Below are 69,939 nucleotides of genomic sequence, written 5' to 3'. Positions count from 1 at the left end.
GAACCCATATCCCAGTGAGAATCAGTGTGTATGGAACTGTACCCCTGCAAGAGTCAGTGTGTGTGCAACTGTACCCCATTGAGATTTAGTGTGTGTGGAACTGTACCCCAGTGAGAGTCAGTGTGTGTGGAACTGTACCCCAGTGAGAGTCAGTGTGTGTGGCATTGTACGCCAGTGAGAGTCAGTGTGTGTGTGGAACTGTAATCCAGTGAGAATCAGTGTGTGTGGAACCCATACCCCAGAAAGAGTCAGTATGTGTGGAAATGTACCCCATTGAGAGTCAGTGTATGTGGAACTGTACCCCAGTGAGAATCAGTGTGTGTTGAACCCATACTCCAATGAGGCTCAGAGTGTGTGGAACTGTATCCCATTGACAGTAAGTGTGTGTTGAACCCATACTCCAGCAAGAGACAGTGTGTGTGGGACTGTATCCCAGTGAGATTCAGTGAGTGTGGAACTGTACCCCTGCGAGAGTCAGTGTATGTGGAACTGTACCCCAGTGAGAGACAGTGTGTTTGTGACCCGTACCCCGGTGAGAGTCAGAGTGTGAGGGACCAGTACCCCAGTGTGAGTCGTTGTGTGTGTGGAACTGTACCCCATTGAGCGTCACTCTGTGTGTCGCACTGCACCCCAGTGAGAGTTCGTGTGTGTGGCAATGTATCCCAGTGAGAACTGTACCTCAGGCAGAGTCAGTGTGTGTGGATCTGTACCCCAGTGAGATTCAGAGAGTGTGGATCTGTACCCCAGGTAGAGTCAGTGTGTGTGGAACTGTACCCCAGTGAGAGTTCGTGTGTGTGTCACTGTACCCCAGTGAGAGTCAGTGTGTGTGTCACTGTACACAAGTGAGAGTCAGTGTGTGTTCAACCCATACCCAGTGAGAGTCAGCGTCTGGAACTGTACCCCAGTGAGAGTCAGTGTGTGTGGGACCCGTACCCCAGTGAGAGTCAGTGTGTGTTGGACCCGTTCCCCAGTGAGAGTCAGTGTGTGAGGGACCCGTACCCCAGGGAGAGTCAGTGTGTGTGGAACTATATCCCAGTGAGAGTCAGTGCGTGTGGAACCCATACCCCAGTGAGAGTCAGTGTGTGTGGGACTGTACCCCAGTGAGAGTCAGTGTGTGTGGATCCCGCACACCAGTGAGGGTCAGTGTGTGTGGAATTGTACACCAGTGAGAAGCGGTGTGTGTGGAACTGTACCCCAGTGAGATTCAGTGAGTGTGGAACTGTACCCCAGTGAGAGTCAGTGTGTGTGGAAATGTACCCCAGTGAGAGTCAGTGTGTGTGGAACTGTACCCCAGTGAGATTCAGTGAGTGTGTGGAACTGTACCCCAGTGAGATACAGTGTGTGTGTAATGGTACCCCAGTGAGAATCAGTGTGTGTGGGACCCCTATCCCAGTGAGAGTCAGTGTAAGTGGAACTGTACCCCAGTGAGAGTCAGTGTGTGTGGAACTGTACCCCGGTGAGAGTCAGTGTAAGTGGAACTGTACCCCAGTGAGAGTCAGTGTGTGTGGAACCCGTACCCCAATGAGAGTCAGTGTGTGTGGGACCCGTACCCCAGTGAGAGTCAGTGTGTGTTGATCCCAATACCCAGTGAGAGTCAGTGTGTGTGGGACCCGTACCCCAGTGAGAGTCAGTGTGTGTGGAACCCGTCCCCAGTGAGAGTCAGTGTGTGTGGGTCCCGTACCCTAGTGAGAGTCAGTGTGTGGGACCCGTACCCTAGTGTGAGTCAGTGTGTGTGGAACTGTACCCCATTGAGAGTCAGTGTGTGTGGGACCCGTACCCCAGTGAGAGTCAGCGTGTGTGGAACTGTACCCCAGTGAGAGTCAGTGTGTGTGGAACCCGTACCCTAGTGTGAGTCAGTGTGTGTGGAACTGTACCCCAGTGAAATTCAGTGAGTGTGGAACCCGTACCCCAGTGAGAGTCAGTTCTGAGTGGAACTGTACCCATTCAGAGTCAGTGTGTGTGGATCCCGCACACCAGTGAGAGTCGGTGTGTGTGGAATTGTACCCCAGTGAGATTCAGTGAATGTGGAACTGTAACCCAGTGAGAGTCAGTGAGTGAGGAACTGAACCCCAGTGAGTCAGTGTGTGTGGAACTGTACCCCAGTGAGAGTCAGTGTGTGTGGATCCCGCACACCGGTGAGAGTCAGTGTGTGTAGAACTGTACCCCAGTGCGAGTCAGTATGTGTGGAACTGTACCTCAATGAGAATCTGTGTGTGTGTGGAACTTAGCGTAGTGAGAGTCAGCGTCTGGAACTGTACCCCAGTGAGAGACAGCGTGTGTGGGACTGTACCCCAGTGCAAGTCAGAATGTGTGGAACTGTACCCCAATGCGAGTCAGTGTGTGTGGAACTGTACCCCGGTGAGAGTCAGTGTGTTTTGGACCCATACCCTAGTGAGAGTCAGTATGTGAGGGACCCATACCCCAGTGTGAGTCATTGTGTATGGAACTGTACCCCAGTGAGAGTCAGTGTGTGGGACCTGTACCCCAGTGAGGCTCAGTGTGTGTGGAACTGTACCCCAGTGAGAGTCAGTGTGTGTGGAACCCATCCCCAAGTTAGAGTTAGTGTGTGTGTGGCACTGTACCCCAGTGAGGCACAGTGTGTGTGGAACTGTACCCAAGTGAGAGTCTGTGCGTATGGAACTGTAACCCAGTGAGTGTCAGTGCGTGTGGAACTGTACCCCAGTGAGAGTCACCGTGTGTGGGACCCGTACCCCAGTGAGAGTCAGTGTGTGTGGAACTGTGCCTCAATGAGAGTCAGTGTGTATGTAACTGTACCCCATTGAGAGTCAGTGTGTGTGGAACTGTGCCTCAATGAGAGTCAGTGTGTGTGTAACTGTACCCCACTGAGAGTCAGTGAATGCAGAACTGTACCCCATGTGGAGTCAGTGTGTGTGGAACTGTACCCCAGTGAGAATCAGTGTGTGTGGAACCCGTACCCCAGTGAGAGTCAGTGTGTGTGGAACCCGTACCCCAGTGAGAGTCAGTGTGTGTGGAACCCGTACCCCAGTGAGAGTCAGTGTGTGTGGAACTGTACCCCGGTGAGAGTCAGTGTAAGTGGAACTGTACCCCAGTGAGAGTCAGTGTGTGTGGAACCCGTACCCCAGTGAGAGTCAGTGTGTGTGGGACCCGTACCCCAGTGAGAGTCAGTGTGTGTTGATCCCAATGCCCAGTGAGAGTCAGTGTGTGTGGGACCCGTACCCCAGTGAGAGTCAGTGTGTGTGGAACCCGTCCCCAGTGAGAGTCAGTGTGTGTGGGTCCCGTACCCTAGTGAGAGTCAGTGTGTGGGACCCGTACCCTAGTGTGAGTCAGTGTGTGTGGAACTGTACCCCAGTGAGAGTCAGTGTGTGTGGGACCCATACCCCAGTGAGAGTCAGTGTGTGTGGAACTGTACCCCAGTGAGAGTCAGTGTGTGTGGAACCCGTACCCTAGTGTGAGTCAATGTGTGTGGAACTGTACCCCAGTGAAATTCAGTGAGTGTGGAACCCGTACCCCAGTGAGAGTCAGTTCTGAGTGGAACTGTACCCATTCAGAGTCAGTGTGTGTGGATCCCACACACCAGTGAGAGTCGGTGTGTGTGGAATTGTACCCCAGTGAGAGTTGGTGTGTATGGAACTGTACCCCAGTGAGGTTCAGTGAATGTGGAACTGTACCCCAGTGAGAGTCAGTGTCAGCGGAGAACAGATTGGAAAATAATCGTTGTAGGAAAGCTGAAGGCTTTTATACCTGGAGCACAGAATTCGCTTCAGTCACTATACCTTAGGAAGGATGTATTGGTCTGGGAGGGAGTGCAGTGTGATTTACCAGAATAATATCTGTATCCAAGGTTTTGGTTCCAAGGGGAGATTACACAAATGAGGGTTATATTGCCTGGAACCTTGACTGTTCAGGGTGTTTTTAATCAAAGTTTTCAAGATATAAAGAGGAACAGAGGGTGGATAGAGAGATAATCTTTCTACCAGCTGTGCTGTGCTAGGGATCGTCGGCTAAAAATTAAGAGTTAGACCTTCCAGGCCTGGACTTGACAAACGCGTCCCAGTGCACAGGCGGTAGAGGTTTCCGACTGTGATTGATGCCGGGTTCTAGTGAATTTTACAGTTGAGATGAATAACTTTGCCTCATCCACAGGTAATAAGGGACATGGAGCCAACTGGGTTGGTGGAGTTAGCTCACCGATTGGAACGAGCTGGAGGGGGCTGAACCTCCTCTTCATTGACTTTGTACTTTCATAATTCTCGGCAGTCCGACATATTTACAAATATTTGTCCCTGATTTTGGGCCAAAGTCTCTGGAATTTTTTCCCGCAGGATCCTCCAGCCACTCTCCCACAATGCATTGCAGCGAGGAGTGCCTCTGGCGCCCCCCTGCTGTTGAAACAAGGAATCGCTTTGAGCTCAGTATTTTCGACACAGGAAGATCCAACACGAACACCGGCCGTGAAATTGCCTGATCTCACTGACTCATCCCAGGGACGCCTCAGGACACAAAGAAATTCAGAGTGAGATTTAGGCCACCAGTCCTACCCCGCTCAACATGACCAAACGTAGCTGCAGGAGGGGATTTGGTGTCTGATTAGTTAATGGTTCTTAGTTAATCATCGTTTCGCCAACTAGCAATCCAGCATTTTAATGTTCCTTCACAAACCTTCATTGTTACTTTAAGATGTGGAAGAAAGACTTAGGCGGGGATTTTCTGGCCCCATCTGGGAGATTCGGTGGCCCAGCCGAAAGGCCATTGACTTTCTGGACAATCCCAGTGGCAGATGGGGCCGGAAAATCCCGCCCCTAGATTTCTCTGTGCCTCTCACAACCCCGGAATACCCCAAAGGGCTTTACAGCCAATGACGTATGTTTGAAGAGTGGTCACTGTCCTAATGGAAGAGAAACAGCAGTCAGGTTGAGCACAGCAAGATCCCACAAGCCATCAATGCGATAATGACCAGATATTCTCTTTTAGTGACATCAAGGGAGGAATACTGGCCAGGACAATATGGTGGAGAACTTCCCTGTTCTTAGAACAATATCACATGGACTTTTATGTCTACCTGAGAGGACAGACGGTACCTCAGTTTAATATCTCTTTCAAAAGACAGCCCTTCCAACAGTGCTGCACTCCCTCAGCACTGACCCTCTGACAGTGCACACTCCCTCAGTACTGGCCCTTGGACAGTGCAGCACTCACTCAATGCTGACCCTCCGACAGTGCAGTGCTCACTCAGTTCTGGCCTTCTGACAGTGCAACATTCCTTCAGTACTGACCCTCCAACAGTGCAGTGCTCCCTCAGTACTGATCCTTTGACAGAGCAGCACTCCCTCAGCACTGACCCTCCGATAGTGCAGCACTCCCTCAGTAGTGACCCTCTGACAGTGCAGCACTCCCTCAGTACTGACTCTCCGACAGTGTGGCACTCCCTTATTACTAAGCCCCTGACAGTGCTGCAATTCCTCAGTACAGACCCTCTGACAGTGCTCTGCTCCCTCAGTACTGACCCTCTGACAGTGCAGCACTCCCTCAGCACTGACCCTCCGACAGTGCAGCGCTCCCTTAGTACCGACCCTCCGACAGTGCAACCCTCCCTCAGTACTGACCCTCCGACAGTGCGGCACTCCCTCAGTACTGACCCTCTGACAGTGCGGCGCCCCCTCAGTACTGACCCTCCGACAGTGCAGCGCTCCCTCAGTACCGACCCTCCGACAGTGCAGCCCTCCCTCAGTACTGACCCTCTGACAGTGCGGAGTTCCCTCAGTACTGACCCTCTGACATTGCAGCACACCCTCAGTACTGACCCTCTGACAGTGCGGCACTCCCTCAGTACTGACCCTCTGACAGTGCAGCACTCCCTCAGTACTGACCCTCCGACAGTGCAGCACTCCCTCAGTACTGACCCTCCGACAGGGCGGCACTCCCTCAGTACTGACCCTCTGACAGTGCGGCACTCCCTCAGCACTGACCCTCCGACAGTGCGGCGCTCCCTCAGTACTGACCCTCTGACAGTGCGGCACTCCCTCAGTACTGACCCTCTGACAGTGCAGCACTCCCTCAGTACTGACCCTCTGACAGTGCAGCACTCCCTCAGTACTGACCCTCTGACAGTGCAGCGCTCCCTCAGTACTGACCCTCCGACAGTGCAGCACTCCCTCAGTACTGACCCTCTGACAGTGCAGCACTCCCTCAGTACTGACCCTCTGACAGTGCAGCACTCCCTCAGTACTGACCCTCCGACAGTGCAGCACTCCCTCAGCACTGACGCTCTGACAGTGCAGCACTCCCTCAGTACTGACCCTCCGACAGTGCAGCACTCCCTCAGCACTGACCCTCCGACAGGGCGGCACTCCCTCAGTACTGACCCTCTGACAGTGCAGCGCTCCCTCAGTACTGACCCTCTGACAGTGCAGCGCTCCCTCAGTACTGACCCTCTGACAGTGCAGCGCTCCCTCAGTACCGACCCTCCGACAGTGCAGCGCTCCCTCAGTACTGACCCTCTGACAGTGCAGCGCTCCCTCAGTACTGACCCTCTGACAGTGCAGCGCTCCCTCAGTACCGACCCTCCGACAGTGCAGCGCTCCCTCAGTACTGCACTGAGTGAGTCAGCTTGGATTTTATGCTGAAACCTTTGGAGTGAGTCTTGAACCCAAATCCTCCTGACTGAGAGTCAGATCAAACGTCCAACCACTCACGACCTTGTTTGCTTCAGGAATGTTAATGAGGGGAAAAAATACGGAGAGAACGACGGAAACATGAAATCTAAATCTCTTGAGAATTATTTTGGCGCCTGTTTGTAGGTGTCACGGCCACCGTGAGAAGATCAGTGATTGAATTAATCCCCGACCATGTCCAGTTTGAGGGTGAGTAATTCCTCAGTGTCTGTGAGGCTGTTGTGACATTGACAAACCCATGGCCCTCCCCTAGGAAACACCAACTAGTAACAGGAGTGAGGTGGGAGGGTTCCCTTAAACACAGTATTACAGTGGATCAGTGAATGATTAACTGCTGAGCAGAGTATTGCTCCTGTCTGTCTATCCCGCCTATTTGGGTGGGTATTATTAATCTATTGCTCCCAATTACTGTCCCACTGCTAAGCGGAGACAACCGTGTGAATCTCAGTACCAGCATTAATGAGGCGCCGATAATTACAAGTCAAATATTTACGCAGTGCGAAAATTACCCAAACAGATGGGCGGAGGAACTAAAACGTGTGATAATTTGGTGTTTTTTTTGAATGAAGACTCAGGGCTGCGGCGCTTTAATGAGATGCAAGCGGTGAACCCCAGCACAGATGATGCAGCGGTTGCCTGGAAACTAATGGTTTCCCTGGCAACCAGCAAGCGCAGGCTCCTGGGTGGAAATCGAGCAATCTGACAGGTCACAGCACTTCTTAAAATCCTGTCACACGTCCCCGTTCCCCTGTCAGCGGCCGGAGATTACCAGGGCCAGGATGCTGCCCATCTTTCTCACTGACAACACGTCTCTTCCTCTAGACAAACGCTCATTACGAGGTCTCATCGATAAATAATGAGGCCATTCAGCCCCTCGAACCTCCCCTGCCACTCAATAACATCGGGGCCAATCTCCTACCTCAACTCACTTTCCTGCCAGATCCTCTCATCCCGCGATTCCCATGGATCCCGCAAACCTATCACACCCGGTCTTGAAGATACTCAGAGACTGAGCATCCACAATCTGATCTCACTGCTTCACTTCTGTAACAATATCTCTCCCGTGTCCCACACACACTGACTCTCACTGGGGTACAGGTCCCACACACACTGACTCTCATTGGGGTACGGGTCCCACACACACTGACTCTCACTGGGGTACGGGTCCCACACACACTGACTCTCACTGGGGTACGGGTCCCACACACACTGACTCTCACTGGGGTACGGGTCCCACACACACTGACTCTCACTGGGGTACGGGTCCCACACACACTGACTCTCACTGGGGTACGGGTCCCACACACACTGACTCTCACTGGGGTACGGGTCCCACACACACTGATTCTCACTGGGGTACAGGTTCCACACACACACTGACTCTCACTGGGGTACGGGTCCCACACACACTGACTCTCACTGGGGTACGGGTCCCACACACACTGACTCTCACTGGGGTACGGGTTCCACACACACACTGACTCTCACTGGGGTACGGGTCCCACACACATTGACTCTCACTGGGGTACGGGTCCCACACACAGTGACTCTCACTGGGGTACAGTCCCACATACACTGACTCTCACTGGGGTACGGGTCACACACACACTGACTCTCACTGCGGTACAATCCCACGCACACTGACTCTCACTGGGGTACGGGTCCCACACACACTGACTCTCACTGGGGTACGGGTCCCACACACACTGACTCTCACTGGGGTACGGGTTCCACACACACACTGACTCTCACTGGGGTACGGGTCCCACACACACTGACTCTCACTGGGGTACGGGTCCCACACACAGTGACTCTCACTGGGGTACGGGTCCCACACACAGTGACTCTCACTGGGGTACGGGTCCCACACACGCTGACTCTCACTGGGGTACGGGTCCCACACAAACTGACTCTCACTGGGGTACGGGTTCCACACACACACTGACTCTCACTGGGGTACGGGTCCCACACACACTGACTCTCACTGGGGTACGGGTCCCACACACACTGACTCTCACTGGGGTACAGTCCCACACACACTGACTCTCACTGGGGTACGGGTCACACACACACTGACTCTCACTGTGGTACAATCCCACACACACTGACTCTCACTGGGGTACCGGTCCCACACACACTGACTCTCACTGGGGTACGGGTCCCACACACACTGACTCTCACTGGGGTACGGGTCCCACACACACTGACTCTCACTGAGGTACGGGTCCCACACACACTGACTCTCACTGGGGTACGGGTCCCACACACACTGACTCTCACTGGGGTACGGGTCCCACACACAGTGACTCTCACTGGGGTGCGGGTCCCACACACAGTGACTCTCACTGGGGTGCGGGTCCCACACACAGTGACTCTCACTGGGGTACAGTTCTACAAATTCTGAATCAGTTACAAAACTCGAACTTAATTTAAAGTGGGACAGTGAGCGGGCAGCAAATGCGCAATTCGACATCTTGTAATCCTTTAGGCCGATGACTGGCCAGAGCATTTGCGCAAAAAGAAAACGGTGTGAAAATGGGGTAATGAGACTGGGAGCTGATTGCTATCGTTGAGAAGAGTCCCAAACAGGGAGAGGTTCCAGTTAAAAAGAAAGAGGAACAGGGAAAGGGCTTCCAAGCAGAAGAGGTAAGGCGGCTGGTAGACCTTAAGTGGAGAGTGACTTGGAGAAGCCCTGGCGATTGAAGAAGGTGGCAGAAGATTGGTGACTGACTGCTCTGAGCCAGTGGGGCTAAGGTACCCCTTTGGAGCGGCTGTACTTTGCTCGGGGTGGCTGCAGAGCTGAAGTTGTGCTTGTGAGTTGGTGCTGGAATTCAGACAGAGGAATCCGGGGGAATGGAATCTCAGGAGACGGCACTGAAACTCTGCGGGGTGCGGGGTGGGCTGGAGCTGGGTCTGTCTGAGTTGGAGGCACTTTTGGGAAGAATTCCATGGTGAGACTTTCAGAGGTGAAGATTGCAACCCCTCGTGAGAGAGACAGAGATTGGTTGACTCACAGTATTTACCGACGTCTGTGTAGGTTGTTAAAGATCCCGTGGAATCTGTCTTGGTTACATTTGCCATTTATTGAGCTGTGTGTGCGTGCGACCTCAGTTTGTCTGTTAATTCACATATACATCGTATTAACCCTGAACGTTAGAGTATAAGATCGATATTGTCAATTGTTTTGTCTTTCGGACCTTGTGTGGAGTGACATTTATTTTTGTTTGTCCAAGTCCGTGGAATCTTGTGGCTTTACTCTTAGTGAGTGTCTCACACACGAACATACAACATACGAACATATGAATGAACGAACATATGAACGAACGTGTGAACAAGGAGCAGGAGGAGGAGGACATTTGGCCCCTTGATCCTGCTCCACCATTTAATAAGATCATGGCTGATCGGAGAGGAACCTGAAATCTGCATCAGACCTATCCCCAATAACCTTTCACCCCCTTGCTTACCAAGAACCTATCCACCTCTGCCTTAAAAATATTCAAAGACTCTGCTTCCACCGCCTGTTCAGGAAGAGAGTCCCAAAGACTCACGACCCTCTGAGAGAAAAAATTTCACCTCGTCTCTGTCTTAAATGAGCGACCCCTTATTTTTAAACAGTGACCCCTAGTTCTAGATTTTTCCACAAGAGGAAACATCCTCTCCACATCCACCACGTCAAGACCCCTCAGGATCTTACAAGTTTCAATCAAATCGCCTCTTACTCTTCTAAACTCCAGTGGGTACAAGCCTAACCTGGTCAACCTTTCCTCAGAAGACAACCCTTTCCTGGTATTAGTCTGGTAAACCTTCTCCTAACTGCTTCCAACACATTTACATCCTTCCTTAAATAAGGTGACCAATATTGTACACAGTATTCCAGATGTGATCTCACTAGTGCCCTGTACAACTGAAGCATAACCTCCCTACTTATGTATTCAATTCCTCACACAATAAATGGTAATATTCTATTAGCTTTCCTAATTACTTGCTGTACCTGCATACTAATCTTTTGCGATTCATGCACTAGATACCCAGATACCTCTTTTATTCTTCCTGTCAAAATGCACAATTTCACATTTTCCCACATTATACTCCATTTGCCAGATCTTTGCCCACTCACTTAATCCATCTGTATCCTTTTGTAGCCTCTTCACAACTTACTTTCCTACCTATCTTTGTGTCATCAGCAAATTTGGCAACCATCCCATCCATCCCTTCATCCAAGTCATTTATACAAATTGTGAACTGTTGAGGCCCCAGTACTGATCCCTGTGACACACCACTCATTACAACTTGCCAACCTGAAAAAGACCCATTCTACTCTCTGCTTTCTGTTAGCTAGCCAATCTTCTATCCAGGCCAATATGTTATTCCAGACACCATGAGCTTTTATTTTCCATAATAACCTTTGATGTGGCACTTTATCAAATGCCTTCTGGAAATCTAAGTACAGTACATCCACTGGTTCCCCTTTATCCACAGCACATGTGACTTCCTCAAAGAACTCCAATAAATTGGTTAAACATGATTTCCCTCTCACAGAACTATGTTCACTCCATCTGGTTACCTTGAATTTATCCAAGTGCCCTGCTATAGCATCTTTAATAATAGTTTCTAACATGTTCCCTATGACAGATGTTAAGCTAACTGGTCTGTAGTTTCCCACTTTCTGTCTCCCTCCCTTTTTGCTATTTTCCAATCTAATGGAACCTTCCCTGAATCTAGGGGATTTTGGAAAATTAAAACCAATACATCAACTATCTCACTATCAACTTCTTTTAAGACCCCAGGATGAAGTCCTTCAGGACCTGGACACTTGTCAGCCAACAAGTTGCTTATTCCCACTTCCCTGGTGATTGTAATTTTCCTGAATTCCTCCCTCCCTTCCTTTTCCTGATTTACAGCTATTTCTGTGATATTACTTGTATCCTCTATAGTGAAGACCGATGCAAAATACCTGTTCAATTCATCTGTCACCTCCTTGTTTTCCAATATTAATTCCCCGGCCTTACTTTCTATAGCACCAACGCTCACTTTGTTAACTTGTTTCGTTTTTAAATATTTATAGAAACTCTTAATATCTGTTTTTATATTTCTGGCTAGCAGTCTCTTGTACTCTAATTTTCCCCTCCTTATTAATCTAGGTGTAGAACACCTAAATCTCAGAATGATCATTCTCAGTTCCAAATCTCTCCACCATCTCACTCCTCCCTATCTCTGGAACCTCCTTCAGCTCTATCACCTCCAAGATCTTTGTGCTCCTCTCATTCTGGTCTCCTGAGCATCCCCGATTTCCATTACTGCACCACTGACGGCCATTCCTGGGCCCTAAGCTCTGGAATTCCCACCCTGAACCTCCCCCTCTAGACCTCTCTCTCATCCTTTAAGGTGCTTCTTAAAACCAACCACTTTAACAAAGATTTTGGTCACCTGATCTGAGACATCCTTCTGTGGCTCCATGTCAAATTTGACAGATACTGCTCGAGTGAAGTACCTTGTGACCTTTTAATACATTGGAGCTATATAAGTGCAGGTTGTGGTAGTCGACATTAGCAGGTACTTGTCTATCACTGAGTGCAAGGAGAGGAGGCCAGAAAATTGGTAACAAAATAAAATAATACATTTATTAAATAAGAATCTTTTCAAAATGGGATTCAGAGTTTGCAGCTGATCACCTGCAGGAGCTGCACGGTGGTTGCACCAGTTAAAGCAGGCACTGCCACCTGGTGTTTACGTGTGGGTATTACTGGCTGGGCCAGCACTTATTTTCCATCCCTAGTTGCCCTTGAGAAGGTGGTGGTGAGCTGCCTTCTTGCGCCGCTGCAGTCCATGTGGTGTAGGTACACCCACTGTGCTGTTAGGGAGGGAGTTCCAGGATTTTAACCCAGCGACAGTGAAGGAACGGCGATATAGTTCCAAGTCAGGATGGTGAGTGACTTGGAGGGGAACTTCCAGGTGGTGGTGTTCCCATGTGTCTGCTGCCCTTGTCCTTCTAGATGGTGGTGGTCATGGGTTTGGAAGGTGCTGTCGAAGGAGCCTTGGTGAATTTCTGCAGTGCATCTTGTAGATGGTACACACACTGCTGATGGAGATTCTGCAACTGGATATTTAATAAAAAGGTTTAAAAGGATATTTTTTCAGTGGATCACCAGCCAACTTGATGACAGCATCACAGTAAACCAGCTGTGGCCTGCTTTGAATGCTGCTCCCATTTACATAGACACTGTCTGTCTGCATCATGCCAATTAAAATCTGTGGTCAAAAATACTTCTCTGTTCAAGGTCACTGCTCACATGGGCAGAGACACACACCTTTCAAATCAATGAATGGTTACATACACATGGTCACATGTACACACAGGTCACGTGTGCACAAGCTTACAGTCTGGGTTCACACATGAAGAATGGCCCCTTGGGTGAGATATCAGACGCCACATGTAGACCTGCGACAGTTAACAGCAGGCCTGTCCTTCCCTGAAGGTTCTCACTGACTCTCACTGGGGTACGGGGTCCCCCTCCTCTCCTGAAGGTGCTGACTCTCACTGGGGTACAGGTCCCCTGCTCTCCTGAAGGTGCTGACTCTCACTGGGGTACAGGTCCCCCTCCTCTCCTGAAGGTGCTGACTCTCACTGGGGTACAGGTCCCCCTCCTCTCCTGAAGGTGCTGACTCTCACTGGGGTACAGGTCCCCCTCCTCTCCTGAAGGTGCTGACTCTCACTGGGGTACAGGTCCCCTGCTCTCCTGAAGGTGCTGACTCTCACTGGGGTACAGGTCCCCCTCCTCTCCTGAAGGTGCTGACTCTCAATGGGGTACAGGTCCCCCTCCTCTCCTGAAGGTGCTGACTCTCACTGGGGTACAGGTCCCCCTCCTCTCCTGAAGGTGCTGACTCTCACTGGGGTACAGGTCCCCCTCCTCTCCTGAAGGTGCTGACTCTCACTGGGGTACAGGTCCCCTCATCTCCTGAAGGTGCTGACTCTCACTGGGGTACAGGGTCCCCTCCTCTCCTGAAGGTGCTGACTCTCACTGGGGTACAGGTCCCCCTCCTCTCCTGAAGGTGCTGACTCTCACTGGGCTGCCCTATTACTAGTGTTGATTGAGGTTCAGTGGAGAAAATCCTGCCTCTGAATTAGAAAGTTTTGGGCTTAAGTCCAACTCCAAAGACTTACTTACGGAAACTTGAGATAACCTCAGAGGTGTGGGCGTAATGTCATTGGACTAATAATCCAAAGGATCAGGATGATCCATCTCAACCTCCTCCGGAGGTCCCCAGCATCACAGATTCCAGTCTTAAGCCAATTCGATTCACTCCACGTGATATCAAGAAATGGCTGAAGACACTGGATACTGCAAAGGCTATGGGCCCTGACAATATTCCAGCAATAGTACTGAAGACTTGTGCTCCAGAACTTGCCGCGCCCCTAGCCAAGCTGTTCCAGTACAGCCACAATACCCGGCAATGTGGAAAATTGCTCAGGTATGTCCTGTACACAAAAAGCAGGACAGATCCAACCCGGCCAATTACTGCCCCATCAGTCTACTCTCCATCATCAGTAAAGTAATGGAAGGAGTCATCAACAGTGCTATCAAGCGGCACTTGCTTAGCAATAACCTGCTCACTGATGCCCAATTTGGGTTCCGCCAGGGCCACTCAGCTCCTGACCTCATTACAGCCTTGGTTCAAATATGGACAAAAGAGCTGAACTCCCGAGGTGAGGTGAGAGTGACTGCCCTTGACATCAAGGCAGCATTTGACCGAGTGTGGCATCAAAGAGCCCTAGCAAAACTGGAGTCAATGGGAATCAGGGGAAAACTCTCCACTGGTTGGAGTCATACCTAGCACAAAGGAAGATATCATAGAGTCATAGAGGTCTACAGCACAGAAAAAGGCCCTTCGGCTCATCTAGTCTGTGTCAGTCAAACAAGTACCTAACTATTCTAATCCCATTTTCCAGCACTAGGCCCATAGCCTTGTATGCCATGGCATTGCAAGTGCACATCCAAATACTTCTTAAATGTTATGAGGGTTTCTGCCTCTACCACCCTTTCAGGCAGCGAGTCCAGATTCCCACCACCGTCTGGGTGAAAGAATTCTTCCTCACATCCCCTCTAAACCTCCTGCCCCTTACCTTAAAACTATGCCCCCTGGTTATTGGTCCCTCCACCAAAGGGAAAAGTTCCTTCCTGTCTACCCTATCTATGCCCCTCATAATTTTATACACCTCAATCATGTCCCCCCTCAATCTCCTCTGCTCCAGGGAAAATAACCCCAGTCTATCCAATCTCTCCTCATAACTAAAACTCTCCAGCTCAGGCAACATCGTGGTAAATCTCCTCTGCACTCTCTCTAGTGCAATCACATCCTTCCTATAATGTGGATTCCAGAGCTGCACGCAATACTCTAGCTGTGGCCTAACCAGCGTTTTATACAGTTCCAGCACAACCTTCCTGCTCTTATATTCTATGCCTTGGCTAAGAAAGGCAAGTATCCCATATGCCTTTTTAACCACCTTATCTACCTGTCCCACTACCTTAAGGGACCGGTGGACATGCACACCAAGGTCCCTCTGATCCTCGGTACTTCCCAGGGTCCTACCATTCATCGTGTATTCCCGTGCCTTGTTTGTCCTGCCCAAGTGCATCACCTCACACTTATCCGGATTAAATTCCATTTGCCACTGATCAGCCCATCTGACTCTCACTGGGGTACAGGTCCCCCTCCTCTCCTGAAGGTGCTGACTCTCACTGGGGTACAGGTCCCCTGCTCTCCTGAAGGTGCTGACTCTCACTGGGGTACAGGTCCCCCTCCTCTCCTGAAGGTGCTGACTCTCAATGGGGTACAGGTCCCCCTCCTCTCCTGAAGGTGCTGACTCTCACTGGGGTACAGGTCCCCCTCCTCTCCTGAAGGTGCTGACTCTCACTGGGGTACAGGTCCCCCTCCTCTCCTGAAGGTGCTGACTCTCACTGGGGTACAGGTCCCCTCATCTCCTGAAGGTGCTGACTCTCACTGGGGTACAGGGTCCCCTCCTCTCCTGAAGGTGCTGACTCTCACTGGGGTACAGGTCCCCCTCCTCTCCTGAAGGTGCTGACTCTCACTGGGCTGCCCTATTACTAGTGTTGATTGAGGTTCAGTGGAGAAAATCCTGCCTCTGAATTAGAAAGTTTTGGGCTTAAGTCCAACTCCAAAGACTTACTTACGGAAACTTGAGATAACCTCAGAGGTGTGGGCGTAATGTCATTGGACTAATAATCCAAAGGATCAGGATGATCCATCTCAACCTCCTCCGGAGGTCCCCAGCATCACAGATTCCAGTCTTAAGCCAAGTCTATATGCTCCTGTAATCTAAGGCTACCCTCCTCACTATTTACCACCCCACCAATTTTCATGTCATCTGCGAACTTACTGATCAATCCTCCTACATTCAAGTCTAAATCGTTTATATATACCACAAACAGCAAGGGACCCAACACCGATCCCCGTGGAACCCCATTGGACACAGGCATCCAGTCACAAAAACACCCCTTGACCATCACCCTCTGCTTCCTGCCACACAGCCAATTCTGGATCCAATTTGCCAAATTGCCTTGGATCCCATGGGCTCTTACCTTCATTATCAGTCTCCCATGTGGGACCTTATCAAAAGCCTTGCTGAAGTTCAAGTAGACTACGTCAAATGCATTGCCCTCATCTACACACCTGGTCACCTCTTCAAAAAATTCAATCAAATTGGTCAGACATGACCTCCCCTTTACAAAACCATACTGACCGTCCTTGATTAATCCCTGCCTCTCCAAGTGTAGATTAATTCTGTCCCTCGGAATTACTTCCAATAGTTTCCCCAGCACTGAGGTTAGACTGACTGCCTGTAGTTCCCTGGTTTATCCCTTCCTCCCTTCTTGAATAACGGTACCACATTGGCTGTCCTCCAGTCCTCTGGCATCTCTCCTGTGGCCAGAGAGGTATTGAAAATTATTGCCAGCGCCCCTGCTCCCTCCTCCCTTGCCTCACTCAACAGCCTGGGATACATTTCATCCAGGCCTGGAGATTTCTCTACTTTTAAGCCTTCCAGACCACTTACAACCTCCTCCCTTTCTATGCTAATTTCTTTAATTATATCACAGTCCTTCTGCCTGATTTCCATACCCACGTCATCCCTCTCACTTGTGAACACCAACACAAAGCGTTCATCTAGAACCCTACCTCCATCTTCCAGCTCCACACATAAATTACCACTCTAGCCCTTAATGGGCCCTACTCTTTCCCTAGCTATCCTCTTGCTCTTAGGGCAGAATTCTACGAGTTGGCGAGCAGGGGCGGGGCCCACTTACCGATGTGTAAAATGACACGTGGTTACGTCAGGGGGAACTCCCGACATCATCCCGCCCTATTTAAATTTTCAGGAAGTTGGGGGCGCGGCCAAATCAGCTGTGGACCTGCCGACCTGTAATGGCCAATTGAGGCCATTGACAGGGTCAATTAAGTAATTAAAGGACCTGCCCGTCCAACCTTAAGGCTGGTGGGCAGGCCAGGAGCCCCAGCGGCAAATAGATAAAACATGAAACCTCATCCACGGGCGGGATGAGGTCTCATGTAGGGTTTTAAAAATTTTAATAAAGATTTTGTAAAAATTATGGACATGTGACATTGCCACGGGGGGTCATGTAAGGGAAATTTTATTTTTCTATTTTTGTCTTTTTTACATGTGCAGCCGATCTCCCCGAGGCAGCACTTAGCCTCAGGGAGATGAATGCGCACTTTCGTGCGTGAAAGAGCACACTCTCGATTTTGGGATTCCCCTCTCGCCCGCACAGGGAGCGCTAAGCGCTTCTGTGCGGACATCACACTGGGCGGGCCTTAATTGGCCCGCCCACGTAAAATGGTGCCGCACCTCCGACCGTGGGCACCAATCGGAAGTGCGCCTGTACGCGCCCGCCCATCAACATCCACCCCACCACAGGGGCAAAATTCAGCCCTTACTGTACTTGTAAAATAACTTTGGATTTTCCTTTATTTTACCTGCCAATGTATTTTCATGACCCCTTTTTGCTCTCCTAATTTCCTTTTTAAGTTCCCCCCTACACATTCTATACTTCTCTAGCGTTTCCGCTGTTTAGACCATAAGACCACAAGACATAGGAGCAGAAATTAGGCCATTCGGCCCATCGAGTCTGCTCTGCCATTCAATCATGGCTGATAAGTTTCTCAACCCCATTCTCCACCTTCTCCCCGTAACCTTTGATCCCCTTACCAATCAAGAACCTATCTATCTCGGTCTTAAATACACTCAATGACCTGGCCTCCACAACCTTCTGTGGCAATGAATTCCATAGATTCACCACTCTCTGGCTAAAATAGTTTCTCCTCATCTCTGTTCTAAAAGGTCTTCCCTTTACTCTGAGGCTGTGCCCTCGGGTCCTAGTCTCTCCTACTAATGGAAACATCTTCCCCACGTCCACTCTATCCAGGCCTTTCAGTATTCTGTAAGTTTCAATCAGATCCCCCCCTCATCCTTCTAAACTCCATTGAGTATAGACCCAGAGTCCTCAAACGTTCCTCATACGTTAAGCCTTTCATCCCTGGGATCCTTCTCATGAACCTCCTCTGGACCCTCTCCAGGGCCAGCACATCCTTCCTGAGATACAGGGCCCAAAATTGCTCACAATATTCTAAATGTGGTCTGACCAGAGCCTTATAAAGCCTCAGCAGCACATCCCTGCTTTTATATTCTAGTCCTCTCGAAATAAATGCCAACATTGCATTTGCCTTCCTAACTACCGACTCAATCTGCAAGTTAACCTTAAGAGAATCCTGGACTAGGACTCCCAAGTCCCTTTGCACTCCAGATTTTTGAATTCTCTCCCCATTTAGAAAATAGTCTATGCCTCTAATCTTCCTACCAAAGTGTATGACCTCACACTTCCCCACGTTGTATTCCATCTGCCACTTCTTTGCCCATTCTCCTAACCTGTCCAAATCCTTCTGCAGCCTCCCCGCCTCCTCAATACTACCTGTCCCTCCACCTATCTTTGTATCATCTGCAAACTTAGCCAGGATGCTCTCAGTTCCTTCATCTAGATCATTAATGTATAAAGTGAAAAGTTGTGGTCCCAACACTGACCCCTGCGGAACTCCACTAGTCATCGGCCGCCATCCTGAGAAGGACCCCCTTATCCCCACTCTCTGCCTCCTGCCAGACAGCCAGTCTTCTATCTATGCTAGTACCTTGCCTCTAACACCATGGGCTCTTATCTTACTGAGCAGCCTCCTGTGCGGCACCTTGTCAAAGGCCTTCTGGAAGTCCAAGTAGATAACATCCATTGGTTCTCCTTTGTCTAACCTACTCGTTACCTCCTCAAAGAATTCTAACAGATTTGTCAGGCATGACCTCCCCTTGATGAAACCATGCTGACTTTGCTCTATTTTACCATGCACTTCCAAGTATTCTGAAATCTCATCCTTAATAATGGACTCTAAAATCTTACCAACGACCGAGGTCAGGCTAATCGGCCTGTAATTCCCGTATTTTGCCTCACTCCCTTCTTAAACAGGGGGGTTACATTAGTGATTTTCCAGTCCTCTGGGACCCTCCCTGACTCCAGTGATTCCTGAAAGATCACCACTAACGCCTCCACTATCTCTTCAGCTATCTCCTTCAGAACTCTGGGGTGTAATCCATCTGGTCCAGGTGATTTATCCACCTTCAGACCTTTCAGTTTTCCTAGCACCTTCTCCTTGGTAATGGCCACCATACTCACCTCTGCCCCCCGACTCTCTTGAACTTTGGGGATGTCACCTGTGTCTTCCACCGTGAAGACTGATGCAAAGTACCAATTCAGTTCCTCCGCCATTTCTTTGTTCCCCACTACTACTTCTCCAGCGTCATTTTCCAGCGGCCCAATGTCCACTTTTGCCTCTCTCTTACCCTTTATATATCTAAAAAAACTCTTGCAATCTTCTTTTATATTACTGGCTAGTTTACCCTCATATTTAATCTTCTCCCTCCTTATTTCTTTTTTAGTTGTCCTCTGTTGGTCTTTGTCGGCTTCCCAATCCCCTGGCTTCTCACTGCTCTTTGCCACATTGTATGCTTTCTCTTTAGCTTTTATGCTGCCCCTGACTTCCCTTGTCAGCCATGGTTGCCTCGTCCTCCCTTTAGTATGCTTCTTCTTCCTAGGGATGAATTTTTGCTGTGTCTCCCAAGAAACTCCTGCCATTGCTGTTCCACTGTCTTTCCTGCTAGGCTCATCTCCCAGTCAATTCTGGCCAGCTCCTCCCTCATGCCTCTGTAGTTGCCTTTATTCAACTGTAATACCGTTACATCTGATTCCAGCTTTTTCCTCTCAAATTGCAGGGTGAATTCTATCATATTATGGTCACTTCCTCCTAAGGGTTCCTTCACCTTAAGCTCCCTTATCAAATCTGCCTCATTACACATCACTAAATCTAGAATTGCCTGTTCCCTAGTGGGCTCCACCACAAGCTGCTCCAAAAAGCCATCTCGTAGACATTCCACAAATTCCTTTTCTTGGGATCCACTACCAACCTGATTTTCCCAGTCTACCTGCATATTGAAATCCCCCATGATCACTGTAACCTTGCCTTTCTTACACACCTTTTCTATCTCCTGGTGTATCTTGTGCCCCACATCCTGGCTACTGTTCAGAGGCCTGTACATAACTCCCATTATGGTTTTTTTACCTTTGCGGTTCCTCAACTCTACCCACACAGATTCTACATCACCTGACCCTACGTCATTTCTTGCTATTGATTTAATTTCATTTCTTACTAACAAAGCAACCCCACCCCCTCTGCCAACCTGCCTATCTTTTCGGTACGATGTATATCCTTAGATATTTAGCTCCCAGTCCTGATCCCCTTGCAGCCATGTCTCCGTGATGCCCACTACATCGTACCTGCCAATTTCAATCTGCGCCACAAGCTCATTTACCTTATTTCGTATACTGCGTGCATTCAGATACAACACCTTCAGTCCTGTATTTCCCGTCCCCTTTCTCATTGTTTTGAGCCCTCGGTATCTGCCATAATCCTCCCCTTTTCTCTTTATCCAATCCTGTATATCCCTCGACTTCCAGGGTTCCCTGGATTTGTTGATCCCACCCTTTGTCCTTATTGGAATATGTCAGCCTCTCTCCCTATTTCCTTCTTGAATGAGTCCCACTGCTCTGATGCAGATTCACCTAAAAGTAGCTGCTCCCAGTCCACTCTGGCCAAATCATACCTGATCTTATTAAAATCAGCTTTCCCCAATTCAAACTCTGATTTCTGGCCCATCCTTGTCCTTTTCCATAACAACCTTGAATCTAACGGAGTTATGATCATTATCCTGTCGGCTGGTTCCCCGAGCAGACTGTCAAAGTCATTTGGCAGAATGCCTCATCGCCAGAACTTTCCAACAAGCACCAAGACGTAGCTTGGCTGGTGGTGAGAAAGGCCCTCCCAGTCAGATCCTTCCAACACGCCAGGAGTCTCACCCCCTCTGCACGTTGCCCTCGAGGTGGCTGTGGTGGGGACGAGACTGTTGTTCACCTCCTTGTGGATTGTGCCTTTGCAAAGAAAGTCTGGAGAGAGATGCAGTGGTTGCTGTCGAGGTTCATCCCGAGCAGTTCTGTGACACAGGACTCTGTGCTCTATGGGCTGTTCCCAGGGACACACACCGAGACAAACATCAACTGCAGCTGGAGGATCATCAACTCGGTGAAAGACGCGCTTTGGTCTGCTAAATGACTTTGACAGTCTGCTCGGGGAACCATCCCACAGGGTCCACCCTCTCCTTTTCCCTCAGGGCCTCTAAGACGTTACGTGCTGACCACTGCCTGATGGACTTGTGGTCAAAGGTGTTTTTCTGCATAAATTTTTCCACGAGGGACAGGTGGTACGGCACGGTCCAACTACTTGGAGCGTTCCGCGGCAGCGTGGCCAGACCCATCCTTCGCAACACCGGGGACAGGTAGAACCTCAGCACGTAGTGACACTTGGTGTTTGCGTACTGAGGGTCTACCCACCGCTTGATGCAGCCACACACAAAGGTGGCCATCAGGATGAGGGCGATGTTGGGCCGGGTTCCTTATGTTGCAACAGTGACTACACTTCGCGTTGGGGACTGATCTTCAGGTTTTAAAGGCGCTATAGAAATGCAAATCTTTCTTTGTTTAAGTGAGAGGGTTTGCAGACAGCCCCAGGATTGTTAGTGTTTACCTGTCGAACCTGTTTATATTCAGGGTTAGACTCTGTGTGATCAGTTTGAGCAATAGCCTGCCCTTTGTTTTCCTGAGCTCTGCCTGTACGGAGAGGAATGCAGTCGGACTAGTTTCGATTCTGTTTCACCATCAGCCTGACACAGGGAACAGCAGAGAATCTTCAACAGCTAACACCCAGTACAGGAATGTCACAGGGAAATATAGAGCAGCATGATTCACATCACCTCCCCGGCTCCCATTCCCCCTCCCCCCCAAACACACCCTGACCCCTCCCCCCCAAACACACCCTGACCCCTCCCCCCCAAACACACCCTGACCCCTCCCCCGGCTCCCATTCCCCCTCCCCCCCAAACACACCCTGACCCCTCCCCCCCAAACACACCCTGACCCCTCCCCAGGCTCTCATCCCCCTCTGCCCTCCCCCCCACCATTACTCACCCTGACTCCAGCCCGTTCGCCCACTATGGGGTTAGCGTTGAATCCACAAGTTTCTGATTGAGAGCGGGAGTTATTCTTGGAGCTAACACCTTAAAACATGGTCAACAAAACCAAACTGAACACATCACTTGGATTTTGTCAGTTTTTATCACCATTTCTTGCTGCTCATTCTTGGAGATTAATCTTCAATTTCCCAGAGGCACCTGGAAAATCTGGAGGAAGGCAACAGGAAAACAGGTCACAGAGTGAGACCGAGTCACACTGACCGGGACTGAGACCAGGAGCGAGACCGAGAGTGAGACCGAGTCACACTGACCGGGACTGAGACCAGGAGCGAGACTGAGAGTGAGACCAGGTGACACTGACCGGGACTGAGATCACGAGCGAGACCGAGAGCGAGACCGAGTCACACTGACCGGGACTGAGACCAGAAGCGAGACTGAGAGTGAGACCGAGTCACACTGACCGGGACTGAGACCAGGAGCGAGACCGAGAGTGAGACCGAGTCACACTGACCGGGACTGAGACCAGGAGCGAGACTGAGAGTGAGACCGAGAGACACTGACCGGGACTGAGACCAGGAGCGAGACCGAGACTGAGACCGAGTCACACTGACCGGGACTGAGACCAGGAGCGAGACTGAGAGTGAGACCGATTGACACTGACCGGGACTGAGACCAGGAGCGAGACTGAGAGTGAGACCGAGTCACACTGACCGGGACTGAGACCAGGAGCGAGACTGAGAGTGAGACCGAGTGACACTGACCGGGACTGAGACCAGGAGCGAGACTGAGAGTGAGACCGAGTCATGCTGACCGGGACTGAGACCAGGAGCGAGACCGAGAGTGAGACCGATTGACACTGACCGGGACTGAGACCAGGAGCGAGACCGAGAGTGAGACCGAGTCACACTGACCGGGACTGAGACCAGGAGCGAGACCGAGAGTGAGACCGAGTCACACTGACCGGGACTGAGACCAGGAGCGAGACCGAGAGTGAGACCGAGTCACACTGACCGGGACTGAGACCAGGAGCGAGACCGAGAGTGAGACCGAGTGACACTGACCGGGACTGAGACCAGGAGAGAGACCGAGTCACACTGACCGGGACTGAGACCAGGAGAGAGACCGAGTCACACGGACCGGGACTGAGACCAGGAGCGAGACTGAGAGTGAGACCGAGTCACACTGACCGGGACTGAGGCCAGGAGGGAGACTGAGAGTGAGACTGAGTGACACTGACCGGGACTGAGACCAGGAGCGAGACTGAGAGTGAGACCGAGTCACACTGACCGGGACTGAGACCAGGAGCGAGACTGAGAGTGAGACCGAGTCACACTGACCGGGACTGAGACCAGGAGCGAGACTGAGAGTGAGACCGAGTCACACTGACCGGGGCTGAGACCAGGAGCGAGACTGAGAGTGAGACCGAGTCACACTGACCGGGACTGAGACCAGGAGAGAGACCGAGTCACACTGACCGGGACTGAGACCAGGAGTGAGACCGAGAGTGCGACCGAGTGACACTGACCGGGACTGAGACCAGGAGCGAGACTGAGAGTGAGACCGAGTCATGCTGACCGGGACTGAGACCAGGAGCGAGACCGAGAGTGAGACCGAGTGACACTGACCGGGACTGAGACCAGGAGCGAGACCGAGAGTGAGACCGAGTCACACTGACCGGGACTGAGACCAGGAGCGAGACTGAGAGTGAGACCGAGTGACACTGACCGGGACTGAGACCAGGAGCGAGACCGAGACTGAGACCGAGTGACACTGACCGGGACTGAGACCAGGAGCGAGACCGAGAGTGAGACCGAGTCACACTGACCGGGACTGAGACCAGGAGCGAGACTGAGAGTGAGACCGAGTGACACTGACCGGGACTGAGACCAGGAGCGAGACCGAGACTGAGACCGAGTGACACTGACCGGGACTGAGACCAGGAGCGAGACAGAGTGAGACCGAGTCACACTGACCGGGACTGAGACCAGGAGCGAGACTGAGAGTGAGACCAGTCACACTGACCGGGACTGAGACCCGGAGCGAGACAGAGTGAGACCGAGTGACACTGACCGGGACTGAGACCCGGAGCGAGACTGAGAGTCATACTGAGCAAGAGACCGAGTCACACTGACCGAGAGTGAAACCATGAGTGAGACTGAATCACAGTGAGAGTGAGACTGAGAGTGAGACCGAGAGTCACATCAACTGGAGCTGAGACTGACTCTGTCAGTGACCAAGAGTGAGAGCGAGAGTAACTCTGAGCTGGACAGAGGGAGGGGGTTGCTCTCTGAAGGAAGGGCTGATTTGTGATCCAGAATGCTGAGCTGCCTGAAGGTGCCTGGAGATGCTGAGAGAGTAACAGGAATCTCAGGAATGTTGTTTATAATAATAACCTCACCCTCATCGTCACTAGCAGATTGGAAAGGGCAGCATGACAAAAGGATTGGGAAAAAAAAGTTAAATTTCATGGCTCAGGGGAGGAGCAGGATTTTGTTTGGGTTAACTGGGTGCTGGTGTGAATCAGTCAGATTTCCACTGAATGTCAGGCAGACTGAGGGCAGAGGGGAAGAGGGGAGACAATTGCTGGGCACGCCCGGAAGGAACAAAATAGCTCATGACAGTCGTCTCATTCCCCAGTTTTCACTGGTGTTCCATTTTAAGGTGAACAAGACCAGTTTGGACCAGTTTTCTTATTTCCCAGTTTTTGCTGTTCATTCATTCTGGGAGGCCAGTTTCTAATGAGAGATTAGGAAGGTAAATGAGGTAAAGGGGGAATCAAGGGATTCGGGTTGCCAACTGTGAGTAAATGTATTCCTGGAGGTTTCATCGTTTGACTTCCCCCCCACACGCCATCCATTATTCACCCATCCTTGTGATGTCTGTGGCCTTCACACGCCAACTGGAAGATGCCTGACTGTCAGACAAACAGCCTTTCTTTCCCCAATTTGAATATTTTGATATCTGGTAAAGAGAAATGATCAAAGAAAATGACAAAAATTCAATGTTTTTTAATGTTCCGATGATTTTTCTCCGGGGCTGCAGTGTCCTCGAGATTGATTTTCAACACCGCAGACTCCAGGCTGATCCTAGGGGAGGCGATGGTGTCGGTGGTGGTGGTGTCGGTGGTGGTGGTGGTGTCGGTGGTGGTGTTGGTGTCGGTGGTGGTGGTGGTGTCGGTGGTGGTGGTGGTGGTGGTGGTGGTGTCGGCGGTGGTGGTGTCGGTGGTGGTGTTGGTGTCGGTGGTGGTGTCGGTGGTGGTGGTGGTGTCGGTGGTGGTGGTGGTGGTGGTGTCGGCGGTGGTGGTGTCGGTGGTGGTGGTGACGGTGGTGGTGGTGGTGGTGGTGTCGGCGGTGGTGGTGTCGGTGGTGGTGGTGTAAGTGGTGGTGGTGGTGGTGGTGTCGGTGGTGGTGTCGGTGGTGTCGGTGGTGGTGGTGGTGGTGTCGGTGGCGGTGGTGGTGTCGGTGGTGGTGGTGGTGGTGGTGTCAGTGGTGGTGGTGTCGGTGGTGGTGGTGTCGGTGGTGGTGGTGTCGGCGGTGGTGGTGTCAGTGGTGGTGGTGTCGGTGGTGGTGGTGGTGGTGTCGGCGGTGGTGGTGTCGGTGGTGTCGGTGGTGGTGGTGGTGGTGTCGGCAGTGGTGGTGGTGGTGGTGGTGTCGGCGGTGGTGGTGTCGGCGGTGGTGGTGTCGGTGGTGGTGGTGGTGGTGGTGGTGTCGGCAGTGGTGGTGTCGGTGGTGGTGGTGTCGTTGGTGGTAGTGGTGGTGGTGTCGGCGGTGGTGGTGTCGGTGGTGGTGGTGTCGGTGGTGGTGGTGTCGGTGGTGGTGGTGGTGGTGGTGTCGGCGGTGGTGGTGTCGGTGGTGGTGGTGGTGGTGTCGGCGGTGGTGGTGGTGGTGGTGTCGGCGGTGGTGGTGTCGGTGGTGGTGGTGTCGATGGTGGTGGTGTCGGTGGTGTCAGTGGTGGTGGTGTCGGCGGTGGTGGTGTCGGTGGTGGTGGTGTCGATGGTGGTGGTGTCGGTGGTGTCGGTGGTGGTATTGTGGCTGGACTAATAATCCAGAGACCCAGGGTAATGCAACCATTTGGTGTAAAAACCCATCTGGTTCACTCATACCCTTTAGGGAAAGAAATATGCCGTCCTTACCTGGTCTGGCCTACATGTGATTCCAGACCCAGAACAATGGGGCTGACTCTTAAATGGCCTAGCAAGACACTCAGTTGTATCAAAGTCACAAAAAAAGGAATGAAACCGGACGGACCATTGGAAAAGACAACAGCAAACTCAGCCCTGTCGACCCTGCAAAGTCCTCCTTACTAACATCTGGGGGCTTGTGCCAAAATTGGGAGAGCTGTCTCACAGGCTAGTCAAGCAACAGCCTGACATAGTCATCATAACAGAATTATACCTTACAGATAATGTCCCAGACACCACCACCACCATCCCTGGGTATGTCCTGTCCCACCGGCAGGACAGGCCCAGCAGAGGTGGCGGCATAGTGATATAGTCAGAAGGTAGTTGCCCTGGGAGCCTTCAACATCGACTCTGGACCCTATGAAGTCTCATAGCTTCAGGTTATAACATGGGCAAGGAAACCTCCTGCTGATTACCACGTACCGCCCTCCCTCAGCTGATGAATCAGTGCTCCTCCATGTTGAACATCACTTGAGGAAGCACTGAGGGTGGCAAGGGTGCAGAATGTACTCTGGGTGGGGGACTTCAATGTCCATCACCGAGAGTGGCTCGGTAGCACCACTACTGACCGAGCTGGCTGAGTCCTAAAGGACATAGCTGCTAGACTGGGTCTGCGGCAGGTGGTGAGGGAACCAACAAGAGGGAAAAACACACTTGACCTCATCCTCACCAACCTGCCTGCTGCAGATGTATCTGTCCATGACAGTATCGGTAGGAGTGACCACCGCACAGTCCTTGTGGAGACGAAGTCCCACCTTCACATTGAGCATACCCTCCATCGTGTTGTGTGGCACCACCACCATGCCAAATGGGATAGATTTCGAACAGATCTAGCAACTCAAGACTAGGCATCCATGAGGTGCTGTGGGCCATCAGCAGCAGCAGAACTGTACTCGAACACAATCTGTAACCTCACGGCATATACCTGACTCAAGCTAGGGGTCAGTCATGGTTCAATGAAGAGTGCAGGAGGGCATGCCAGGAGCAGCACCAGGCATACCTAAAAATGAGGTGTCAACCTGGTGAAGCTATAACACAGGACTACTCGCATTCCAAACAGCATAAGCAGCAAGTGATAGACAGAGCTAAGCGATCCCACGACCAATGGATCAGATCTAAGCTCTGCCGTCCTGCCACATCCAGTTGTGAATGGTGGTGGACAATTAAACAACTCACTGGAGGAGGAGGCTCCACAAATATCCCCATCCTCAATGATGGAGGAGCCCAGCACATCAGTGCAAAAGATAAGGCTGAAGCATTTGCTACAATCTTCAGCCAGAAATGCTGAGTGGATGATCCATCTTAGCCTCCTCCAGAGGTCCCCAGCATCACAGATGCCAGTCTTCAGCCAATTCCATTTACTCCACGTGATATCAGGAAACAGCTGAAGGCACTGGATACTGCAAAGGCTATGGGCCCTGACAATATTCTGGCAATAGCACTGAAGACTTGTGCTCCAGAACTTGCCGTGCCCCTAGCCAAGCTGTTCCAGTACAACTACAACACTGGCATCTACCCGGCTATGTGGAAAATTGCCCAGGTACGTCCTGTACACAAAAAACAGGACAAATCCAACCCGGCCAGTTACCGTCCCATCAGTCTACTCTCAATCATCAGTAAAGTAATGGAAAGGATCATCAACAGTGCTATCAAGCGGCACTTGCTTAGCAATAACCTGCTCACTGATGTCCAGTTTAGGTTCTGCCAGGGCCACTCAGCTCCTGACCTCATTACAGCCTTGGTTCAAACATGGACAAAAGAGCTGAACTCCCGAGGTGAGGTGAGAGTGACTGCCCTTGACATCAAGGCAGCATTTGACCGAGTGTGGCATCAAGAAACCCTAGCAAAACTGGAGTCAATGGGAATCAGGGGGAAAACTCTCCACTGGTTGGAGTCATACCTAGCACAAAGGAAGATGGTTGTGGTTGTTGGAGGTCAGTCATCTCAGCTCCAGGACATCACTGCAGGAGTTCCTCAGGGTAGTGTCCTCGGCCCAACCATCTTCAGCTGCTTCATCAATGACCTTCCTTCCAACATAAAGTCAGAAGTGGGGATGTTCGCTGATGATTGCACAATGTTCAGCACCATTCGTGACTCCTCAGATACTGAAACAGTCCATGTCCAAATGCAGCAAGACCTGGACAATATCCAGGCTTGTGCTGACAAGTGGCAAGCAACATTCACGCCACACAAGTGTCAGGCAATGACCATCTCCAATAAGAGAGAATCTAACCATCGCCCCTTGATGTTCAATGGCATTACCATCACTGAATCCCCCACTATCAACATCCTGGGGGTTACCATTGACCAGAAACTGAACTGGACTAGCCAAATAAATACTGTGGCTACAAGAGCAGGTCAGAGGCTGGGAATCCTGTGGTGAGTAACTCACCTCCTGACTCCCCAAAGCCTGTCCACCATACAAGGCACAAGTCAGGAGTGTGATGGGATACTCCCCACTTGCCTGGATGAGTGCAGCTCCCACAACACTCAAGAAGCTCGACACAGTCCAGGATAAAGCAGCCCCGCTTGATTGGCACCCTATCCACAAACATTCACTCCCTCCACCACTGATGCACAGTAGCAGCAGTGTGTACCATCTACAAGATGGACTGCAGGAACTCACCAAGGCTCCTTCGACAGCACCTTCCAAACTCATGAGCACTACCATCTAGAAGGACAAGGGCAGCAGATAGATGGGAACACCACCACCTGGAAGTTCCCCTCCAAGTCACTCACCATCCTGACTTGGAAATATATTGCCATTCCTTCACTGTCACTGGGTCAAAATCCTGGAACTCCCTCCCTAATAGCACTGTGGGTGTACCTACACCACATGGACTGCAGCGGTTCAAGAAGGCAGCTCACCACCAACACCTTGGTTCAGTTTTTCATTCCAGTGGTTCAGTTGTTTACAGGTTCCAACTCTCCTGCCTCTCCCTGTACCCCTGCCCCCCGTCTCTCCCCTGTTTGCCTCTTGCTGCCCCCTCTACCGCCCTAACACTCTCACCTCTGAGTCAAAACGTTGTGGGTTCAAGTCTCCCTCCAGACACTTGAGCACAAAATCTAGATGGACACTCCAGTGAAGTACTGAGGGAGTGCTGCATTGTTGGAAGTGCTGTCCTTCAGATGCGATGTTAAACGAGGTCTTGTCAGTTGGATATAAAAGATCCCATGGACCCGGGTGTTTTCCACCACTCCTGAGCCAACATCACAAAAACAGATGATCTGGTTATAAATTGGCTGCAGCATTTACTACATTTCAACAATGACTACATTTCGAATCAGGTCATCAGCTGTAAAACACGTTGGGACATGCTGAGGTTGTGAAAGGTGCCAAATAAATGTAAGTATTTCTTTCAAGCACTGAAGCCTTTGCAGCGACCGTGCTGTGCAGTGTCAGTGTGTGGAATCGCTGTGTTGGCCTGGGCTGGACCAAGGGCACTGGGCCTGGGTGTGGAGGCCTCAGTTGGGAAGATGTGCAGCAGGTGAATGATTCCTGTTGAACCTGTTCACCCTGTCTGGCCTGTTTGCTGATTGGCTGTGGTTGTTGAGGCCACCCCTGGTTTGAGCTGGAGTTTCTCACTTTGTTCTTGGATCAGCTCCTGTGTGACAGTCGGTGACTCTGCTCAGACCCCACTCCGGCCACTGCCCTGACCACCCTCCACCATGAGGCTTCTCATACTCCTGGCACTCGCCTCCATCGCAGGAGGTAAGTACATTAACAGCTTCGTGACTCCGATCTCGGAGCAGGTTCTTACACTCACTCTCTCCCTGTGAGTGTTTATTCCAATCATCCTCTCTGTGTTTTTTCATGTTTTCTGTCCCTCTCTCCCTCTATATCACACTCTCCCTCTCTCCCTCTATATCTGTCCCTCTCTCCCTCTATATCTGTCCCTCTCTCCCTCTATATCACACTCTCCCTCTCTCCCTCTATATCTGTCCCTCTCTCCCTCTATATCTGTCCCTCTCTCCCTCTATATCACACTCTCCCTCTATATCACACTCTCCCTCTCTCCCTCTATATCACACTCTCCCTCTCTCCCTCTATATCTGTCCCTCTCTCCCTCTATATCACACTCTCCCTCTCTCCCTCTATATCTGTCCCTCTCTCCCTCTATATCACACTCTCCCTCTCTCCCTCTATATCTGTCCCTCTCTCCCTCTATATCACACTCTCCCTCTCTCCCTCTATATCTGTCCCTCTCTCCCTCTATATCACACTCTCCCTCTCTCCCTCTATATCACACTCTCCCCTGTCACTCTGTCTCTTCTATCTTTTCTTTCTCTATCTCACTGTCTCTCACTCGCCCTCTATCTCTCTCTTTCCCTGTCGCTTTCCACCCTGTGTGTCTCTGTTTCTCTCTGTCCCTGTGTGTTGCTCTCTCTCACTTTCTTTCTCTATTTTTCCTTCACTCTCTCTTGATCTTTAGAACCATTGAAAAGTTACAGCAAGATTCTCTTTCTATTTTCCCTCTGTTCCTCTCCCTCTCTGTCTCCCTCTCTCCTCCCTCCCTGTTTGTCTCAGATTCAAGAGCATTAATCCTGCTTTTTCATTGATCCTAATTCTTTTTTCCAATTCCTTCTTGGTTAACGCCTAATTTTAGTTCACCCACTATTTTCCTTTTGCTTGTCTTTCCCCTGTGTAACCACTGTGTACTGCTGCCTGTACTGTGTGTACCGCTGCCTGTACTGTGTGTACCGCCGCCTGTACTGTGTGTACCGCTGCCTGTACTCTGTGTACCGCTGCCTGTCCTGTGTGTACCGCTGCCTGTACTCTGTGTACCGCTGCCTGTCCTGTGTGTACCGCTGCCTGTCCTGTGTGTACCGCTGCCTGTCCTGTGTGTACTGCTGCCTGTCTCCCGTGTACCGCTGTCTGTCCTGCGTGTCCCCGTGCATTCCCTGTCTCCCCTTGCTGTCCTCAATGTAACCCCTGTGTAACCCTCTGCACTGTGTATCCCCTCCTGTTCGCTGTATACCTCATGTGTACCCCCTGTTTGCCCCCTTTCTCCAGCCTGTCTATCTCACTTACCCCGTGTTTCTTCCCTTTCTTACCCCTATCTGATCCCCTGCAATTTACCCGCTGTGTACCCCCCCCAGCTGTGTACCCCCCCCCGCAGTGTACCCCCCCTCGCTGTGTACCCCACCCCTCTGTGTACCCCCCTCTGTGTACCCCCCCCTCTGTGTACCCCCCCTCTGTGTACCCCCCCTCTGTGTATCCCCCCCTGTGTACCCCCCCTTCGCTGTGTACCCCCCCTCTGTGTATCCCCCCCTGTGTACCCCCCCTTCGCTGTGTACCCCACCTCTGTGTATCCCCCCCTGTGTACCCCCCTTCGCTGTGTACCCCCCCTCTGTGTACCCCCCTCTGTGTACCCCCCCTCTGTGTATCCCCCCCTGTGTACCCCCCTTCGCTGTGTACCCCCCCTCTGTGTACCCCCCCTCTGTGTACCCCCCCTCTGTGTACCCCCCTCTCTATGTACCCCCCCCTTCGCTGTGTACCCGCCCCTCGCTGTGTACCCCCCTCGCTGTGTACCCCCCCCCACTGTGTACCCCCCTCGCTGTGTACCCCCCCGCTGTGTACCCCCCCTCTGTGTACCCCCCCTCTGTGTACCCCCCTCGCTGTGTACCCCCCCCCTCGCTGTGTACCCCCCCCCTCGCTGTGTACCCCCCCTCGCTGTGTACCCCCCCCCCTCGCTGTGTACCCCCCCCTCGCTGTGTACCCCCCCCCTCGCTGTGTACCCCCCCCTCGCTGTGTACCCCCCCCCCTCGCTGTGTACCCCCCCCCTCGCTGTGTACCCCCCCCTCGCTGTGTACCCCCCAGTCTGTCTCACATTCTAATGGCTTTTCCAGGAGGTACATGGGCTGTGATGAAGAATGGAATTGGAGCTCCCTCTGGTGGGTAATAACAGCCACACAGGAAGACTCTGCCTCCCCAGCGACCTGGCCAATAATTCCCCCTCCACTATCACCAAAAGAGATTGTCACGTTACTGTTTGTTGTGTGAAAATTGGCTGCAGCGTTTCCTACATCGCAACAGTGACTGCATTTCAAAAATCATCTTTTCGCTGTGAAGTTCTTTCTCCTGAGACGCTATATATTATATATTATATAATTCAAGTTCTTCCTTTAAAATCAGCAGCTCCCACCTGACCTTCAGCCAGAGGGTTACAGATTATTAGGGTCAAAGGATTTTGGTTCCTAATCCTCCAGCCCGCCCCAGCCCAGCTTCCCCTCTCTGCTGTAATAAAAGCAAAATACTGCAGATGCTGGGAATCTGAAATAAAAACAAAGTGTTGGAAAAACTCAGCAGCTCTGACAGCATCTGTGGAGAGAGAGACACAGAGTTAACCTTTCGAGTCCGTGTGACTCTTCTCCAGAGCTCCGACATAGGGAAGGAGAGTCACACGGACTCGAAACGTTAACTTTTGTGTTTCTCTCTCCACAGATGCTGTGGGACCTGCTGAGTTTTCCCAGCGTTTTCTGTTTTTATCCCACTCTCTGCTGTTGCTCGGTTACAGATGATAAGGGGATCGGCTGTGGTCCTTTGATCCCTCAGGCCAATGGTCATTCTTCCTGCACAGACAAGATGGTGAGATCTGGTTCTCCGGAACAGGTTCAAGGGGCTCAATGTGTCCCCTAGAATTGGACACTACTCCAGCTGAGGCCTAACCAGTGATTTATATGAAGGTTTATCATCATTTCCCTGCTTTTTTATTCTGCCTCTGTTAATTAAGTTGAAATTTGCTGGTAATTCAGAGTCACCCTCACATAATAAGTACATAATAAATAATAATAATTTGGAGGCAGTTTACAAATCCAAAGTAACTCATCGTGTTCAGGTGTCTGACATACAGATTCTGTAACAATCACCAATCATTAATTATCCCCTGTCCAGGTTCCAGATGCACTCACACCCACCCAACAAGCTTCAACTTTATTAACAGAGGCAGAATAAAAGAGCAGGGAAATGATGATAAACTTTCATAAATCACTGGTTAGGCCTCAGCTGGAACAGTGTCCAATTCTAGGGACAATGTCAAGGCCCTGGATTGGACAGAGGTGACTTCCCAGAATGGGACCAGGAATGAAAGACTTCACCTCAATAGGGGAGAGACTGGAGAAGCTGAGATCGTCCTCCTTAAAGCAGAGAAGGTTAAAGGGTGATTTAACAGAGATGGTTAAAACCATGAAGGGTTTTGATCGAGTAGTGAAGGAGAAATTGTTTCCTGTGGCAGGAGAGTCGGTAATTGGAGGGACACAGATTGAAGAAAGTTTGTAAAAGAACCAGAGGGAGAGATGAGGAGAATTTTTTTTTTACAGCGAGTTGTTGTGATCTGGAAGGCGCTGCCTGAAAGGGCGGTGGAAGCAGGTTCAATAGACACTTTCAAAAGGGGAACTGAAGAAGTACTTGGAAGGGAAAAAATTGCAGAGCTTTGGGGAAAGAGCAGGCAGTGGGACTAATTGGATAGATCTTTCAAAGAGCCAGCAAAGGCATTGTTGTATTGTTGTACTGAGTTGTACTGTTAGTGAGAGAGTTGATGTGCAGACACTTCTGGGGTGGAAACTTTGAAGTTTGTTTACAATATGCTCAGCAGCAACTACACGTGTGCTTTCAACTCCAACTCTATCTCTACACTGACTGCTGAGGGAGCCCACGTGGTTCACCTATTGGTTACTACAGATCGTGTGATCTTTCTTAACAAGTATTATTCTTAAAGGTACATTACACGCTAAATGAAACCACAATTACTACATTCCTCCCCTTTAACTCGGCTATACATATTATATTTACAAGGACATATTTTTCAAGACAACATAATATTTACACTGGGTAAGGAATTTACAGATTCAGTCTTTCAGGTGGTTTCCTGGTCCTTGTGGAATGTCGCAACTCCACAACCTCAGATTCTTTGTCAGGAACATCATTTTCCAGAGTTGCCTGAACATCAGGTGCTTTGATGGGCATTTGCTGTTCTGTATCCTCAGGAACATCAGTCATGTCTGTGCTGGGTTGAGTATCTTCAACAGGAAACACAGACCCAGTCATGGTCACTATTGGAAACATATCTTGATGATTTGTCTCTCCATTTCTTAAATGGTCCACATGTTTACAGATGATCCGGCCTTTCACCTCCACATGGTAAGAGAGAGGTCCAGTCACTGCACTTATTTCACCCGGTAACCACTTTGGTCCTTCCCTGAAATTTTTCACCTATACCGGCTCTCCCACAGTAAATTTCCTCTCGTGACTATACCAGTCGTGTCTGGTTTTCTGGTTTCCCTGACTCCTTTCCACCTTCCCCTCCAAACTCAGCATTATTCAGCTCAATCTCATCCTGAGACGGCGTTTCAACAATAACTCCGCAGGTGTGACGCCTGTTGTTGTGTGAGGGGTAGTCCTGTAATGAAAAGGAAATGTGTTAGCTTGGTTGCTGAGGAATCACCAGTTGGCTTTTTCATGTCTGCCTTGAATGTTTGAACCTCCCTTTCCCGAGTCCGTTTGAGGGAGGGTGGGTATGGCGCAGTTTTCACTTGAGTGACGATGTTGAGGCTGATAAACCGTTGAAACTCAGCACTCATAAATACCGTGCTCATTATCGGAAATGACTACTTCTGGTAGTCTGTGAATGGCAAAACTCTGACACAGTTTCTCAATTGTAATGGCCGACGTTGGTGGCTTCACCTCCTATATGTCCAACCATTTTGAATGGACATCGACAATGAGCAGAGACATTGTTCCCAGGAAAGGTCCAACGTAGTCAATGTGTAACCGCACCCAGGGTCTACCTGGTCACTCCCATGGGTGTAATGGAGCTGTCACTGGCAACTTTTGCAGTTGCTGACATTGCACACAATGCTTTACTAAACTCTCTATTTCACCATCCATCCCAGGCCACCATAGATAACTGCATGCTATGGAGCTCATTCGGGAAATTCCGGATCACTGTGTAGTTCAATTAAAGGTGGCTCCCTTCCCTTTGGAGGAACGATCACTCGTGCTCCCCACAATAAGATGCCATCCTGGTTATTTCATGTCTTCTTTTGAAGTGTAGTTCCATTTCGTCAGACACGGGCTCCTGTGACCAACCCTGTAGCACTTCTTCTTGTACTTGGGATAGGACTTGTCCAGTCTCTGATCTGTCGAGTGTTCACCGGCGAGGAATCTAAGAAGTTTAACAGCAAAACAAGTTTCTGTGGAACTGGGACATGCTCATCATTTTCTTGTAAAGAGAAATGACTAAGGGCATCGGTGTTAGTGATTTGATTGCCAGGCCAATGTATGAAAGTGGATTCGTTTGCTGCCCGAATTAAAGCCCTATTAGTATTTCTGTATCTCCTTTCGAGCACAGACTTTAATCTCGACTTTAAACCTTCTTTTAGACTTCACTATTGGTCAGAATTCTCTCAGATACACGCTCAACTTGTCTGAGCTCAGTGGCTGAGTCTCCCAGAATTTCATTATCTGTCGGCTTCTTGGGAAAATTCTGTGACTTATGCTTCCAAATCCTCTTTGGGTTCATTTAGCCGATTCTCCAGCTCTTCCTTCTCTGTTTTGTATTTGTTGGCTGCCTCCTGGAAACCTGAACATTGATGTGTCTTCTCCGCCAACTGGTTCTTCAGTTTGTTCACAGAGATGCTGAATTCTTTCTGTTTCTCTTCGTACTGTTCCAGAGGCTCAAACTTTGACCTGAGGGAATCTTGTCATGTGTGAAGGTCTTTTAATAGGTTTTTTTGCCCCCTGCGAAGGTTGCTTACCTCGTCTTGAAGTCTGTCATCCAGCAGGTTCTCTTCGAGTTTCTTCTGCTGTTCTTTCAGGCTTTGGATTAAGACAGCCTGCGTTTCTCCAGGTTGTTGAGTCCTTACACACTCCTTTTCCAAAACAGGAACACTCCCAGCTTCCTTTTGGGATCACAGTGGCCAATCAAGGTTGATTTCCCTTAGCCAATTTTGCCCTAGGAGGCTTGGTCCTCTGCCTCTCGATACCAACACTGGTCGCTTTGCCAATTGGCTTCCATAATGGACAGTTACTCTGCTTATGCCTTTTACTTGAATGTATAAGCTTTTAGCTTGGCCGCTGTTCATTCCAAACTTAATTGAAGTTCACCATCATTCAGATATCTGTAAGTATGTTCCCCAATCCTGTAGTGGAATCTCCTGTGTCCACTTCCACTCAAACGGGTTTGTCATTTACTTTCACTGTGACAAATATTGGTTCTGTCTTTCCAATTTTCAGATTAAACAATAAGTAAATGCCTGAATTTGTTGTTTCAGGTTCTTCTACATTGTAGATCTCACTGGACAAGTCCGTTTGAATCTTTCCTTGCACTGTCTCATTATATGTCCATTTCTGTGACAATAGTAGCATTCGATTTTTTTAAACTGCCAATCGCTAAAACATTGACTGTTTCCACCTCTATTAAAATAATGATTTGATTTTGCTGCTAAGTTACTTTTCTTTATTCTTCGGTTAGCGGGGGCTGTTTCCCGCTTCCTGGCTGGGCCTCGCTTTTTTTGTGTCCTTTTTGGCTGAGGTTTCCCTCCCGATGTGGAGGATGGCGCCATTTTGCACACCTTGTATTGCTTTCGAATCTCTTACTGCGCTTTCCATGGCCAGCGCTATCTCTAGCACCTTCCTAACATCCAGATTCACTTTGGACAATAATCTTTTCTGAATAGTGCCCTCTTTCACACCGCACACGAAACGATCTCTGAACCTGTCATTCAGCATTTGTACCAGACTCACAAGGGCAGAATTTTACTGTTGGCGAGCAGGGGGCGGGGCCCACTCGCCGACGCGTAAAATGACGCGGGATGACATCGGACGGAACCCCAACGTCACCGTGCCCCATTTAAATTTTCAGGAAGGTGGGGACGCAGCAAAATCAGCTGCAGACCCACCGACCTGTCAATGGCCAATTGAGGCCATTGACTGGATCATTTAACCAATTAAAGGACCTGCCCGTCCAACCTTAAGGTTGTCGGGTCGGCCAGGAGCCCTGGCGGCAAATAGATTAAACATGAAACCTCATCCACCGGCGAGATGAGGTTTCATGCAGGGTTCGAAAAAGCTTAATAAAGTTTTACTGTAATTTATGAACATGTCCCATCTCATGTGACATTGTCACATGAAGGCGACATGTTAGGGAATTTTTTTTTCTGTTTTTAATCCTTTTAAAAGTGTAAGCGCTCTCCCTGAGGCAGCACTTATCCTCAGGAAGATGTGCGCTCTTTCGTGCGCATGCGCGAAAGAGCGCACTCTTGCTTTTGGGGAACTCCCCCCCCCACCGCCCACACAGGGACCTTAATTGGTCCGCCCAGGCAAAATGGTGGCGGGTCCCGCTTCTCCGGCGGGGATTGTGTCAGGCCCGCCCGCCAGACAGGCAGAAAATTCTGCCCACAATGTTCCATTAGCTGTTCAAATTTGCCATGTAGCATGCAATTGTCTCACCCGGGGCTCTGTTTCACGAATTAAATCTGAATCTCTCCATTGTGACCGAGGGCTTGGGTTGAAAGTGACCCTTCATCATGTCAACCAATTCATCAAAATTCTTCGAATCTGGGGCACTGGGTGCCGTCTGACTTCAAATCAGACTGTAGGTTTTGCTCCCACAAGTACTCAGGAGGATCGCTCGCCTCTTCTCTTCCCCCGTAATCTTGTCCGCTTGATAAAAGAACTTGAGGCATTCTATGTATTGAGGCCAATCGTCTGTGGCTGGTTCAAAAGGATCAATTCTCCCAAATTGTGGCATTTTTAGAGAGGATAACTTCTTCAATTCTAACAGAGCTTGCTACTACTTACAATCACTGGGCGAGGCGCAGTGCTAATTTCTTTCTAACTTGATTTCTTCTGTTCAATCCTGTATTATCCTCGTCGCCAGTTTGTTGTAGGGTGGCCGAGTTGTACTATTAGTAATAGAGTTGAACTGCAGACACTTCTTAAGTGGAAACACTAAGATTATTTACAATATACTCAGCAGCAACTACACGTGTACTTTCAACTCCAACTCTATCTCTACACTGACTGCTGAGGTAGACTGTGCTACCCTCCTATTGGTTACTACAGACCATGTGATCTTTCCTAACAGGTATTCTTAAAGGTACATTACACACTCAATAAAACCATAATTACTACAAGCATGATGGGTGAATGGCCTCCTTCTGTGCTGTATCATTCTATGATTATGTGACTGTGTGTCTAACTTTACATTCATTGGGGAGAGAGTGAAGAGAGAGGTTTAGTGGATTTAGAAATAGTCAACTGTAAATCCTGGAGTGGCTTTAAAGTGGGTTACAGGGTCAATATTGGGGAATTGGAAAACTTAAACAAGAAATGAGTTGCGGGTGAGTCACGGGTACATTCATGCAAACCCAATCCTGAACCGTCTCTATTTCTTTATTAATGTTCTCTGTGTTGCTGCATTCAGTCGCTTACTGTGACTGGCCAGCAGTCTGTAAGTATAGCAATAATGAAGATTTCAACAGAGGCATTTTCAATGTTGGCTGTGTTTGGGATAAATCTAATCAAAAGCTGTGACCACAGAGAGTGAGGGTCAGAGGGGGGAAGTGCACAAGATTCCTTTTAACCGGGTGATGAACTGTGAACATATTCAAACACCCGGGTGATCTTCCACTCAGGTGATTGGCAGGTCAGATACCCAATTGTCTCCGCTGTGACCAGAATTAACGATAAGCAGTATAATCTTTAGGTGAATGTGAATAATTGGGTCAGGTCCTCGTTTACAGTAATCCAATGTGTCCTTATTTTGATAAAATCCTTGGATTTGAGATTATCATTAGATAGGAAATCTTGGGAAGCATCAGGAAACTGATTGAAACAAAGGACTTACTGCATCAACAGGTTCAGGAACTGGGTACTAGTTGGAGAGAAACCATTTTCTCTGGTGGGGTTAGGGGTGGGGGATGGGTGGGGTCAGATAACCTTAAAGTTAGAGCCAAGCTGTTCAGGGGTGATGTCAGGAGGCATTTTTTCACACAAATGGGAGTGGAAATTCAGAACTCTCTCCCCAAAAAAGCTGTTGACCCTGGGGTTTGGCGGGGGGGAGTGGGCTTCAATTGAAAATTTCAAAACTGAGATTGATATATTTTGTTGGGTATGGGAATTATAAGTTAGAGAATCAAGGTGGGTAGATGGAATTAAGATACAGGTCAGGCGTGATCTAGCTAAACGGTGGAACAGGATGGAAGGTGAATGGTCTCCTCATGTTCCTAAGGAAAACACAAAACTGATGTATCAGCTGATGGGGTGGTTGTTATTACAGTGTGACATGTTTACATAGGCAGGGCCAATTATGAATGTGACACAGGAATTCATTGTGGAAAATGAATTCGCTCGCATTCTATTAACAGATAACATTTTCTGTGATTTTGTTTCCAACCCTTTTGGCCTCTAATATTAGAGATGAGACAGGGTTTTACCTGTCACGGGGACCAGAGTTTTATTCAATAGTTTAAAACTTTTGTTTTTCTGTTATTTACAGCTTTTAACATCACATTGGTGAATGAAAGCAGCAGTGGGATTGTTGGAAGTGTCCGTTCAATGTCTGCAATCACGAGTTTGCCTCCTTGCATATTTTCAGGGCAGGATGTCACAGTCGAAGTTACAAACGGCACTGGAGGGCCAGGTAACCTTAACTCTCTTCAATCCTTCATCTAACTTAATGCCCTGTTTGGGTTCTCCACCATTTCACTTTTAACCGTTTGTTAACTTCCTCTTGCAGGGCCAGAACAGCTCAGATTTACGATGCCAATCTGTCGGTTCAGAAGAGGATTGGTCAGCCTTGTGTCCAGCATTAATGGTATTTCACAAACATTGAACCTGGGCTACAGAATTAAAAATCTGCAACCGGGCACTAATTACACGTAAGTATTAAACGTTGGGCCAGAATGGTATGGGGAGGATTATAGGTAACCATGTCGGCCTGTCCCTGACAACTGATACCAGAGCAAGAAGCAAACACTCCGATTCAATCACCTTCAGTCATTCCCTCGTAATCGCCCCCTCTTGTCCCTCTTACCCCATCCCCTGTGTCCCTTTGCATATGCTCACTTCCATCTCAACACCTCTCCCCTCATCCTCCCTCATATATGCAGTCCTGTCATATCTAGTCGTGAATGGTGGTGGACAATTAAACAACTCACTGGAGGAGGAGGCTCCACAAATATCCTCATCCTCAATGATGGAGGAGCCCAGCACATCAGTGCAAAAAATAAGGCCGAAGAATTTGAACAGTCTTCAGCCAGAAATGCTGAGTGGATGATCCATCTCGGCCTCCTCCAGAGGTCCCCAACATCACAGATGTCAGTCTTCAGCCAATTCGATTCACTCCACATGATATCAAGAAATGGCTGAAGGCACTGGATACTGCAAAGGCTATGGGTCCTGACAATATTCCGGCAATAGTACTGAAGACTTGTGCTCCAGAACTTGCCGCACCCCTAGTTATCAGGTACAGCAAGCCAATAGGAAGGCTAATGGGGTGTTAGCCTTTATCGCAAGAGGATTTGAGTATGGGGTAGTGAAGTCTTGCTTCAGTTGTATAGAAGCTTGGTTAGACCGCACCTGGAGTACTGTGTGCAGTTTTGGTCCCCTTACCTCAGAAAGGATATTATTGACATAGAGGGAGTGCAACAAAGATTCACCAGGTTTGTTCCGGGGATGGTAGGACTGACCTATGAAGAAAGATTGGGGAAACTGGAACAAAAACAAAAATAAAAATACCTGGAAAAACTCAACAGGTCTGACAGCATCTGCGGAGAGGAACACAGTTAACGTTTCGAGTCCTAATGACTCTTCATTAGAACTAAGGAAAAATAGAAAAGAGGTGAAATATAAGCTGGTTTAAGGGGGGGTGGGACAAGTAGAGCTGGATAGAGGGCCAGTGATAGGTGGAGATAGCTAAAAGATGTCACAGACAAAAGGACAAAGAGGTGTTGAAGGTGGTGATATTATCTAAGGAATGTGCTAATTAAGGGTAGAAAGCAGGACGAGCAAGGTACAGATAGCTCTAGTGGGGGTGGGGGGGGGGGGGAGGGGGGATCGAAATAGGCTAAAAGGCAGAGATAAAACAATGGATGGAAATACATTTAAAAATAATGGAAATAGGTGGGAAAAGAAAAATCTATATAAATTATTGGAAAAAAGGGGGGATCGGAAAGGGGGTGGGGATGGTGCTCTCTTGCCCACATGTCCGTCCTTGGCTTGCTGCAATGTTCCAGTGAAGCTCAACGCAAACTGGAGGAACAGCACCTCATCTTCCGACTAGGCACTTTACAGCCTTCCGGACTGAATATTGAATTCAACAACTTTAGATCATGAACTCTCTCCTCCATCCCTACCCCTTTTGTCCCTTGCTCGTCCTGCTTTCTACCCTTAATGTCACCATTAGCACATTTCTTAGATCATATCACCACCGTCAACACCTCTTTGCCCTTTTGTCTGTGACATCTTTTGGTTATCTCCACCTATCACTGGCCCTCTATCCAGCTCTACTTGTCCCACCCCCCCCTTAAACCAGCTTATATTTCACCTATTTTTTCTTAGTTCTGTTGAAGAGTCATACGGACTCGAAACGTTAACTGTGTTCCTCTCCGCAGATGCTGTCAGACCTGCTGAGTTTTTCCAGGTATTTTTATTTTTGTTTTTGTTTTGGATTTCCAGCATCCGCAGTTTTTTGCTTTTATCTCGGGGAAACTGGGCCTGGATTCTCTAGAGTTTTGAAGAATGAGAGGTGATCTCATTGAAACCTACAAAATACTTAAAGGAATGGACAGAGTAGATGCAGGTAAGATGTTTCCCCTGGTTGGGGAGTCTAGAACCAGGGGACACAATTTCAAAATAAGGGGGAAGCCACTTAGGACCGAGATGAGGAGAAATCTCTTTACCCAGAGGGTTGTGAATCTTGGGAATTCTCTAACCCAGAGGGCCGTGGATGCTCACTTATTGAGTATGTTTAAGGTGGAGATTGATGGATTTCTGAGTAATGATAATGTAAAGGGTTATGGGGATAGTGCTGGTAAAAGGCATTGAAGTGTTCGATCAGCCATGATCGTATTGAATGTTGGAGCAGGCTCGATGGGCTGAATGGCCTTCTCTCGATCCTATGTTCCTATGTTCCTAGCCAAGCTGTTCCAGTACAGCTACAACACTGGCATCTACCTGGCTAAGTATAAAATTGCCCAGGTGTGCCCTGTACACAAAAAGCAGGACAAATCCAACCTGGCCAATTACCGCCCCATCAGTCTACTGTCAATCATCAGTAAAGTAATGGAAGGGGTCATCAACAGTGCTATCAAGTGGCACTTGCTTAGCAATAACCTGCTCACTGACACTCAGCTTGGGTTCCACCCGGGCCACTCAGCTCCTGACCTCATTACAGCCTTGGTTCAAAGATGGACAAAAGAGCTGAACTCCCGAGGTGAGAGTGACTGCCCTTGACATCAAGGCAGCATTTGACCAAGTGTGACATCAAGGAGCCCTAGCAAAACTGGAGCGAGTGGGAATTGAGGGGGAAACTCTCCGCTGGTTGGAGTCATACCTAGCACAAAGGAAGGTGGTTGTGGTTGTTGGAGGTCAGTCATCTCAGTTCCAGGACATCACTGCAGGAGTTCCTCAGGATAGTGTCCTCAGCCCAACTATCTTCAGCTGCTTCATCAATGACCTTCCTTCCATCATAAGGTCAGAAGTGGGGATGTTCGCTGATGATTGCACAATGTTCAGCACCATTCATGACTCCTCAGATACTGAAGCAATCCATGTCCAATTGCAGCAAGACCTGGACAATATCCAGACTTGGGCTGACAAGTGGCAAGTAACATTCGTGCCGCACAAGTGCCAGGCAATGACCATCCCCAACAAGAGTGAATCTAACCATTGCCCCTTGATGTTCAATTCAGAAGGCATTTGATAAGGTGCCACATCAAAGATTATTACGGAAAATAAAAGCACATAGTGTAGGGGTAACATATTAGCATGGATAGTAGATAGAGATAGCATGGATAGATAAGATGGCTGGCAGAAAGCAGAGGGTATTCATAAATGAGTCTTTGTCTGATTGACAGGATGTGACAAGTGGAGTCCCGCAGGGCCTGTGTCGGGGCCTCAACTTTTACAGTTTACACCAATGACTTAGATGAGGGGAGTGAAGGCATGGGAGCTAAATTTGCAGATGACACAAAGATAGGTAGGAAAGTATCTTGTGAAGAGGACATGAGGAGGTTGCAGATGGAAAAAGATAGGCTGAGTGAGTGGGCAAAGATCTGGAAAATGGAGTTTAATGTGGGAAAATGTGAAGTTCACTTTGGCAGGAAGAACAAAAAAGCAGAGTATTCCTTAAATGGAGAAGGCTGCATAATTCTGAGGTGCAGAGGGATCTGGGTGTAGAGGAGTAACAAAAGGTTAGTATGCAGGTACAGCAGGTAGTTAAGGCTAATGAAATGCTATCCTTTATTATGAGAGGGATTGAACATAAAAGTGAGGATGTTATGCTTCAGTTATACAGGGTATTGGGGGGACCGCACCTCGAATACTGTATGCAGTTTTGGTCTCTTTATTTAGGGAAGGATGTAAATGCATTAGAGGCGGTTCAGAGGAGGTTTACTAGATTGATACCTGGAATGAGTGGGTTGTTTTATGAGGAAAGGTTGGACAGGCTGGGCTTGTTTCCACTGGAGTTTAGAAGAGTGAGGGGTGACTTGATTGAAGTTTACAAGATCCTGAACGGCCTTGACAAGGTGGACATGGAAAGGATGTTTCCTCTTGTGGGTGACTCCAGAACTAAGGGGCACTGTTTTAAAATTAGGGGTCACCCTTTTAGGACAGAGATGAGGAGATTTTTTTCTCCCAGAGGGTTGTGCGACTTTGGAACTCTCTGCCTCAGAAGGTGGTGGGGGCGGGGTCATTGAATATTTTTAAGGCAGAGGCAGATAGATTCTTGTTAGGCAAGGGAACCAAAGGTTATCGGGGGTAGATGGGGATGTGGAATTCGAAACACAATAAGATCAGCCATGACCTTATTGAATGGTGGAGCAGGCTCGAGGGGCCGAATGTTACTATTACTATTACTCCTGTTACTATTTCTTATGTTCTCAATAGCATTACCATGGCTAATCCACTATCAACATCCAGAAACTGAACTGGACTAGCCACATAAATACTGTGGCTACAAGAGCAGGTCAGAGGCTAGGAATCAAGCAATGGGTATCTCACCTCCTGACTCCCCTAAGCCTGTCCACCATCTACAAGGCACAAGTCAGGAGTGTGATGGAATACTCCCCACTTGCCTGGATGAGTGCAGCTCCCACAACACTCAAGGAGCTTGACACTGTCCAGGACAGAGCAGCCCTGCCTGATTGGCACCCCATCCACAAACATTCACTAGCAGCAGTGTGTGTACCATCTACAAGATGCACTGCAGGAATTCACCAAGGCTCTTTCGACAGCACCTTCCAAACCCACAACCACTACCATCTAGAAGGACAAGGGCAGCAGATAGATGGGAACACCACCACCCAAGTTCCTCCCCAAGACAGTCACCATCCTGACTTGGAAATATATCACCGTTCCTTCACTGTCGCTGGGTCAAAATCCAGGAACTCCCTCCCTAACAGCACTGTGGGTGTACCTACACCACATGGACTGCAGCGGTTCAAGAAGGCAGCTCACCACCACCTTCTCAAGGGCAATTAGGGATGGACAATAAATGCTGGCCCAGCCAGCGATGCCCACATCCCGTGAATGAACCAAAAATAAAATATGACCCACACTCTCCCTCTCTACAAAACTCCTCCACTCTCACCCTCTCCCCTATCCATTCTTTACTTTTTCTCCATGATTCAGCCTGGCTCTCTGTCCTGCCATGTTTGATGATTCCTCGTATTCTCTATTTCTGTCCCTCCCTGTCCCACTCTGTCTCTCTCTGCCCCATTCTCTCTCCCTGTCTGTCTCTCTCTTTCCCTCTCTGTCCCACTCTCTCTCCCTCTGTCCCACTGTCTCTCCCTGTCTTTCTGACTGTCTCTCTCTCTCTCCTTGTCTGTCATCTTTGTCTCTTTCTGTCTCTCTCCCTCTGTCCACCTGTCTGTCATCTGTGTCTCTTTCTTTATCTGTCTCTCTCTGTCTGTCTCTTTCTCTTTCTCTGTCTCTCTCTGTTTCTCTCTCTCTGTCTCTCTCACTCTCTGTCTCTGTCTCTCTCGCCCTCCCTTTCTCTCTGTCTCTCTCTGTCTTGTGTCCCTCTTGCCGTGTTGAAGCTGTTCTCTTTCCTTTTTTTGCAGTGTGGTTTATCGTGTTGGTGACCAGATGAGTAACTTTCTGTCGATCACAACCACCTCACGTGAGTATTAATTTCGATTTCCACATTGTGTTGGAAACCTCTTCACACATTGAAATGACCCCTCGCTCCATAATCCTCAGACTCGCTCAGCCAGCAGGTGCAATTTGGCAGCTCGGTGATGTTCCTCCACAGGGAGGGAGTCAGTTAAACTGCAGCCAATTTATTCGCGATGCAACATCACTGACTCTACTCTCCATCCTCCACTGGAATTAAAGGGTTAATGAACCAATTCACAAACCCTTTTCCTTTGCTGTTTTCCCCATTTCCCCATCCACTCCTGACTGTGCTGGGGTTTCCACATGGGCAGCCCCTACCCTACCCCCCCCTGCAGCACCTTCCCTGTGCCCACCCAGACAGTGTGTGCCAGCTCACTATTTGACTATGGTGGGCTTCACATGTGACCACCATGTTCCCCCCCACACACACACAAGTCCTTTCCAGTCCGAGTCACTGGACAGAGATTAGGAGTTGGAATGCCTGAGTTTCTCCTGCCCTCACCCGGATTCCCTAATCTCCAAATAGTTGCCACTCCCTAGCCGCCTGCCCACAGCCCAATCGGTTAACCCAGCTGAACGGGCATGGGAGCTGGGATCAAGCTGTGTAGAGACCGGGTGGCCCATTAAAACCCACGGGTCCGAGGATTGCAGAGGTTAATGGTCAAATGTTGTGAAGAGGACATAAGGAGTCTGCAAAGGGACATAGACAGGTGATAAGTGAGTGGGCAAATATTTGTCAGATGGAGTATAATGTGGGAAAATGTGAATTGTCCACTTTGGCAGGAAGATTAGAAAAGCAGAATATTATTTAACTGGAGACAGGCTGCAGAAATCTGAGGTACAGACGGGTTTTTAAATTATTCATTGATGGGATGTGGGTGTCGCTGGCTGGGCCAGCATTTATTGCCCATCCCTAATTGCCCTTGGGAAGGTGGTGTTGGTGAGCTGCCTTCTTGAACCGCTGCAGTCCATGTGGTGTAGGTACACCCACAGTGCTGTTAGGAAGGGATCTGGGTGTCCTGGTACATGAATCACAGTTTGCAGGTACAGCAAGTGATTAGGCAAATGGAACGCTGGTGTTTGCAAGGGGAATGGGATATAAAAGCAGGGTTGGTACAGAGCGCTGGTGAGACTATATCTGGGTATATTTTGTATATAATTTTGGTCTTATTTAAGAAAGGATATAATAGCATTAGGTCCAGTTCACTGAAGGTTCACTCAACGGATTCCTGGGATTGGGAGGGTGTGGGTGAAGTGTGAACAGGCTGGGCCGGTACCTATTGGAGTTTAGGAGGATGAGAGGAGAAACATATAATATCTTGAGGGGACTTGACAGGGTGGATGCTGAAAGGATGTTTCCCCTTGTGGGAGAGACTAGAACTAGGGCTCAGAGTTTAAAAATAAGGGATCTGCTATTTAATATGGAGGTGAAGAGAATTTTTTTCTCTCAGAGGTTGTTAGTCTGTGGAATCCTCCTCTCCGGAGGGTAGTGGAGGCCGGGTCACTGAATATTCTTAAGGCTGAATTAGACAGATTTTTTATAGACAAGGGAGTGTGCACAGTGAGTGTGTAAGGAATGTATAGAGGGAGTGTGAGCAGTGAGTGTGTAAGGAATGTATAGAGGGAGTGTGCGCAGTGAGTGTGTAAGGAATGTATAGAGGGAGTGTGCGCAGTGAGTGTGTAAGGAATGTATAGAGGGAGTGTGAGCAGTGAGTGTGTAAGGAATGTATAGAGGGAGTGTGCGCAGTGAGTGTGTAAGGAATGTATAGAGGGAGTGTGAGCAGTGAGTGTGTCAGGAATGTATAGAGGGAGTGTGCGCAGTGAGTGTGTAAGGAATGTATAGAGGGAGTGTGAGCAGTGAGTGTGTAAGGAATGTATAGAGGGAGTGTGCGCAGTGAGTGTGTAAGGAATGTATAGAGGGAGTGTGCGCAGTGAGTGTGTAAGGAATGTATAGAGGGAATGTGCGCAGTGAGTGTGTAAGGAATGTATAGAGGGAGTGTGAGCAGTGAGTGTGTAAGGAATGTATAGAGGGAGTGTGCGCAGTGAGTGTGTAAGGAATGTATAGAGGGAGTGTGAGCAGTGAGTGTGTCAGGAATGTATAGAGGGAGTGTGCGCAGTGAGTGTGTAAGGAATGTATAGAGGGAGTGTGAGCAGTGAGTGTGTAAGGAATGTATAGAGGGAGTGTGCGCAGTGAGTGTGTAAGGAATGTATAGAGGGAGTGTGAGCAGTGAGTGTGTAAGGAATGTATAGAGGGAGTGTGAGCAGTAATTGCGTCAGGAATGTATAGATGGAGTGTGAGCAGTGAGTGTGTAAGGAATGTATAGAGGGAGTGTGAGCAGTGAGTGTGTAAGGAATGTATAGAGGGAGTGTGAGCAGTAATTGTGTCAGGAGTGTATAGAGGGAGTGTGAGCAGTGATTGTGTAAGGAATGTACAGAGGGAGTGTGAGCAGTGAGTGTGTAAGGAATGTATAGAGGGAGTGTGAGCAGTGATTGTGTAAGGAATGTATAGAGGGAGTGTGAACAGTGAGTGTGTAAGGAGTGTATAGAGGGAGTGTGAGCAGTGAGTGTGTAAGGAATGTATAAAGGGAGTGTGAGCAGTGAGTGTGTCCGGAATGTATAGAGGGAGTGTGAGCAGTGAGTGTGTCAGGAATGTGTAGAGGGAGTGTGAGCAGTGATTGTGTCAGGAATGTATAGAGGGAGTGTGAGCAGTGATTGTGTAAGGAATGTATAGAGGGAGTGTGAGCAGTGATTGTGTCAGGAATGTATGGAGGGAGTGTGAGCAGTGATTGTGTCAGGAATGTATAGAGGGAGCGTGAGCAGTGAGTGTGTAAGGAATGTATAGAGGGAGTGTGAGCAGTGAGTGTGTAAGGAATGTATAGAGGGAGTGTGAGCAGTGAGTGTGTAAGGAATGTATAGAGGGAGTGTGAGCAGTGAGTGTGTAAGGAATGTACAGAGGGAGTATGAGCAGCGAGTGTGTAAGGAATGTATAGAGGGAGTGTGAGCAGTGAGTGTGTAAGGAATGTTTGGAGGGAGTATGAGCAGTGAGTTTGTAAGGAATGTATAGAGGGAGTGTGAGCAGGGAGTGTGTCAGGAATGCATAGAGGGAGTGTGAGCAGTGAGTGTGTCAGGAATGTATAGAGGGAGTGTGAGCAGTGAGTGTGTCAGGAATGTATAGAGGGAGTGTGAGCAGTGAGTGTGTAAGGAATGTATAGAGGGAGTGTGAGCAGTAATTGCGTCAGGAATGTATAGATGGAGTGTGAGCAGTGAGTGTGTAAGGAATGTATAGAGGGAGTGTGAGCAGTGAGTGTGTAAGGAATGTATAGAGGGAGTGTGAGCAGTAATTGTGTCAGGAGTGTATAGAGGGAGTGTGAGCAGTGATTGTGTAAGGAATGTACAGAGGGAGTGTGAGCAGTGAGTGTGTAAGGAATGTATAGAGGGAGTGTGAGCAGTGATTGTGTAAGGAATGTATAGAGGGAGTGTGAGCAGTGAGTGTGTAAGGAATGTATAGAGGGAGTGTGAGCAGTGAGTGTGTAAGGAATGTATAAAGGGAGTGTGAGCAGTGAGTGTGTCCGGAATGTATAGAGGGAGTGTGAGCAGTGAGTGTGTCAGGAATGTGTAGAGGGAGTGTGAGCAGTGATTGTGTCAGGAATGTATAGAGGGAGTGTGAGCAGTGATTGTGTAAGGAATGTATAGAGGGAGTGTGAGCAGTGAGTGTGTAAGGAATGTATAGAGGGGATATGAGCAGTGAGTGTGTAAGGAATGTATAGAGGGAGTGTGAGCAGTGATTGTGTCAGGAATGTATGGAGGGAGTGTGAGCAGTGATTGTGTCAGGAATGTATAGAGGGAGCGTGAGAAGTGAGTGTGTAAGGAATGTATAGAGGGAGTGTGAGCAGTGAGTGTGTAATGAATGTATAGAGGGAGTGTGAGCAGTGAGTGTGTAAGGAATGTATAGAGGGAGTGTGAGCAGTGAGTGTGTAAGGAATGTACAGAGGGAGTATGAGCAGCGAGTGTGTAAGGAATGTATAGAGGGAGTGTGAGCAGTGAGTGTGTAAGGAATGTTTGGAGGGAGTATGAGCAGTGAGTTCGTAAGGAATGTATAGAGGGAGTGTGAGCAGGGAGTGTGTCAGGAATGCATAGAGGGAGTGTGAGCAGTGAGTGTGTCAGGAATGTATAGAGGGAGTGTGAGTAGTGAGTGTGTCAGGAATGTATAGAGGGAGTGTGAGCAGTGAGTGTGTAAGGAATGTATAGAAGGAGTGTGAGCAGTGAGTGTGTAAGGAATGTATAGAGGGAGTGTGGGCAGTGAGTGTGTAAGGAATGTATAGAGGGAGTGTGAGCAGTGAGTGTGTAAGGAATGTTTGGAGGGAGTATGAGCAGTGAGTGTGTAAGGAATGTATAGAGGGATTGTGAGCTGTGAGTGTGTCAGGAATGTATAGAGAGAGTGTGAGCACTGAGTGTGTCAGGAATGTATAGAGGGAGTGTGAGCAATGAGTGTGTAAGGAATGTATAGAGGGAGTGTGAGCAGTGAGTGTGTAAGGAATGTATAGAGGGAGTGTGAACAGTGAGTGTGTCAGGAATGTATAGAGGGAGTGTGAGCAGTGAGTGTGTAAGGAATGTATAGAGGGAGTGTGAGCAGTGAGTGTGTCGGGAATGTATAGATGGAGTGTGAGCAGTGAGTGTGTCAGGAATGTATAGAGGGAGTGTGAGCAGTGAGTGTGTCAGGAATGCATAGAGGGAGTGTGAGCAGTGAGTGTGTCAGGAATGTATAGAGGGAGTGTGAGCAGTGATTGTGTCAGGAATGTATAGAGGGAGTGTGAGCAGTGAGTGTGTAAGGAATGTATAGAGGGAGTGTGAGCAGTGAGTGTGTCGGGAATGTATAGATGGAGTGTGAGCAGTGAGTGTGTCAGGAATGCATAGAGGGAGTGTGAGCAGTGAGTGTGTCAGGAATGTATAGAGGGAGTGTGCGCAGTGAGTGTGTCAGGAATGTATAGAGGGAGTGTGAGCAGTGAGTGTGTAAGGAATGTATAGAGGGAGTGTGAGCAGTGAGTGTGTAAGGAATGTTTGGAGGGAGTGTGAGCAGTGAGTGTGTAAGGAATGTATAGAGGGAGTGTGAGCAGTGAGTTCGTAAGGAATGTATAGAGGGAGTGTGAGCAGTGAGTGTGTAAGGAATGTATAGAGGGAGTGTGAGCAGTGAGTGTGTAAGGAATGTGTAGAGGGAGTGTGAGCAGTGAGTGTGTCAGGAATGTATAGAGGGAGTGTGAGCAGTGAGTGTGTCAGGAATGTATAGAGGGAGTGTGAGCAGTGAGTGTGTAAGGACATTAAGAGGACCAGGCCGGTATTAATTTATTGAAACATTTTCTTTCCCCAGCAACTAACTTCAGGAATATCGATGATGGATTTACTGGTCGGTCTGGGGCAATGGTTGTGATCACCGTGCTTCTAGTAATTGCCATGGCTCTGCTCATCATCCTTCTGATTGTGTCTGTGGTAGTCAGGAGTTAAACGATGGAGTTCAGGGATCAACAAACACTTGCAGCCAGTATATATGAACATTCCTCTTGTTTAGTAGCTGTGTGTTTTATAAGCTTGCTCTGCACTTTCAAATGCTCTGTCTTTGCATTGTACTTCCGAGGGGAATCTACTTATTGTGACTGCAATCATTTCTGTGACACATTTTGATTTGTTAAGTATTGAGATTATTTCTGTGTCCCTGGTGGAGCTCTTGGTCTCGCATGGCTCTGCCACTGATGCATTGATTCACCTCCAGTGACCCCGAGAACCTTTAACTCTCTCTATTCCTGAAACAATCTCCCGGTCTTCACTCTACCTCCCATTGGATCCTGCGATTCCGATCGATCTACCCGTGGTGGGCCGAAATTACTACGGGTGAAACCGCGCGAAGAAACCATGGGTCCCTGGAGAGTTTAAAATGATGGTTCTATGTTTGCAATTAAACTGATTACAAAACACTGTTCACCTACAAGAACAATCTTAATTTGTAATAAAGAAATGACTTTATAATCCAGCCTCATTTCCTTCATTCAGTGAAAACAGGGAGAAGCTTGTTTGGGTTTAGTGTGTGTGTAGTTTCAGTGTGGGTTTGGTGTGTGTGGGGTTTCAGTGTGGGTTTAGTGTGTGTGGGGTTTCAGTGTGGGTTTGCTGTGTGTGGGGTTTCAGTGTGGGTTTGGTGTGTGTGTAGTTTCAGTGTGGGTTTGGTGTGTGTAGTTTCAGTGTGGGTTTGGTGTGTGTGTGGTTTCAGTGTGGGTTTAGTGTGTGTAGTTTCAGTGTGGGTTTAGTGTGTGTAGTTTCAGTGTGTGTTTGGTGTGTGTGTAGTTTCAGTGTGGGTTTGGTGTGTGTGTGTTCTCAGTGTGGGTTTGGTGTGTGTGGTTTCAGTGTGGGTTTGGTGTGTGTAGTTTCAGTTTGGGTTTGGTGTGTGTAGTTTCAGTATGGGTTTGGTGTGTGTGTGTTCTCAGTGTGGGTTTGGTGTGTGTGGTTACAGTGTGGGTTTGGTGTGTGTGGTCTCAGTGTGGGTTTGGTGTGTGTAGTTTCAGTGTGGGTTAGGTGTGTGTAGTTTCAGTGTCGGTTTGGTGTGTGTGTAGTTGAAGTGTGGGTTTGGTGTGTTTGTGGTTTCAGTGTGGGTTTGGTGTGTGTAGTTTCAGTGTGGGTTTGGTGTGTGTAGTTTCAGTTTGGGTTTGGTGTGTGTAGTTTCAGTATGGGTTTGGTGTGTGTGTGGTCTCAGTGTGGGTTTGGTGTGTGTGGTTTCAGTGTGGGTTTGGTGTGTGTGGTCTCAGTGTGGGTTTGTTGTGTGTAGGTTCAGTGTGGGTTTGGTGTGTGTGTAGTTTCAGTGTGGGTTTGGTGAGTGTGTGGTTTCAATGTGGGTTTGGTGTGTGTAGTTTCAGTGTGGGTTTGGTGTGTGTAGATTCAGTGTGGGGTTGGTATGTGTGTAGTTTCAGTGTGGGTTTGGTCTGTGTAGTTTCAGTTTGGGTTTGGTGTGTGTGGTTTCAGTGTGGGTTTGGTGTGTGTGGTCTCAGTGTGGGTTTGTTGTGTGTAGTTTCAGTGTGGGATTGGTGTGTGTGTAGTTTCAGTGTGGGTTTGGTGTGTGTGTGGTTTCAGTGTGGGTTTGGTGTGTATAGTTTCAGTGTGGGTTTGGTGTGTGTAGTTTCAGTGTGGGTTTGGTGTGTGTAGTTTCAGTGTGGGTTTGGTGTGTGTAGTTTCAGTGTGGGTTTGGTGTGCGTAATTTCAGTGTGTGTTTGGTGTGTGTAGTTTCAGTGTGGGTTTGGTGTGTGTGTAGTTTAAGAGTGGGTTTGGTGTGTTTGTGGTTTCAGTGTGGGTTTGGTGTGTGTAGTTGCAGTGTGGGTTTGGTGTGTGTGTGGTTTCAGTGCGGGTTTGGTTTGTGTGGTCTCAGTGTGGGTTTGTTGTGTGTAGTTTAAGTGTGGGTCTGGTGTGTGTGTAGTTGCAGTGTGGGTTTGGTGTGTGTGTGGTTTCAGTGTGGGTTTTCTGTGTGTAGTTTCAGTGTGGGTTTGGTGTGTGTGTAGTTTAAGAGTGGGTTTGGTGTGTTTGTGGTTTCAGTGTGGGTTTGGTGTGTGTAGTTGCAGTGTGGGATTGGTGTGTGTGTGGTTTCAGTGCGGGTTTGGTTTGTGTGGTCTCAGTGTGGGTTTGTTGTGTGTCGTTTCAGTGTGGGTTTGGTGTGTGTAGTTTCAGTGTGGGTTTGGTGTGTGTGTGGTTTCAGTGTGGGTTTGCTGTGTGTAGTTTCAGTGTGGGTTTGGTGTGTGTAGTTTCAGTGTGGGTTTGGCGTGTGTAGTTTCAGTGTGGGTTTGGTGTGTGTGTGGTATCAATGGGTTTGGCATGTGTGTGGGTTCAGTGTGGGTTTGGTGTGTGTAGTTTGAGTGTGGATTTGGTGTGTAGTTTCAGTGTGGGTTTAGTCTGTGTAGTTTCAGTTTGGGTTTGGTGTGTGTAGTTTCAGTATGGGTTTGGTTTGTGTGTGGTCTCAGTGTGGGTTTGGTGTGTGTGGTTTCAGTGTGGGTTTGGTGTATGTGGTCTCAGTGTGGGTTTGTTGTGTGTAGTTTCGGTGTGGGTTTGGTGTGTGTGTAGTTTCAGTGTGGGTTTGGTGTGTTTGTGGTTTCAGTGTGGGTTTGGTGTGTGTAGTTTCAGTGTGGGTTTGGTGTGTGTAGTTTCAGTGTGGGTTTGGTGTGTAGTTTCAGTGTGGATTTGGTCTGTGTAGTTTCAGTTTGGGTTTGGTGAGTGTAGTTTCAGTGTGGGTTTGGTGTGTGTAGTTTCAGTGTGGGTTTGGTGTGTGTAGTTTCAGTGTGGGTTTGGTGTGTGTACTTTCAGTGTGGGTTTGGTGTGTGTAGTTTCAGTGCGGGTTTGGTGTGTGTAGTTTCAGTGTGGGTTTGGTGTGTGTAGTTTCAGTGTGGGTTGGGTGTGTGTAGTTTCAGTGTGGGTTTGGTGTGTGTAGTTTCAGTGTGGGTTTGGTGTGTGTGTAGTTTAAGTGTGGGTTTGGTGTGTTTGTGGTTTCAGTGTGGGTTTGGTGTGTTTGTGGTTTCAGTGTGGGTTTGGTGTGTGTGGTCTCAGTGTGGGTTTGTTGTGTGTAGGTTCAGTGTGGGTTTGGTGTGTGTGTAGTTTCAGTGTGGGATTGGTGTGTGTGTGGTTTCAGTGTGGGTTTGGTGTGTGTAGTTTCAGTTTGGGTTTGGTTTGTGAAGTTTCAGTATGGGTTTGGTGTGTGTGTGGTCTCAGTGTGGGTTTGGTGTGTGTGGTTTCAGTGTGGGTTTGGTGTGTGTGTTCTCAGTGTGGGTTTGTTGTGTGTAGTTTCAGTGTGGGATTGGTGTGTGTGTAGTTTCAGTGTGGGTTTGGTGTGTGTGTGGTTTCAGTGTGGGTTTGGTATGTGTAGTTTCAGTGTGGGTTTGGTGTGTGTAGTTTCAGTGTGGGTTTGGTGTGTGTAGTTTCAGTGTGGGTTTGGAGTGTGTAGTTTCAGTGTGGGTTTGGTGTGCGTAATTTCAGTGTGGGTTTGGTGTGTGTAGTTTCAGTGTGGGTTTGGTGTGTGTAGTTGCAGTGTGGGTTTGGTGTGTGTGTGGTTTCAGTGCGGGTTTGGTTTGTGTGGTCTCAGTGTGGGTTTGTTGTGTGTAGTTTAAGTGTGGGTTTGGTGTGTGTGTAGTTGCAGTGTGGGTTTGATGTGTGTGTGGTTTCAGTGTGGGTTTTCTGTGTGTAGTTTCAGTGTGGGTTTGGTGTGTGTGTAGTTTAAGAGTGGGTTTGGTGTGTTTGTGGTTTCAGTGTGGGTTTGGTGTGTGTAGTTGCAGTGTGGGATTGGTGTGTGTGTGGTTTCAGTGCGGGTTTGGTTTGTGTGGTCTCAGTGTGGGTTTGTTGTGTGTCGTTTCAGTGTGGGTTTGGTGTGTGTAGTTTCAGTGTGGGTTTGGTGTGTGTGTGGTTTCAGTGTGGGTTTGCTGTGTGTAGTTTCAGTGTGGGTTTGGTGTGTGTAGTTTCAGTGTGGGTTTGGCGTGTGTAGTTTCAGTGTGGGTTTGGTGTGTGTGTGGTATCAATGGGTTTGGCATGTGTGTGGGTTCAGTGTGGGTTTGGTGTGTGTAGTTTGAGTGTGGATTTGGTGTGTAGTTTCAGTGTGGGTTTAGTCTGTGTAGTTTCAGTTTGGGTTTGGTGTGTGTAGTTTCAGTATGGGTTTGGTTTGTGTGTGGTCTCAGTGTGGGTTTGGTGTGTGTGGTTTCAGTGTGGGTTTGGTGTATGTGGTCTCAGTGTGGGTTTGTTGTGTGTAGTTTCGGTGTGGGTTTGGTGTGTGTGTAGTTTCAGTGTGGGTTTGGTGTGTTTGTGGTTTCAGTGTGGGTTTGGTGTGTGTAGTTTCAGTGTGGGTTTGGTGTGTGTAGTTTCAGTGTGGGTGTGGTGTGTAGTTTCAGTGTGGATTTGGTCTGTGTAGTTTCAGTTTGGGTTTGGTGAGTGTAGTTTCAGTGTGGGTTTGGTGTGTGTAGTTTCAGTGTGGGTTTGGTGTGTGTAGTTTCAGTGTGGGTTTGGTGTGTGTACTTTCAGTGTGGGTTTGGTGTGTGTAGTTTCAGTGCGGGTTTGGTGTGTGTAGTTTCAGTGTGGGTTTGGTGTGTGTAGTTTCAGTGTGGGTTGGGTGTGTGTAGTTTCAGTGTGGGTTTGGTGTGTGTAGTTTCAGTGTGGGTTTGGTGTGTGTGTAGTTTAAGTGTGGGTTTGGTGTGTTTGTGGTTTCAGTGTGGGTTTGGTGTGTTTGTGGTTTCAGTGTGGGTTTGGTGTGTGTGGTCTCAGTGTGGGTTTGTTGTGTGTAGGTTCAGTGTGGGTTTGGTGTGTGTGTAGTTTCAGTGTGGGATTGGTGTGTGTGTGGTTTCAGTGTGGGTTTGGTGTGTGTAGTTTCAGTGTGGGTTTGGTGTGTGTAGTTTCAGTGTGGGTTTGGTATGTGTGTAGTTTCAGTGTGGGTTTGGTCTGTGTAGTTTCAGTTTGGGTTTGGTGTGTGAAGTTTCAGTATGGGTTTGGTGTGTGTGTGGTCTCAGTGTGGGTTTGGTGTGTGTGGTTTCAGTGTGGGTTTGGTGTGTGTGTTCTCAGTGTGGGTTTGTTGTGTGTAGTTTCAGTGTGGGATTGGTGTGTGTGTAGTTTCAGTGTGGGTTTGGTGTGTGTGTGGTTTCAGTGTGGGTTTGGTATGTGTAGTTTCAGTGTGGGTTTGGTGTGGGTAGTTTCAGTGTGGGTTTGGTGTGTGTAGTTTCAGTGTGGGTTTGGTGTGTGTAGTTTCAGTGTGGGTTTGGTGTGCGTAATTTCAGTGTGGGTTTGGTGTGTGTAGTTTCAGTGTGGGTTTGGTGTGTGTAGTTGCAGTGTGGGTTTGGTGTGTGTGTGGTTTCAGTGCGGGTTTGGTTTGTGTGGTCTCAGTGTGGGTTTGTTGAGTGTAGTTTAAGTGTGGGTTTGGTGTGTGTGTAGTTGCAGTGTGGGTTTGATGTGTGTGTGGTTTCAATGTGGGTTTGGTGTGTGTAGTTTCAGTGTGGGTTTGGCGTGTGTGGTTTCAGTGTGGGTTTGGTGTGTGTAGTTTCAGTGTGGGTTTGGTGTGTGTCGTTTCAGTGTGGGTTTGGTGTGTGTAGTTTCAGTGTGGGTTTGGTGTGTGTGTGGATTCAGTGTGGGTTTGCTGTGTGTTGTTTCAGTGTGGGTTTGGTGGGTGTAGTTTCAGTGTGGGTTTGGTGTGTGTAGTTTCAGTGTGGGTTTGGTGTGTCTGTGGTTTCAATGGGTTTGGCATGTGTGTGGGTTCAGTGTGGGTTTGGTGTGTGTAGTTTGAGTGTGGATTTGGTGTGTGTGGTTTCAGTGCGGGTTTGGTGTGTAGTTTCAGTGTGGGTTTGCTCTGTGCGTAGTTTCAGTGTGCGTTTGGTGTGTGTAGTTTCAGTGTGGGTTTGGTGTTAAGTTTCAGTGTGGGTTTGGTATGTGTGTAGTTTCAGTGTGGGTTTGGTCTGTGTAGTTTCAGTTTGGGTTTGGTGTGTGTAGTTTCAGTATAGGTTTGGTTTGTGTGTGGTCTCAGTGTGGGTTTGGTGTGTGTGGTTTCAGTGTGGGTTTGGTGTATGTGGTCTCAGTGTGGGTTTGTTGTGTGTAGTTTCGGTGTGGGTTTGGTGTGTGTGTAGTTTCAGTGTGGGTTTGGTGTGTTTGTGGTTTCAGTGTGGGTTTGGTGTGTGTAGTTTCAGTGTTGGTTTGGTGTGTGTGTGCTTTCAATGGTTTTGGTAAGTGTGTAGGTTCAGTGTGGGTTGGGTGTGTGTAGTTTCATTGTGGATTTGGTGTGTGTGGTTTCAGTGTGGGTTTGGTGTGTGTAGTTTCAGTGTGGGTTTGGTGTGTAGTTTCAGTGTGGATTTGGTCTGTGTAGTTTCAGTTTGGGTTTGGTGTGTGTAGTTTCAGTGTGGGTTTGGTGTGTGTAGTTTCAGTGTGGGTTTGGTGTGTGTGTGGTTTCAGTGTGGGTTTGGTGTGTGTAGTTGCAATGTGGGTTTGGTGTGTGTAGTTTCAGTGTGAGTTTGGTGTGTAGTTTCAGTGTGGGTTTGGTCGGTGAAGTATCAGTTTGGGTTTGGTGTGTGTAGTTTCATTGTGGGTTTGGTGTGTGTAGTTTCAGTGTGGGTTTGATGTGTGTTGTTTCAGTGTGCATTTGGTGTGTGTGGTTTCAGTGTGGGTTTGGTGTGTGTAGTTTCATTGTGGGTTTGGTGTGTGTAGTATCAGTGTGGGTTTGGTGTGTGTAGTTTCAGTGTGGGTTTGGTGTGTGTAGTTTCAGTGTGGGTTTGGAATGTGTGCAGTTTCAGTGTGGGTTTGGTGTGTGTAGTTTCATTGTGGGTTTGGTGTGTGTAGTTTCAGTGTGGGTTTGATGTGTGTTGTTTCAGTGTGCATTTGGTGTTTGTGGTTTCAGTGTGGGTTTGGTGTGTGTAGTTTCAGTGTGGGTTTGGTGTGTGTAGTTTCAGTGTGGGTTTGGTGTGTAGTTTCAGTGTGGATTTGGTCTGTGTAGTTTCAGTTTGGGTTTGGTGAGTGTAGTTTCAGTGTGGGTTTGGTGTGTGTAGTTTCAGTGTGGGTTTGGTGTGTGTAGTTTCAGTGTGGGTTTGGTGTGTGTACTTTCAGTGTGGGTTTGGTGTGTGTAGTTTCAGTGCGGGTTTGGTGTGTGTAGTTTCAGTGTGGGTTTGGTGTGTGTAGTTTCAGTGTGGGTTGGGTGTGTGTAGTTTCAGTGTGGGTTTGGTGTGTGTAGTTTCAGTGTGGGTTTGGTGTGTGTGTAGTTTAAGTGTGGGTTTGGTGTGTTTGTGGTTTCAGTGTGGGTTTGGTGTGTTTGTGGTTTCAGTGTGGGTTTGGTGTGTGTGGTCTCAGTGTGGGTTTGTTGTGTGTAGGTTCAGTGTGGGTTTGGTGTGTGTGTAGTTTCAGTGTGGGATTGGTGTGTGTGTGGTTTCAGTGTGGGTTTGGTGTGTGTAGTTTCAGTGTGGGTTTGGTGTGTGTAGTTTCAGTGTGGGTTTGGTATGTGTGTAGTTTCAGTGTGGGTTTGGTCTGTGTAGTTTCAGTTTGGGTTTGGTGTGTGAAGTTTCAGTATGGGTTTGGTGTGTGTGTGGTCTCAGTGTGGGTTTGGTGTGTGTGGTTTCAGTGTGGGTTTGGTGTGTGTGTTCTCAGTGTGGGTTTGTTGTGTGTAGTTTCAGTGTGGGATTGGTGTGTGTGTAGTTTCAGTGTGGGTTTGGTGTGTGTGTGGTTTCAGTGTGGGTTTGGTATGTGTAGTTTCAGTGTGGGTTTGGTGTGTGTAGTTTCAGTGTGGGTTTGGTGTGTGTAGTTTCAGTGTGGGTTTGGTGTGTGTAGTTTCAGTGTGGGTTTGGTGTGCGTAATTTCAGTGTGGGTTTGGTGTGTGTAGTTTCAGTGTGGGTTTGGTGTGTGTAGTTGCAGTGTGGGTTTGGTGTGTGTGTGGTTTCAGTGCGGGTTTGGTTTGTGTGGTCTCAGTGTGGGTTTGTTGTGTGTAGTTTAAGTGTGGGTTTGGTGTGTTTGTAGTTGCAGTGTGGGTTTGATGTGTGTGTGGTTTCAGTGTGGGTTTGGTGTGTGTAGTTTCAGTGTGGGTTTGGCGTGTGTGGTTTCAGTGTGGGTTTGGTGTGTGTAGTTTCAGTGTGGGTTTGGTGTGTGTCGTTTCAGTGTGGATTTGGTGTGTGTAGTTTCAGTGTGGGTTTGGTGTGTGTGTGGATTCAGTGTGGGTTTGCTGTGTGTAGTTTCAGTGTGGGTTTGGTGGGTGTAGTTTCAGTGTGGGTTTGGTGTGTGTAGTTTCAGTGTGGGTTTGGTGTGTCTGTGGTTTCAATGGGTTTGGCATGTGTGTGGGTTCAGTGTGGGTTTGGTGTGTGTAGTTTGAGTGTGGATTTGGTGTGTGTGGTTTCAGTGCGGGTTTGGTGTGTAGTTTCAGTGTGGGTTTGGTCTGTGCGTAGTTTCAGTGTGCGTTTGGTGTGTGTAGTTTCAGTGTGGGTTTGGTGTTAAGTTTCAGTGTGGGTTTGGTATGTGTGTAGTTTCAGTGTGGGTTTGGTCTGTGTAGTTTCAGTTTGGGTTTGGTGTGTGTAGTTTCAGTATAGGTTTGGTTTGTGTGTGGTCTCAGTGTGGGTTTGGTGTGTGTGGTTTCAGTGTGGGTTTGGTGTATGTGGTCTCAGTGTGGGTTTGTTGTGTGTAGTTTCGGTGTGGGTTTGGTGTGTGTGTAGTTTCAGTGTGGGTTTGGTGTGTTTGTGGTTTCAGTGTGGGTTTGGTGTGTGTAGTTTCAGTGTGGGTTTGGTGTGTGTGTGCTTTCAATGGTTTTGGTAAGTGTGTAGGTTCAGTGTGGGTTGGGTGTGTGTAGTTTCATTGTGGATTTGGTGTGTGTGGTTTCAGTGTGGGTTTGGTGTGTGTAGTTTCAGTGTGGGTTTGGTGTGTAGTTTCAGTGTGGATTTGGTCTGTGTAGTTTCAGTTTGGGTTTGGTGTGTGTAGTTTCAGTGTGGGTTTGGTGTGTGTAGTTTCAGTGTGGGTTTGGTGTGTGTGTGGTTTCAGTGTGGGTTTGGTGTGTGTAGTTGCAATGTGGGTTTGGTGTGTGTAGTTTCAGTGTGAGTTTGGTGTGTAGTTTCAGTGTGGGTTTGGTCGGTGAAGTTTCAGTTTGGGTTTGGTGTGTGTAGTTTCATTGTGGGTTTGGTGTGTGTAGTTTCAGTGTGGGTTTGATGTGTGTTGTTTCAGTGTGCATTTGGTGTGTGTGGTTTCAGTGTGGGTTTGGTGTGTGTAGTTTCATTGTGGGTTTGGTGTGTGTAGTATCAGTGTGGGTTTGGTGTGTGTAGTTTCAGTGTGGGTTTGGTGTGTGTAGTTTCAGTGTGGGTTTGGAATGTGTGCAGTTTCAGTGTGGGTTTGGTCTGTGTAGTTTCAGTTTGGGTTTCGTGTGTGTAGTTTCAGCATGGGTTTGTTAATGTGTGTGGTCTCAGTGTGGGTTTGGTGTGTGTGGTTTCAGTGTGTGTTTGGTGTATGTGGTCTCAGTGTGGGTTTGATGTGTAGTTTCAGTGTGGGTTTGGTGTGTGCGTTGTTTCAGTGTGGTTTTGGTGTGTTTGTGGTTTCAGCGTGGGTTTGGTGTGAGTAGTTTCAGTGTGGGTTTGGTGTGTGTAGTTTCAGTGTGGGTTTGCTGTGTAGTTTCAGTGTGGATTGGGTCTGTCTAGTTTCAGTGTGGGTTTGGTGTGTGTAGTTTCAGTGTGGGTTTGGTGTGTGTAGTTTCAGTTTGGGTTTGGTGTGTGTAGTTTCAGTATGCGTTTGGTGTGTGTGTGGTCTCAGTGTGGGTTTGGTGTGTGTGGTTTCAGTGTGGGTTAGGTGTGTGTGGTCTCAGTGTGGGTTTGTTGTGTGTAGTTTCAGCGTGGGTTTGGTGTGTGTGTAGTTTCAGTGTGGGTTTGGGGTATGTGTGGTTTCAGTGTGGGTTTGGTGTGTGTAGTTTCAGTGTGGGTTTTGTGTGTGTAGCTTCAGTGTGGGTTTGGTAAGTGTGTAGTTTCAGAGTGGGTTTGGTCTGTGTAGTTTCAGTTTGGGTTTGGTGTCTGAAGTTTCAGTGTGGGTTTGGTGTGTGTGTGGTCTCAGTGTGGATTTGGTGTGTGTGGTTTCAGTGTGTGTTTGGTTTGTGTGGTCTCAGTGTGGGTTTGATGTGTGTAGTTTAAGTGTGGGTTTGGTGTGTGTGTAGTTTCAGTGTGGGTTTGGTGTGTGTGTAGTTTCAGTGTGCGTTTGGTGTGTTTGTGGTTTCAGCGTGGGTTTGGTGTGTGTAGTTTCAGTGTGGGTTTGGTGTGTGTAGTTTCAGTGTGGGTTTGCTGTGTAATTTCAGTGTGGATTTGGTGTGTGTAGTTTCAGTGTGGGTTTGGTGTGTGTAGTTTCAGTGTGGGTTTGGTGTGTGTAGTTTCAGTTTGGGTTTGGTGTGTGTAGTTTCAGTATGGGTTTGGTGTGTGTGGTTTCAGAGTGGGTTTGGTGCGTGTGGTCTCAGTGTGGGTTTGTTGTGTGTAGTTTCAGTGTGGGTTTGGTGTGTGTGCAGTTTCAGTGTGGGTTTGGTGTGTGTGTGGTTTCAGTGTGGGTTTGGTGTGAAGTTTCAGTGTGGGTTTGGTGTGTGTAGTTTCAGTGTGGGTTTGGTATGTGTGTAGTTTCAGAGTGGGTTTGGTCTGTGTAGTTTCAGTTTGGGTTTGGTGTCTGAAGTTTCAGTATGGGTTTGGTGTGTGTGTGGTCTCAGTGTGGGTTTGGTGTGTGTGGGTTCAGTGTGGGTTTGATGTGTGTGGTCTCAGTGAGGGTTTGTTGTGTGTAGTTTCAGTGTGGGTTTGGTGTGTGTGTAGTTTCAGTGTGGGTTTGGTGTGTGTGTGGTTTCAGTGTGGGTTTGGTGTGTGTAGTTTCAGAGGGGGTTTGTTGTGTGTAGTTTCAGTGTGGGTTTGGTGTGTGCAGTTTCAGTGTGGGTTTGGTGTGTGTAGTTTCAGTGTGGGTTTGGTGTGCGTATTTTCAGTGTGGGTTTGGTGTGTGTAGTTTCAGTGTGGGTTTCGTGTGTGTGTAGTTTAAGTGAGGGTTTGGTGTGTTTGTGGTTTCAGTGTGGGTTTGGTGTGTGTAGTTTCAGTGTGGGTTTGGTGTGTGTAGTTTCAGTTTGGGTTTGCTGTGTGTGGTTTCAGTGTGGGTTTGGTGTGTGTAGTTTCAGTGTGGGTTTGGTGTGTGTAGTTTCAGTGTGGGTTTGGTGTGTGTGTGCTTTCAATGGTTTTGGTAAGTGTGTAGGTTCAGTGTGGGTTTGGTGTGTGTAGTTTCATTGTGGATTTGGTGTGTGTGGTTTCAGTGTGGGTTTGGTGTGTGTAGTTTCAGTGTGGGTTTGGTGTGTAGTTTCAGTGTGGATTTGGTGTGTGTAGTTTCAGTTTGGGTTTGGTGTGTGTAGTTTCAGTGTGGGTTTGGTGTGTGTAGTTTCAGTGTGGGTTTGGTGTGTGTGTGGTTTCAGTGTGGGTTTGGTGTGTGTAGTTTCAATGTGGGTTTGGTGTGTGTAGTTTCAGTGTGAGTTTGGTGTGTAGTTTCAGTGTGGGTTTGGTCGGTGTAGTTTCAGTTTGGGTTTGGTGTGTGTAGTTTCAGTGTGGGTTTGGTGTGTGTGTAGTTTCATTGTGGGTTTGGTGTGTGTAGTTTCAGTGTGGGTTTGATGTGTGTTGTTTCAGTGTGCATTTGGTGTGTGTGGTTTCAGTGTGGGTTTGGTGTGTGTAGTTTCATTGTGGGTTTGGTGTGTGTAGTGTCAGTGTGGGTTTGGTGTGTGTAGTTTCAGTGTGGGTTTGGTGTGTGTAGTTTCAGTGTGGGTTTGGAATGTGTGCAGTTTCAGTGTGGGTTTGGTCTGTGTAGTTTCAGTTTGGGTTTCGTGTGTGTAGTTTCAGCATGGGTTTGTTAATGTGTGTGGTCTCAGTGTGGGTTTGGTGTGTGTGGTTTCAGTGTGTGTTTGGTGTATGTGGTCACAGTGTGGGTTTGATGTGTAGTTTCAGTGTGGGTTTGGTGTGTGCGTAGTTTCAGTGTGGTTTTGGTGTGTTTGTGGTTTCAGCGTGGGTTTGGTGTGAGTAGTTTCAGTGTGGGTTTGGTGTGTGTAGTTTCAGTGTGGGTTTGCTGTGTAGTTTCAGTGTGGATTTGGTCTGTGTAGTTTCAGAGTGGGTTTGGTCTGTGTAGTTTCAGTTTGGGTTTGGTGTCTGAAGTTTCAGTATGGGTTTGGTGTGTGTGTGGTCTCAGTGTGGGTTTGGTGTGTGTGTAGTTTCAGTGTGGGTTTGGTGTGTGTGTGGTTTCAGTGTGGGTTTGGTGTGTGTAGTTTCAGAGGGGGTTTGTTGTGTGTAGTTTCAGTGTGGGTTTGGTGTGTGCAGTTTCAGTGTGGGTTTGGTGTGTGTAGTTTCAGTGTGGGTTTGGTGTGCGTATTTTCAGTGTGGGTTTGGTGTGTGTAGTTTCAGTGTGGGTTTCGTGTGTGTGTAGTTTAAGTGAGGGTTTGGTGTGTTTGTGGTTTCAGTGTGGGTTTGGTGTGTGTAGTTTCAGTGTGGGTTTGGTGTGTGTGTGGTTTCAGTGTGGGTTTGGTTTGTGTGGTCTCAGTGTGGGTTTGTTGTGTGTAGTTTAAGTGTGGGTTTGGTGTGTGTGTAGTTTCAGTGTGGGTTTGGTGTGTGTGTAGTTTCAGTGTGGGTTTGGTGTGTTTGTGGTTTCAACGTGGGTTTGGTGTGTGTAGTTTCAGTGTGGGTTTGTTGTGTGTAGTTTCAGTGTGGGTTTGCTGTGTAGTTTCAGTGTGGATTTGGTCTGTGTAGTTTCAGTGTGGGATTGGTGTGTGTAGTTTCAGTGTGGGTTTGGTGTGTGTAGTTTCAGTTTGGGTTTGGTGTGTGTAGTATCAGTGTGTGTTTGGTGTGTGTGGTTTCAGAGTGGGTTTGGTGCGTGTGGTCTCAGTGTGGGTTTGTTGTGTGTAGTTTCAGTGTGGGTTTGGTGTGTGTGTAGTTTCAGTGTGGGTTTGGTGTGTTTGTGGTTTCAGTGTGGGTTTGGTGTGTAGTTTCAGTGTGGGTTTGGTGTGTGTAGTTTCAGTGTGGGTTTGGTATGTGTGTAGTTTCAGTGTGGGTTTGGTCTGTGTAGTTTCAGTTTGGGTTTGGTGTGTGAAGTTTCCGTATCGGTTTGGTGTGTGTGTGTTCTCAGTGTGGGTTTGCTGTGTGTGGTTTCAGTGTGGGTTTGGTGTGTGTAGTTTCAGTGTGGGTTTGGTGTGTGTAGTTTCAGTGTGGGTTTGGTGTGCGTAATTTCAGTGTGGGTTTGGTGTGTGTAGTTTCAGTGTGGGTTTGGTGTGTGTGTAGTTTAAGAGTGGGTTTGGTGTGTTTGTGGTTTCAGTGTGGGATTGGTGTGTGTAGTTGCAGTGTGGGTTTGGTGTGTGTGTGGTTTCAGTGCGGGTTAGGTTTGTGTGGTCTCAGTGTGGGTTTGTTGTGTGTAGTTTAAGTGTGGGTTTGGTGTGTGTGTAGTTGCAGTGTGGGTTTGATGTGTGTGTGGTTTCAGTGTGGGTTTGGTGTGTGTAGTTTCAGTGTGGGTTTGGCGTGTGTGGGTTCAGTGTGGTTTTGGTGTGTGTAGTTTCAGTGTGGGTTTGGTGTGTGTCGTTTCAGTGTGGGTTTGGTGTGTGTAGTTTAAGTGTGGGTTTGGTGTTTGTGTAGTTGCAGTGTGGGTTTGCTGTGTGTGTAGTTTCAGTGTGGGTTTGGTGTGTGTAGTTTCAGTGTGGGTTTGGTGTGTGTAGTTTCAGTGTGGGTTTGTGGTGTGTGTGCTTTCAATGGGATTGGCATGTTTGTGTGTTCAGTGTGGGTTTGGTGTGTGTAGTTTGAGTGTGGATTTGGTGTGTGTGGTTTCAGTGTGGGTTTGGTGTGTAGTTTCAGTGTGGGTTTGGTATGTGTGTAGTTTCAGTGTGGGTTTGGTGTGTGTAGTTTCAGTGTGGGTTTGGTGTGAGTTTGGTTTCAGTGTGGGTTTGGTGTGCGTAGTTTCAGTGTGGGTTTGTTGCGTGTAGTTTCAGTGTGGGTTTGGTGTGTGTAGTATCAGTGTGGGTTTGGTGTGTGTGTGGTTTCAGTGTGGGTTTTGTGTGTGTAGTTTCAGTGTGGGTTTGGTGTATGTTGTTTCAGTGTGGATTTGGTGTGTGTGTGATTTCAGTGGGTTTGGTATGTGTGTAGGTTCAGTGTGGGTTTGGTGTGTGTAGTTTCAGTGTGTGTTTTGTGTGTGTGGTTTCAGTGTGGATTTGGTTTTTGTGGTTTCAGTGTGGGTTTGTTGTGTGTAGTTTCAGTGTGGGTTTGGTGTGTGTGTAGTTTCAGTGTGGGTTTGGTGTGTTTGTGGTTTCAGTGTGGGTTTGGTGTGTAGTTTCAGTGTGGGTTTGGTGTGTGTAGTTTCAGTGTGGGTTTGGTATGTGTGTAGTTTCAGTGTGGGTTTGGTCTGTGTAGTTTCAGTTTGGGTTTGGTGTGTGAAGTTTCCGTATCGGTTTGGTGTGTGTGTGTTCTCAGTGTGGGTTTGCTGTGTGTGGTTTCAGTGTGGGTTTGGTGTGTGTAGTTTCAGTGTGGGTTTGGTGTGTGTAGTTTCAGTGTGGGTTTGGTGTGCGTAATTTCAGTGTGGGTTTGGTGTGTGTAGTTTCAGTGTGGGTTTGGTGTGTGTGTAGTTTAAGAGTGGGTTTGGTGTGTTTGTGGTTTCAGTGTGGGATTGGTGTGTGTAGTTGCAGTGTGGGTTTGGTGTGTGTGTGGTTTCAGTGCGGGTTAGGTTTGTGTGGTCTCAGTGTGGGTTTGTTGTGTGTAGTTTAAGTGTGGGTTTGGTGTGTGTGTAGTTGTAGTGTGGGTTTGATGTGTGTGTGGTTTCAGTGTGGGTTTGGTGTGTGTAGTTTCAGTGTGGGTTTGGCGTGTGTGGGTTCAGTGTGGTTTTGGTGTGTGTAGTTTCAGTGTGGGTTTGGTGTGTGTCGTTTCAGTGTGGGTTTGGTGTGTGTAGTTTAAGTGTGGGTTTGGTGTTTGTGTAGTTGCAGTGTGGGTTTGCTGTGTGTGTAGTTTCAGTGTGGGTTTGGTGTGTGTAGTTTCAGTGTGGGTTTGGTGTGTGTAGTTTCAGTGTGGGTTTGTGGTGTGTGTGCTTTCAATGGGATTGGCATGTTTGTGTGTTCAGTGTGGGTTTGGTGTGTGTAGTTTGAGTGTGGATTTGGTGTGTGTGGTTTCAGTGTGGGTTTGGTGTGTAGTTTCAGTGTGGGTTTGGTATGTGTGTAGTTTCAGTGTGGGTTTGGTGTGTGTAGTTTCAGTGTGGGTTTGGTGTGAGTTTGGTTTCAGTGTGGGTTTGGTGTGCGTAGTTTCAGTGTGGGTTTGTTGCGTGTAGTTTCAGTGTGGGTTTGGTGTGTGTAGTATCAGTGTGGGTTTGGTGTGTGTGTGGTTTCAGTGTGGGTTTTGTGTGTGTAGTTTCAGTGTGGGTTTGGTGTATGTTGTTTCAGTGTGGATTTGGTGTGTGTGTGATTTCAGTGGGTTTGGTATGTGTGTAGTTTCAGTGTGGGTTTGGTGTGTGTAGTTTCAGTGTGTGTTTTGTGTGTGTAGTTTCAGTGTGGATTTGGTTTTTGTGGTTTCAGTGTGGGTTTGGTGTGTGTAGTTTCATTGTCGGTTTGGTGTGTGTTATTTCAGTGTGGGTTTGGGTTGCGTAGGTTCAGTGTGGGTTTGGTGTGTAGTTTCAGAGTCAGTTTGGTATGTGTGTAGTTTCAGTGAGGGTTTCGTCTCTGTAGTTTCAGTTTGGGTTTGGTGTGTGTAGTTTCAGTATGGGTTTGGTTTGTGTGTGGTCTCTGTGTGGGTTTGGTGTGTGTGGTTTCAGTGTGGTTTTGGTGTACGTGGTCTCAGTGTGGGTTTGTTATGTGGAGTTTCGGTGTGCGTTTGGTGTCTGTGTAGATTCAGTGTGGGTATGGTGTGTTTGTGGTTTCAGTGTGGGTTTGGTGTGTGTAGTTTCAGTGTGGGTTTGCTGTGTAGTTTCAGTGTGGATTTGGTCTGTGTAGTTTCAGAGTGGGTTTGGTCTGTGTAGTTTCAGTTTGGGTTTGGTGTCTGAAGTTTCAGTATGGGTTTGGTGTGTGTGTGGTCTCAGTGTGGGTTTGGTGTGTGTGTAGTTTCAGTGTGGGTTTGGTGTGTGTGTGGTTTCAGTGTGGGTTTGGTGTGTGTAGTTTCAGAGGGGGTTTGTTGTGTGTAGTTTCAGTGTGGGTTTGGTGTGTGCAGTTTCAGTGTGGGTTTGGTGTGTGTAGTTTCAGTGTGGGTTTGGTGTGCGTATTTTCAGTGTGGGTTTGGTGTGTGTAGTTTCAGTGTGGGTTTCGTGTGTGTGTAGTTTAAGTGAGGGTTTGGTGTGTTTGTGGTTTCAGTGTGGGTTTGGTGTGTGTAGTTTCAGTGTGGGTTTGGTGTGTGTGTGGTTTCAGTGTGGGTTTGGTTTGTGTGGTCTCAGTGTGGGTTTGTTGTGTGTAGTTTAAGTGCGGGTTTGGTGTGTGTGTAGTTTCAGTGTGGGTTTGGTGTGTGTGTAGTTTCAGTGTGGGTTTGGTGTGTTTGTGGTTTCAACGTGGGTTTGGTGTGTGTAGTTTCAGTGTGGGTTTGTTGTGTGTAGTTTCAGTGTGGGTTTGCTGTGTAGTTTCAGTGTGGATTTGGTCTGTGTAGTTTCAGTGTGGGTTAGGTGTGTAGTTTCAGTGTTGGTTTGGTCTGTGTAGTTTCAGTTTGGGTTTGGTGTGTTTAGTCTCAGTGTGGGTTTCGTGTGTGATGTTTAAGTGTGGGTTTGGTGTGTGTGTGGTTTCAATGGATTTGGTATGTGTTTAGGTTCACTGTGGGTTTGGTGTGTGATGTTTCAGTGTGGATTTGGTGTGTGTGGTTTCAGTGTGGGTTTGGTGTGTGTAGTTTCATTGTGGGTTTGGTGTGTGTAGTTTCAGTGTGGTTTGGTGTGCGTAGTTTCAGTGTGGGTTTGGTGTGTGTAGTTTCAGAATGGGTTTGGTTTGTGTGTGGTATCAGTGTGGGTTTGGTGTGTAGTTTCAGTGTGGGTTTGGTTTGTGTAGTTTCAGTTTGGGTTTGGTGTGTGTAGTTTCAGTTTGGGTTTGGTGCGTGTAGTTTCAGTGTGGGTTTGGTGTTTGTAGTATCAGTATGGGTTTGGTGTGTGTGTGGTTTCAGTGTGGGTTTGGTGTGTGTAGTTTCAGTGTGGGTTTGGTGTATGTAGTTTCAGTGTGGGTTTGGTGTGTGTGTGGTTTCAGTGGGTTTGGTATGTGTGTAGTTTCAGTGTGGGTTTGTTGTGTGTAGTTTCAGTGTGTGTTTTGTGTGTGTATTTTCAGTGTGGGTTTGGTGTGTGTAGTTTCAGTGTGGGTTAGGTGTGTAGTTTCAGTGTTGGTTTGGTCTGTGTAGTTTCAGTTTGGGTTTGGTGTGTTTAGTCTCAGTGTGGGTTTGGTGTGTGATGTTTAAGTGTGGGTTTGGTGTGTGTGTGTGGTTTCAATGGATTTGGTATGTGTTTCGGTTCAGTGTTGGTTTGGTGTGTGAAGTTTCAGTGTGGATTTGGTGTGTGTGGTTTCAGTGTGGGTTTGGTGTGTGTAGTTTCAGAATGGGTTTGGTTTGTGTGTGGTATCAGTGTGGGTTTGGTGTGTGTGGTTTCAGTGTGGGTTTGGTGTAAGTGGTCTCAGTGTGGGTTTGTTTTGTGGAGTTTCAGTGTGCGTTTAGTGTGTGTGTAGTTTCAGTGTGGGTTTGGTGTGTTTGTGGTTTCAGTGTGGGTTTGGTGTGTGTAGTTTCAGTGTGGGTTTGGTGTGTGTAGTTTCAGTTTGGGTTTGGTGTGTAGTTTCAGTGTGGATTTGGTCTCTGTAGTTTCAGTTTGGGTTTGGTATGTGTAGTTTCAGTGTGGGTTTGTTGTGTGTAGATTCAGTGTGGGTTTGGTGTGTCTAGTTTCGATGTGGATTTGGTGTATGTTGTTTCAGTGTGGGTTTGGTGTGTGTATTTTCAGTGTGGGTTTGGTGTGTGTAGTTTCAGTGTGGGTTTGGTGTGTGTAGTTTCAGTGTGGGTTTGGTGTGTGTGTAGTTTCAGTGTGGGTTTGGTGTTTGTAGTTTCAGTGTGGGTTTGGTGTGTGTGTGGTTTCAGTGGGTTTGGTATGTGTGTAGTTTCAGTGTGGGTTTGTTGTGTGTAGTTTCAGTGTGTGTTTTGTGTGTGTATTTTCAGTGTGGGTTTGGTGTGTGTAGTTTCAGTGTGGGTTAGGTGTGTAGTTTCAGTGTTGGTTTGGTCTGTGTAGTTTCAGTTTGGGTTTGGTGTGTTTAGTCTCAGTGTGGGTTTGGTGTGTGATGTTTAAGTGTGGGTTTGGTGTGTGTGTGTGGTTTCAATGGATTTGGTATGTGTTTAGGTTCAGTGTGGGTTTGGTGTGTGAAGTTTCAGTGTGGATTTGGTGTGTGTGGTTTCAGTGTGGGTTAGGTGTGTAGTTTCAGTGTTGGTTTGGTCTGTGTAGTTTCAGTTTGGGTTTGGTGTGTTTAGTCTCAGTGTGGGTTTGGTGTGTGATGTTTAAGTGTGGGTTTGGTGTGTGTGTGTGGTTTCAATGGATTTGGTATGTGTTTAGGTTCATGTGGGTTTGGTGTGTGAAGTTTCAGTGTGGATTTGGTGTGTGTGGTTTCAGTGTGGGTTTGGTGTGTGTAGTTTCAGAATGGGTTTGGTTTGTGTGTGGTATCAGTGTGGGT

The 69,939-nt window shown here is 48.4% G+C and overlaps 1 protein-coding gene across 1 annotated transcript; it reads left to right on the top strand.

Moving 5' to 3' along the window:
• Positions 1-29,922: 29,922 nt before the first annotated feature.
• Positions 29,923-51,848, top strand: upk2 (uroplakin 2). Its single transcript, XM_078559094.1, has 5 exons — positions 29,923-30,200; positions 39,988-40,131; positions 40,228-40,369; positions 45,776-45,834; positions 51,196-51,848. The coding sequence occupies exons 1-5, from the start codon at positions 30,158-30,160 to the stop codon at positions 51,327-51,329; spliced, it is 522 nt and encodes a 173-aa protein (XP_078415220.1). The 5' UTR covers positions 29,923-30,157; the 3' UTR covers positions 51,330-51,848.
• Positions 51,849-69,939: the final 18,091 nt, after the last annotated feature.

Source organism: Cetorhinus maximus, chromosome 2 (assembly GCF_964194155.1).
Source record: "Cetorhinus maximus chromosome 2, sCetMax3.hap1.1, whole genome shotgun sequence".
In the NCBI taxonomy this organism is placed as follows: Eukaryota; Metazoa; Chordata; class Chondrichthyes; order Lamniformes; family Cetorhinidae; genus Cetorhinus; species Cetorhinus maximus.
This window is presented reverse-complemented; position numbering and strand designations above follow the sequence as displayed.

Bases quoted from the DNA above. Each gene is read 5' to 3' on its own strand.
- upk2 (XM_078559094.1), top strand. From the start codon at position 30,158: ATGAGGCTTCTCATACTCCTGGCACTCGCCTCCATCGCAGGAG. The intron at 30,201-39,987 runs GTAAGTACATTA...TGTTATTTACAG, and splicing joins ACTCGCCTCCATCGCAGGAG to CTTTTAACATCACATTGGTG. The intron at 40,132-40,227 runs GTAACCTTAACT...TTCCTCTTGCAG, and splicing joins AAACGGCACTGGAGGGCCAG to GGCCAGAACAGCTCAGATTT.